This window comes from Solanum verrucosum, unplaced genomic scaffold (assembly GCF_900185275.1).
Source record: "Solanum verrucosum unplaced genomic scaffold, falcon-dt-bn FXZP01000180.1, whole genome shotgun sequence".
NCBI lineage: Eukaryota > Viridiplantae > Streptophyta > Magnoliopsida > Solanales > Solanaceae > Solanum > Solanum verrucosum.
The window spans coordinates 5,449-66,884 of record NW_026020402.1 but is presented as its reverse complement, the minus strand read 5'-3'; the positions used below and the strand labels follow the sequence as shown (position 1 = coordinate 66,884).

The 61,436-nt window shown below is 33.8% G+C and overlaps 3 protein-coding genes across 5 annotated transcripts; 1 reads left to right on the top strand and 2 right to left on the bottom strand.

Moving 5' to 3' along the window:
- The first annotated feature begins 24,953 nt into the window (after positions 1 to 24,953).
- LOC125840156 (G-box-binding factor 1-like) lies at positions 24,954 to 36,792 on the top strand. Of its 3 annotated transcripts, none has more exons than XM_049519120.1 (12): positions 24,954 to 25,109; positions 27,117 to 27,255; positions 27,372 to 27,416; positions 27,529 to 27,615; positions 27,742 to 27,831; positions 27,959 to 28,119; positions 28,247 to 28,301; positions 28,415 to 28,463; positions 28,539 to 28,714; positions 30,355 to 30,432; positions 36,076 to 36,201; positions 36,454 to 36,792. In XM_049519120.1, the coding sequence occupies exons 2-12, from the start codon at positions 27,199 to 27,201 to the stop codon at positions 36,553 to 36,555; spliced, it is 1,026 nt and encodes a 341-aa protein (XP_049375077.1). In that variant the 5' UTR covers positions 24,954 to 25,109; positions 27,117 to 27,198; the 3' UTR covers positions 36,556 to 36,792. The 3 variants fall into 3 exon arrangements, with proteins under 3 accessions (XP_049375077.1, XP_049375079.1, XP_049375076.1); XM_049519122.1 differs by having other exon boundaries at positions 25,022 to 25,109; positions 28,569 to 28,714; XM_049519119.1 differs by lacking the exon at positions 24,954 to 25,109 and having other exon boundaries at positions 27,087 to 27,255.
- Positions 36,793 to 39,182: 2,390 nt separating this feature from the next.
- On the bottom strand, positions 39,183 to 42,873 carry LOC125840150 (zinc finger protein GAI-ASSOCIATED FACTOR 1-like). The gene is made up of 4 exons (XM_049519112.1): positions 42,245 to 42,873; positions 41,687 to 42,083; positions 41,347 to 41,612; positions 39,183 to 40,669 (listed from the first exon to the last, which is right to left on the bottom strand). The coding sequence occupies exons 1-4, from the start codon at positions 42,351 to 42,353 to the stop codon at positions 39,345 to 39,347; spliced, it is 2,097 nt and encodes a 698-aa protein (XP_049375069.1). The 5' UTR covers positions 42,354 to 42,873; the 3' UTR covers positions 39,183 to 39,344.
- A 6,976-nt stretch (positions 42,874 to 49,849) lies between these two features.
- LOC125840146 (uncharacterized) lies at positions 49,850 to 54,331 on the bottom strand. The gene is made up of 3 exons (XM_049519109.1): positions 54,219 to 54,331; positions 53,992 to 54,064; positions 49,850 to 49,960 (listed from the first exon to the last, which is right to left on the bottom strand). The coding sequence occupies exons 1-3, from the start codon at positions 54,301 to 54,303 to the stop codon at positions 49,948 to 49,950; spliced, it is 171 nt and encodes a 56-aa protein (XP_049375066.1). The 5' UTR covers positions 54,304 to 54,331; the 3' UTR covers positions 49,850 to 49,947.
- Positions 54,332 to 61,436: the final 7,105 nt, after the last annotated feature.

Genomic DNA, 61,436 nt, shown 5'->3' with positions numbered 1-61,436 from the left:
TACTAGAAGCTTAGCTTGGATACTCCTCACCTTATCTTGAACATCATTCACTAAATCAACCCTGCTCCCCAAAGGTTTCACATCTCCAGCCTCGAACCATCCTATGGGTGATCTACATCCCCTCCTATAAAGTGCCTCAACCGGTGCCATATCAATGCTGGAGTGATAACTATTATTATAGGAGAACTCACACAACGGTATGAATTTATCCCAATACCCTCCATCAATCACACATACCCTCAATATGTCTTCTAACACTTGAATAGTCCTCTCTGACTGCCCGTATGTCTGTGGATGGAAGGTTGTACTAAAAGTGAGTTGTGTGTCCAATTCATTATGCAATTTCCTCCAAAACTTGGATGTGAATTGGGTACCGCGGCCTGAGATGATAGAAAAGGGCACTCCATGCAACCTCACTATCTCTTTCACATAAACTTTAGCCAATTCTTCAGCATTATAATCAATTCTTACCGAAATAAAATGGACTGACTTAGTCAATCTATCAACCACTACCCAAATAGAATCAAACTTCCCCAAAGTCTTGGGAAGACCAACCACAAAATCCATGGCTATTCTTTCCCACTTCCACTCCGAAATCAGCATTCTTTGAACCAAACCCGCTGGCCTTTGATGTTCATACTTTACTTGTTGGCAATTTTGACACTTAGCCACAAACTCCACTATGTCTTTCTTCATACCCGGCCACCAATAAATTTGCTTCAAATCTCGATGCATCTTCGTCACACCCGGATGAATGGAATATTGCGAACCATGAGATTCTGTCAACAATTTCTGAATCAAGCCATCAACTCTAGGAACACAAATCCTCCCCTTAAAACTGAGCACACCTTCCGCATCTAGAGTGGTCTCTTGTGACTTACCAATCGCAATATTCTTCTTGAGTTCATTCAAATTTTCATCCTCAATTTGTTTGGCCTTGATCTCCTCAATGAACGTGACCCTTACCTCAATGCTAGTTAACACCCCACCTCTTTCTGAGATGCCCAACTGCATGAACTTAGACTCTAAGGTCTGAATTTTCTTAGCCAAAAGTTACTTGGTTATACTCAAGCAAACTACACTATCCATACTCACCGTTTTTCGACTCAAAACGTCTGCCACAAAATTAGCCTTACCCGGATGGTATTGAATGGTCACATCATAATCCTTGAGTAACTCCATCCACCTTCGCTGTCTTAAATTCAGATCTTTTTGAGTGAACACATACTGCAAACTACGATGATCAGTAAACACCTCACACTTAACACCATAGAGATAATGACGCCAGATCTTAAGAGCAAACATTATCGCTGCCAACTCCAAATCATGTGTTGGATAATTCCTCTCATGCACATTTAATTGACGCGATACATAAGCTATAACATTCTTATCCTGCATCAACACATCACCCAAACCAGAATGTGAAGCATCACAATAAATAATAAAATCCTTACCTTCAACTGGTAATGCTAGAATAGGTGCGGTGGTCAAAAGAATCTTGAGCTTTTGGAAGCTATCCTCACATTTTTCAGTCCATTCAAATGGTATCTCCATTTTGGTCAAATTTGTCAAGTGAGTGGCAATAGAAGAAAAATTCTTCACAAATCGACGGTAGTAGCTAGTGAGCCTTACAAAACTCCTAATTTTCGTCACAGAGCTAGGCCGAACCCAATTTTTAACCGCCTCAATCTTTTGAGGATCTACCATTACCCCTTCTTTCGAAATTACAGGCCCCAAAAATACAACAGAAGTCAACCAAAATTCACACTTCAAAAATTTAGCATACAACCTTTGTTTCCCAAGAACACCCAAAACAATACGAAGATGGTCGGCATGTTCTTCCTCACTTTTTGAATAGACCAAAATATCGTCAATAAAGACTATAACAAACGAATCAAGAAATGGTTTGAACACCCCATTCATCAAACTCATAAAAGCCGCAAGCGCATTAGTTAAACCAAAAGACATAACTAGGAACTCATAGTTCCCATAGCGAGTCCTAAATGTCGTCTTGGGCACATCCACGGGCCTAATTTTTAATTGATGGTAATCAGACCTTAAATCAATTTTAGAGAAAACTTATGCACCTTGCAATTGGTAAAAAAGATCATATATTCGAGGCAAATGGTACTTGTTTCGAATAGTGACCCTATTCAATTGCCGATAATCTATACAAATTCTCATACTACCATCATTTTTCTTAACAAACAAAACTGGGGCACCCCATGGGGAAGGACTAGGTCAAATAAACCTCTTATTAAGAAGCTTTTAGATTTGAGCCTTAAGCTCTCTTATTTCTGACGGAGCCATACGATATGGAGGAATAGAAATGGGGCACGTACCAGGCTCCAAATCAATGCAGAAATCTATATCTCTATCCTGAGGCATACCAGGCAAAACAATAGGAAACACTTCTCTAAACTCTGACACCACAGGAATAGACTCAATAGATGGAGTCCCAACCTCAACATCCCGAATATGAGCCAAATAAGCTAAACAACCCTGCTTTACCAGTTTCCTAGGCCAAGTTGAGGATATGATCTTAGCTTGTACACCCCTTTCCACTCTAATTTTTCCCTTTTCGAAATTTCTGGAGTTACAGACTTAGTATTACAATTTAACACAACATAACATGGGGACAACCAAGTCATGCCTAAAATATTAACAAAGTCAGTCATATCTAAAATCACCAAATCAGCCCAAGTCTGGAAATCCATAAACAAAATATGAGAAGCACGATAGACATGGGTGACTATGACTGACTCTTCAACTGAGGTAGAAACATGGATAGGGACATCAAGTACATCACAAATCATATCAAACTCTGAGGCAAATTGCACAGATACATAAAAATAAGTAGAACCCAGATCAAACAACACATTAGCCATCCGATCACATACAAGAATAATACATGTGATCACCGCGTCAGACCCTTCTGCCTCATTCTTTCCCGGAAAGGCATAACACTGGGCTCTATCATTTTGACGAACCACTTCCTTACCTGGTTGCACGTTACCTCTGCCTGCATTACCATTTCCTCTACCTCAACGGCCTTGCTGATTACCTCCTCATCCACCTTGTGGACGCCCTCGACCATTATTACCATTTCCCGCCGGTACCACTGCTCAAGTCTGCTGCTGCGCGGACTCAAACACACATGGGTGGGGACAATTTCTCCTCATTTGCCCAGGTTCTCCACAGTTGTAACAAATACGATCAAAAGATAGTCTGTTGCCCGCTGAAGGTGCGACTCCCTAGCTATCCTAAATAAAATTATGAGATAGAGTTCCCAAGTAATTAATTGTAGAGGCGGGCATGGCGGACTGAATTGGCTTGGCTACAAGCGTAAAAACCTTGAAAGTTACCCGAGTTCTTGGCCCTTTTATCCAATGCCTTAGCTTGACCGTCTCGCCTCACCCCCTCCACTTTCTTAACATAGTCTGTTACTTCATTAAAGCTCTTCTCTGCATAAGTCATATGAACAGCTAATACTTGCAACTCAGAATTTAGTCCACTAATAAATAACTGAATTCTCTCTTCCTCAGTAGTCGCCAATTGAGTAGCATATCTAGACAAAGCATGGAACTTGGCCTCATAAGCAGCCACGGTCATACCACCCTGCTCCAAAGACATGAACTCATCCTTCTTGAGATCCCTCAAAGTCCTAGGCACATATTTCTCCAAAAACAGAGCATGAAATTAGGTCTAAGTAAGTGGAGGTAAAGTAGAAGATCTGCATTCCATATAAGCTCACCACCACTGATTAGCCTCACCTTGAAGCTGAAAAGTAATGAACTCAACCCCATGTTGACAGACAATTCCCAACTTATGAAGCCTCTCATAGCAGTCTAAGATAAACTCATAAGCATCCCCATTCTCAGAACCAAGAAACACAGGAGGCTTTAGCTTCAAAAACTTAGTCAACATCTCATGCTCATTACCAGTCATAACAGAATCCAACAAAGTACGGAAGAAAGCATCATTACCTCCCGTTCCACCCGTCTTGGTGGCAGTGTTAGCAATAGGAGGACGGGAGGGAGCCTTAGCTGCTTGAACAGAGGGAAGCACTCCATGACCAACTACTCCTTTCAAGAATGACATGATCTGCTGAGCTAACACTGGGTCCAAAGGAGGAATACTTGTAGTTCCAGCATGCACCTCTTCCTCTTGTCCAACTTCTTCAATATTCTCAACATCCTCAACATCAACATTATTTTCCATCCCTTTATGTTGCGTAAGAGGGTTCTCATTCATAGGAGCATTCTCAACAGGAACTTTATTTCCAGTAGGAGCTACTCTTCCACGACCTCTACCCGTAGCTCTTCCTCTACCCATGCCTCGACCGCGACCTCTCACTGCAGATTCCTTAGCTGGAGCATTGACGGGAGCTACGGGCCTGACGTCGTTGAATCTAGTGTTAACCTTCTACGGAAAAAAGAGTGAAGGAGGTTATATACCAATTTGAATCGTCATATACCAATTTGAATCAAATTATAGCACAAAACGAGACAAGAGAAAAATAAAGATTTCTTAAAGTCTTATAGCTTCTCGAAGAAAAGTAAAGGCGTCCCCGAACCGTTCCGTGAGACTCTACTAGACTCGTTTTGGTACATCGAGATCAAAGAGACCCTCTGTCTCCTTTTCTTTTCATTTTGGCCATGGAAGGTTTAAGTGACATGCTGAAGAGTGCTCAGGTGAATAACAGAATTAGGGGTTTCATTGTGAATGAAGAAAACTCCCTGAGAGTGTCTATTTCCCATCTACAATATGCTGATGACACCTTGGTTTTTTGTGAAGCAGAGAAGGAACAACTAAAACACCTAAGGGTTATCTTCATCCTATTTGAAGCAGTTTCTGGACTTCATATAAATTGGGAAAAGAGTTTTATCTATCCTGTGAATGAAGTTCCAGAAATCAGTACTTTGGCAAATATTTTAGGTGGTAAGATAGGAGAGCTTCCCACCACCTATCTTGGAATGCCATTGGGAGCTAAGAGTAAGTCCATGAACATATGGAACTCTGTGGTGGAAAGGTGTGAAAAGAAGCTAGTTAACTGGAGAAGTCAATATTTACAATATTTATCTTTGGGTGGCAGAGTCACACTGATCAATAGTGTTCTTGATGCCATGCCAACTTACATGATGTCCCTTTTCCCCATTCATGGGAAGATAATCAAAAAGTTGGATGCTATCAGGAGAAACTTTCTTTGGCAAGGAAATAGTGAAGGGGAGAAGAAACACCATTTGGTTAAGTGGGAGGTTGTCATAACATCCAAAAAAGAGGAAGGTTTAGGAATTAAGAATCTGAAAGCACAAAACAAGAGCCTTCTGTTAAAATGGCTATGGAGACTGGCAGCAGATGAGCAGCGCCTATAGAAGAAAATCATCATTGCAAGACATGGTAGGGAAGGACCATGGACTACTCAGGCAGTTAAAACTCCTTATGAAAGAGGACTATGGAGGACTATCAGAAATTAGTGGCCAAAAATGTGGGGTAATTCTGTGATCAAAGTGGGTAATGGCAGAAAGACCATGTTCTGGAATGATATATGGGTGAGGCAAACACCTCTGAGGTAATAGTTTCCAGACATTTACAATCTCAATCAAGAGAAGCTAGCTACTATTTCAGATCTCACAAATGCACAAGGTTGGAATCTATCATTCAGAAGACTCCTCAATGACTGGGAAGTGGAGAGAATGATTCAGTTCTACAATACCTTGGAACAAGCTAAGAGTCTCAATTTTGAGGAACACAAACTATTATGGAGTTTGGACAAAGGTGGCAAGTTCAGAGTGAAAGCAGCCTACAAGATGTTGAATATCTCAACAAAAACCAAGGAATGGTGGCCATGGAAGATGATCTGGAAAGGGAAGATACCTCATAAAGTGGCCTGTTTTACTTGGCTAGTTGCAAGTCAAGCAGTTCTGACCTAGGACAACCTTATGAAAAGGGGCAGGCAGTTATGCTCTAGATGTGTTTTTTGTGAAGCTGAAACATAGACAGTAAATCATTTTTTTCTGCAGTGTAAAGTGACTGGAAAATTATGGCAATGGTTCATCAATCTGAGAGGTATTGGATGGGCCATGCCAAGGCATACTTCAGAAGTACTAGCATGCTGGAATAGAGATGGAAATCAGTCAGAACACAAGAAGAGATGGAAGATTGTCCCTTCTTGCATCTGGTGGACAATCTGGAAGGAGAGAAACCAGAGATGTTTTGAAAACAAGAACATTCCCTTCCAAAGTATAAAGATGAACTGTTTAGCAACTTTTTACTTTTGGTGTATACATTATGTACCTAAGGATATAGGGGAAATTAACCTATTTCTAGACAGTTTAAAGGAATATAGGAGATAGATTTTGTTTTGGGCTGTCCTTTCATACTTTTGATGTAACTATGTAGGAGCACACTATTGGTGTACTCCTTTTGTTTATAATACCAGTTAACTTTCTCAAAAAAAAGAACTCATGGTAGCCCGAAAGAATTGGCTCACCCTTGAATTCAAACAAGATCACTGATCTTCTAGACGAGGTCTGTCAATAGTCGCCTAAAGATGCCCTGTACTCAACAAAAATAAGAGCAAGTGCAGTATCAGTACACAACCACAGTGTACTGGTAGGATCACACGGCTATCCCACTAAGTGTAACATACATAAATCAATGCAGCAATATAATCACATGCATATATCAAACATATACAATATTATCACATGATCAACAACATACAGTTACAACAAGTCATTGGTTCTCTCATGGAACCCAAACCCAAACAGTTAGCATATCGGAACGTAGTACCCGATCCAATGTTTATGCCAAAATGTGGCAACCAATCCTATAATTATGTCAGAACGTGGCAACCGATCCCAATTAGTTATGCCGGAATGTGGCAACCTGTAACAACCTGTATTATGCATATGTTTATTCTATTCTTGTGATACTTGACATAGCCTTATAATATAGGTGAGGGACCATGTTTCTTATATGATTAACGTTGGTTTAAACTAGCTCGGAAGGTGATGTGATGCCTTGCACGTTGCAGCATGTGTACTGCAAGTTATAACTCCAACGAGAGTATTTAAACTCGAGACAGGAAGGTGGTAATTGAGCTTAAAGTTGAAAGTTAAGTGCTAAGTTAAAGAAAGAGAGATTAATAATTGTTTTATTTAAAAATATATTTTAGACTGATTTAGAGTCGCCACTTAATTTTTAAGAAAAATCAAGAAAACTATTGTTTTCAAAAGACTAAAACAGTAAATCTATTAAAAACTACTAAGGGGGGTTTGAGGTTCCTATTAATATTCTAGGAAGGTTTTTAAAGAACCTAGAATATCCGCTAATGCGGTTATCCGACAACTAATTTATTTGGCTAAAATAATTTTAACTTAGCTTGACTTGCAAAATTGAACTATTTTATAGTTGAGACCATTAAAGAAAATGTTGAATATTATCTAAGCAAAATATTTTGTAAACTTATTTATTTCTTTATTTTTAAGTCAAGTAAGAGACGAATAATTTAGTTAATTTATTAATTCAAAATGAGTGCCTTTCGGGGATTTGATTTTTTTGACCTTAAATTAATAACAAATATTAACAAGTAAATAAACATAATCAAAATTAAGAGGGAAAGAGATTTGGGACCAAATTTGGTTTTTTCTGTTCGCCAGGGCCAGTATTTGGGCCCATTTTCTTTTTGAGCCTTTGGCCCATTTGAGTCATCTGTACCTGTCCTAAACTAACAAGATGATAATTAAAATAAAAGGGCTTAGGCCCAGCAACAAAATACAAAACTGAATATGGGGCCTTAAGGCCATTTCCCACTTCCATATACACTAGATATATACTAGCGTATACAGTCTCATAAATCTGCTCCAAACATCTGTACGGCGAAATTCAAGGACTTATTCTTCGGCTCCACTCGCCGACTGACTCGAAAGAAAAGGATTTGAGCCTTTATGGCTCGACTCGAAATGCAAGGAAGAGAAGTCCGTCGTGGACTCACAGGGGTTCATACAACAAAACGAAAAAGGCAAGAATTAGCATTTTTTAATAATAAAACAAATGAGACACAACTTAAACAGGACGCAACTCAATTGAAATGAAAAAACCAACTAAGAAATCAAGACCCGAGAAGTGTAACTAACCCAACTATTGAACCCAACATAACAAGTGGCTTTCAAAACGACAAACTAAACTAACTTAACAAAACGAGAATAAACAAACATGTTTGAATACTTGACAATAGCATGAACTATAAAATCTAAAGGATTATATAAAGGGGAAGAACAAGAACATATTAATGCATAGCCAATAAATTAAAATGTTGAAAGGGACGCGCTGCATAATTAGCAAATAAACGCCTCTCTTGCCAAAGTCCAACCAACTCTATTTAAAGAATCTAATGATGTTGGATTGTCATGCTAACACAAAATAACAAAAGTTGCCGGAATAAAGGGGAAGACACAATCACTTTAGCAAAATAAGAAAGATGATGTACCTCAAATGACTAAACAAAATCACATTGCCACTCAACCATACATATTAACAAGAAAAACACAAATGGGCATGATCATATATAACCTTTGTATAGAGTAGCACTATTAGGCAATGACATCAATTAAAGTAAGCACCAGGTTAAAATTAAGATAGATATTTTCAGATTCTTAACAAAATAGGGGAGCTATTCTCTGGAAAGATTGCGAGTGACCTCAGTTGGATCGACACATCGCAATAAAGAAATTACTAGTAACAACATGAACTAAGACCGAAATGATATAAGCAACATCTCGACTAAATGAAAAGAGGGGCCAAACCTAACTGCTAAACAAGTCCCAAACAACATTTAACAAGTTGTCACAATAAGCAAAGGACCAAATTTGACTGCCAAGACAATCACGCCGAGACAAGAAATTTCATGCTTAGACTATCAATTTTTACGACCTAGTTTCTAAATAAACACAAAATAGATCACCCATCTATACCTATCTAGAACATATGAATAAGACAATTAGAAAATATTTAACCCTAACTTGTGACTGAACTCGAAATCTGTGACCTTTTAAAAAGACAAAGAATCCTTCTGTGTTAGCAAAAGAAAAAAGAAACATTCGTTCTTTATCTTATGACATAAGAGAGACAAGAATAAATCCAATATGCAAAATAAATATGACAAATTTCACATTAAACTATCAGAAATCTAAACACGAGAAGATTCCCAGACATATGCATGCATAAAGACAGTGAAATTCAGAGGAGAGTAATTATAGTCACAACAAAATCAACTTATATAATGAACAAATGACTAACAATTAATCCGATTTCAAAAATATGAACATATAAAGAGAGCACGATGCATATTAGACAAATAACATACTTCATGAGTTGAACCCAAAGTGACATAGACACTATTCAAATGACTCAAAAAAGACGGGAATAAAATACGAAATTCGGCTAACCATATTGGAAATCCACGACAATAGATAGAAATAACAGAAGATGATAAATAAAAGCACAATGAAGCGGTAAGGAGGACAAAACAACATAATCAACATAATCCAAGTCCAAACCACATGAACATCCAATCTATTTAGAACAAACAAGACAGAATTCAACCAACTTTAGAAATTTGAAATGTATCAATGATCTTAAATACCAACACCATAACATTGGACTCCTATTTACTGTCACGATTCGAAGAAAAGCAAAACTAAAGACAATTACACTAACGGGAAGGGCTAAATGCACTCAAAATAAAATTTACGGCAAACATTAAGCATACGACACAAGAATCTCGTCTCGAAGACTAAGAAGAGCCAAACATCATAAAAGAACCTTTTCGAGGGTAGCGAGCTGAGGCTACGAACAGAGGAGCAACGACCTTTACCGCAAGAACTCAGATACAAGCGGCCAGATGGAAATTCGAGCAGAAACTTAAACACAAAACCGAAAACTGGTATCTCTTTGGCTTATGAAGTATATCTAGCGTGTATTAAAATATTTTTCTAAAAAAAAAAACTCTCCTCTATGTTTGCTTTGAAATTTTTCTCAACCCTCCCCAAAAAAAATCCTCTGTAATGAAGGAGAAGAAGGGTTTTAAATAGAGGAAATTAGGGTTCGGTTTTTGGGGGAGGAAAAGAGTGAAAAACTCGAATGAACAAGGCCCAACCATTTCAAATTGAATTCCTTCTGAAATCCAGCCCATTTCCGCACGAAAATCCCATTTTATCAACAAGAAATCGAGCGAGGTGGAGGGCTAGGATCGACCTATTGTACTCGCAGCTCGACGTGGCTTCAATCCTGCGTGGCAAGGACGAAACACGGCTGTTACAGTAGCTGTTGCGACTGTACTGGCGAGAGACGTTGGAGGAAAGGCCAAGGAAACAGAGTACTGCCCTCTGCTGCTATCTTTTCATGAACTTGACCGTGTATCTCCGTGGAAATTGAAGATGGGAGGGGCGTCGTTTGTCGCTGTTGCTTCTGCGTTTTGGCGTTGTTAACATTCTGTTTTGTCGCTTGCTGGAACAACGTTGGAGTTTTTGTTAGCGTGCTGGGTTATTTCTTTGTTGATGAGAAGAAGAGTTGGGCCGGTTTGAGGTATAAAGGGTGTGGGCTGGGGAGTTTAATTTGGGTGGAGAGAAGAATTGAAATGGGTTGGCTGGAGGAATTAGAATGGGAAAGGGGGTTGAGCATTTGGATCATTTGAAGGAAATGGAAAAAAGCCCAACGTTTTGGTCTTTAAAATGACTTTAAATTGGCCATACCAATCTAAATTAAAACCAACTGAAGATTAAAGATGTAACCAATAAGATCGGCCAGAATTCGAAAAGTACGAATTAATATAATTAATTCATGAGCTCTTTAATTTTAACGAAATAAAATAATTAACTTAATTATAAACTAATTAACTTAACAATATAGACGACTAAATAACCAAATGTTTAAATAAAGCTAAAATTCTTTTTGAGACAATTTTCGAACATTCATAAAATATACTAATTAGACACATAATTATATAATAATTAACTTAGTTATAAACTAACTCATTAACTCAAAATTGTAAACTATTAAATAACTAAACAAACTAACCAAATATTTAATTAAACAAAATATTGTGAGACGATTTTTGAGTATTTATAAAGTTCAAAAGTATACACATATTGTTTAAAAATTATAAAAAGTGACAAACCATTTAAAACTAACTTGAAAAATATTTTGAATTTTATAAAGCCAATTATTTTAAATCATTTGAAAATTAAGAAACTCAGAAATTAATTGTTATTGGGGAGGGTCAAAATTGGGTGTCAACAATAATTAGAGAATGGAATAAAATAGGTGAGCTGCTTGCTTGACTTAACTAAGCTAGTAGGTGACAAGTAGGTGCATCACCTACTTTGACTTATTGACCAGTCCAAAGAACCAAGTAGGTGCATCACCTACTTGAGCTATATGGATCTAGTTAAAAAGGCCAAGGTTTATGGATCAGATTTGGGCCTATGCTAATGGACTCACTTGAGGCCCAAACTATGTTAAATAAAACAAAATGAAATTAAAGCCCAGCAGCCAAATCTGCTAAGGCCCAATATATTTAAGCCCAAGTGAAATCTAGTAGGTGCATCACCTAGTTTGACCTTTTGAGCTGCTTGATATACATAAGCAGGTGCATCACCTACTTGACCAATTAGTTGCTGAAAATGAAGCTTTCTAATGGATATTCTTAAAGGTGAAGAAAGCTCAATATAAAGATATATTGGTTGCTATTCTCACTCATTTTAATACACATTATTGAGGATTAGCTCCAGCTCTTTCTCACTCTTTTCTTTTAACGATTAAGCAGCACCCTTAAAGTTCTTCTAGGGTTCTTGAAGAAACCCTCATCTCTGCAAGACAAGGTAAGTGAAAACACTTACGGATTTAGCTTAATTCTCCTATGAATGATTAGGAAAGCATGTTATTCATGCTCAAGTATAGGTATAAAGGAATAATATTTCCAGAAGCTACTGCTCACTTCCTTGGTTATTAAGATACATTTCTCGTCTTCTTTAGTTTAAGTGTGAAGGGCAATTAAAGTTCTAGAGGAATTCAAGCTATAAGAAGAAGTTGCAGAAATTGAGGTAAGGTGACTGCTCCATTTTCTTCCGTCTTATGTATGAGTTTGAGTGAGGAATTATGGGTGTGCTGTAACACCCGGTATCTGAAAATAGAGATTTCAGATTCCTGGTGTTACAGGTGGCACTCACGGACACCATCCACGGATCGTAGATGGACTCACGGTCAGTCCTGCAGGTCTGTGGTTCGTGACAGAAAACTTCCCCAGAACTCAGTCAGAAAATTTGGCAAAGTGTTGACCCACGGACGGACTTATGGTCCGTAGGTCAGGTCACGGACCGTAGTTCGTGTCCGTGGATCGATGCCCCAAAAGCCCAGCTTTAGTCCCGATTGACGATTGACCAGAACAGACTGTCAATCGATCCACGGTCCGTAGGTCTGACCGTAGGTGAGGATTAACAGCCAGTTAGATAAAAATATTGATGGGTCAATTTCAATTGGTCATAACTCTTAGCACAAAAGTAATTATGTGTCCCATGACCTATGGTAAGATAGATAATTGAATTATCTTTCCAACGCCACCGAGTTTGCTAAATTTTGACCTCCGAGTAAAGAGTTCTGCTCGTTTTAGTGAAGCCCTGTCGGGCAGACTCGACCTACGGACCCAATCGACGGACCGTAGGTCCAACCCGTCAGTCACTCCGACAGCAATTAAGTCAGGGGTCTTTTGGTCTTTTCCTATTTCGTTTAACCCCTAAGATACGTCGTTTAGACCCTAAATCATGAGGTTTTAGTCAGTTTAAACCTAAAAACATAACTAGAACTTACCATAGTCAAAATCATTAATCAAAGCTTAGAAAATAAGAATCAAGAGAGGAGAAAAAGGTCAAGAACCCTAGTTCAAGAACGCAACGAGTTTCCTTCAGTTCCATCCCCGAAATCGAAAGATTTCTCCGTGGAATTCGTCACCAGGTATGTGGGATTTCACTAGTGGGTTCCTTTCGCCCATTAAGTCTCTAGAATTCAGTCAGATTCTTGATTCTATGATTATGAACAGACCTAGAGTTTCTAGAATTTCAACAGATCATCATGAATTAGTTATTTAAATGTTCCAAATTAGATTATCATGTAATTTCTTGGTTTATTGCATGAATTTCAGAACCCTAGCTATGTATTTCTTTAGTTCTTGAATTACACATGCTTGGTCAGATATTTCAGTATTGAGTTATACATGCCTCAGTTTATGAATGCATCATTATCAAATTAATTGTTGCATTCTCAGTTTGCATGTTCAGTTCGAGCTATACAGTATTTACAGAAATTCAGTCATAACCAGTTAACTACTTAATTCATTGGGAGTAACATAATACCGAGTTGGACTAGGGTTCACCGTACCCATATAGTCCCAGAAGTACGAGCCACGTAGGTGTAAGTCCCATTTATGGGCAACATCAGTTTAGTGATCACGCCAGCATGCCTCTATACCTCTGGCAGGGTATATTAGGTCCTCTCGATGGGGCGTATACATAGAACTCCACATTTAGCTTATGTGGTTTTATGTCGGTTATTAGTAGCTCCCACAGTTCAGTCAGATTCTATTGCATTGACCATTTATCAGTATATTCAGTCTAAGCATGTTATAAATTGGTCATTGCATTCAGTTAGCTCAGCATTCAGTATCTATATCATGTTCAGATTATTTCATTGCTTTATTGCTTAGTTCAGTTATATATTATTTCAGTTTTACTCTATCCTGCATGCTCAATACCTTTCAAGTACTGACGCATACGTGCGCTACATCTTCTCGTGATGTAGGTTCAGGTTCTCAGCATCCAGATCACGCTTAGATCGGTTCCCGATCTCCAGTTCAGCAACATCAGTGATGAGTCCTCATTCTTCGAGGACTAGTGACAAGTTTATCTTTATCGCTTTTAGTCTTTAGTTTCAGTTTTGCTAGATCTAGTTGGGGCATGTCCCAACATTTCTAGTCAGTTTAGAGGTTTATTTCAGACATAGTTAGATTCAGCTTAGTATTCTGAGTTTGATATTTCTTTTGTATTAAACTCTCAAACTTGATATATTCAGTTATAGTATATGGGTATTCCCCATCTTTTCAGATTTATTTATGATTTAGCTTCCGCATCAGTTTATTATCTCCAGTATGTTCATGATCATGCCAGCAGGGTTAGCTTGGGATCACTTGTGGTCCTAGGTCCCGTGTTCGCGTCTCGGGGGTAGCTCGGGGCATGACATGTGCTGTCATAAAGAACTCAAGGGGGTGGTGAGTTCAATAATTGGTTGTATGATAAAGAATACTTGAGGTTGTTTTATGTGTATTGTTGTTGATGCAGTTTGGATAATCTTGGAAAAGGATATATAATGTATGTATTGGGCAGAGAAGGAGGATGTGGTGATACACATTGTTTTAAGGGCTGTATGGGCTCATTATCCGTCAAAGTTAGCTACTATTTTACGAGGCTCGCGGTGTGATAACTGCTAATTAAAATTTATCATGACTTATATTGTAGATTAAAACCTGAAAGGGGATGCTGAATCGTGATAGTTGTATTGGTCAGAAGATAAAGTATGTAAGGCTATTCGATTCAATATTCTTCGGCATGAAATCTAATACTTGAGATTAATATCAATAAGTGAATTTTCTAAGTTTTATTCCTAGTAAAGGAAACATAGTGACAGCGTATGATCTCCAAATAGCTAACAGTATTTCCCCCCTCTCCTTAGTGTATAGAATTACTTCATTATATGTTTAGTACTCTATACTTGTGTAATTATCCTCCTATGTGCTGGTATAGAAATGGTATTTGCAAAAGCAAGTTTGGTGAACCCTCCTCTTAGTCAGTTGAAGTCAATTATCATTTAAGCTCACAAGTAATGCATTGATGTTACATAGCTCCTTATGTCATTGTTACTGCCTTGAAGTATTATTTTCATGTCTTCTACTACTGGTCTGTAGTTCCAAATATCAAAAATGATTATGAACACCAAAACAGCAATCTCAAAGATTAAAGAATATAAGTAAAGAAATTTGTATAATTAAGGGTGGCAGCTCAGGGGCGGAAGCCTAGCATGGGCCGATCCCTATTGGTATAGAAGGGTGGCAGCTCAGGGGCGTAAGCCTAGCATGGGCCGATCCCAATTTGTGTAATTATGAGGACCGCATCCCAGGGGTTAAAATGCCTAGCATGGGTCATCCTCTTCTACCACTGATCAGCTGGTCATTCGTATCACATGACTTATAAAGATCATAACACACAGAAAGGTAAAGACAAGAATGTAACACACATGATCCCACAAGAGTTAACAAAGGTGGTCTTCTGTTATGATTTATGCACACATATCAGATACTTGGTTTCTTTCGAACTCTTATTTTATTTATGTTATTGCCTTACATATTCAGTACATTTTCTCGTACTAACGTCCCTCGCGGGGAACGCTGCATTTCATGTTGCAGGCACATGTACTTCAGCTAGTAGACCTCCTCGGTAGGAGCACACGACACTCAACTATTTTTGGTGAGATCCAGATTGATTCGGAGCTTTACTGAGTCTTTGGTAGATTCATTTTGGGTATTGTATCGTAGTTAAGAGTAAGGCAAGGTCTGTCCCGACCTACTCTAAGGTTTTCTATCTTTTAAAGGCTTTGTAGACTTATGTTTATGGTTCAGTTGCGTCTTAACAAGTTGTGGCCTCAACGACCAAGTCTTGTATATAAGTTTTAGGTCTACTTATGTTGGTTCGTATCGTTGCATCCTATGTGAACTTGTCACAAGATTGTCATAGTTATATGCATAGTAAGCACAGGTTACATGTTGGTTCTCTCAGGCATGGAGGGCATCGGGTACCTGTCTGTCTTAATGGGATTTGGGACGTGACACAACTGATCCATTCAACACACCACAATCACAAGCACAAGTACACTCTCATAATCATACAATCGAGTCAAGATTCAATGACATTCGACAATCATATAGCCTCATTTACAATAAGTGTGATCAATAATACAACATTCACATACATACATGTATCATAATAAAGCAAGAACAAACATACATAACACAATTCGTTCCGCTTGTTCTTGGTCTACAAACAATCATAATAACACGGGAATCAATAACCAATCACTAATTACTCGGATTACTAACAATTCTATGAACCCTAGAAGAAATCCATGATCCCAATTATCCAAATTTGGGTTGTTTCTACCATAGATTCTAGATCAAAACCCTCCCCCATCGATATTTACCCACTAGATTACGTTCTATGGATCGAAAAAAGGATTCGGGGAGTTAAAATCTTACCTTTAGCCTCAAGAATGATGAAAAATGGTCAAGAAGTCATATGGGGTCGTTCCTTAGCTCTCAATGTTGAGAAGTGCAAAATAAAGTCATTTTGGGGTTTATTTACGACTTTAAGTCGCGTCGGGCCCGCCACAACGACTTTCACCCTGCTACAACGACCCCGCCAGAGCGACCAAAATCATCGCCAAAGCGAGTTGCATGAAATAGTGAGCCATTTAATAATTCTCAAAACCCCTATTTCACAACACACCTTCAACCAACGATACTCAGAAAATACCGTTCACGCCAAAGTCAGTTTCGGGAGTTCTACTCACCCGAATTCAATTCCGTAAAGTCGTATGAATTCCTTAACGTGTTGGCTATCTACTCATGTAATCAAATCACATTTAAATCACATGCTTGTTACCATATTTCCCTACACTTTAATGACTCCGATTTCGTCCAAATCTGGACTAGGTTGGAAATTTCCAAGTTTCTACGAAAAAAATTTCCGACCCAAAATTTTTCCGCATTGTATTTTGTATAACGACAGAACCCGATCGTTACAACAACAAATTAAATTTAGAAAAAAGGAGAAACTATTTAATTATACAAACATTTTTATCATATTTACTAATAATTTTATATCAAATTTCAAGTTAGATACAACAAGATACATTTTTTTTTTTATCAGATACACTGAAAATCAACCTGATAAGGATCCTGAATGGGTGAAATTCATACGAGATAGGGCCTACAAACCCAGGGACTTTCACCAAGAGAGTACGAGGTCATGGTGCATAATTTCAGGAAGGGAGACGAGCATGAACATGAGAGAGGCAAGTGAGATTAGTCTATGTATCTTGCATACATGCGAATCATACCAAATACATGTATTTGATGCGATTCACATGTATCTGGGATACCAAATACACGAGTGAGATAGGAGAGTGACAAGTGAGAAAGGAGGGAGGCGAGTGAAATTTGTTTATGTATTCCAGATATGTTTTAATCCACTTGGACACAGTGTATCTAAAATAAATTACACCTAATTTTGACCCCATGTATCCTGAGATACATGTATCTGGACGCATGAAAATTTAATAATGTTTGTAATATTGCAAACTAGTGTGTATCCAAATAATTAACTCATAAACTAGTGAGATTTCTCCAAGTTACCCTAGAAAAAACTACCTTGGAATGTCATAGTAAAGTTGTGGTTAAAATATTGTAATATATCAAAGAGATTATGTTGCTCAAAATTTAGTATAACCAACATAACTCGCATTAGTGATCTGTTAGATTGTGTTATATTTGATGGATGCCAAGAAGAGATTTTTTAAGGGAAAATTAGCTAACTAGTCAAAATACCTAACATGATTATTAAAAACATCTACACTTTAAAATAATTATTGAAAATGTCAATATGTCAAAAAATATAGTGTATCCTAATTTAGTTCCTAATTTATCTCACATTAATCACATGTTCTCTCTCATATATTGTTTTTATAGCAAATTATATATTTATAATTATCTTCCTAAAATACATCAAATTGTCACTCCTCATCAACTCCACTTTCTCTCTCTATTCATTATTTTTATTCCCCTTCTCTCTGCTTTCAAATTCTTTCTCTTTTTTTCTTTTTTTTAAAATGGAAAAAATCAAACAAAATATTTGCATCATATTCTCATTTAATCGGATAACTTCCTTTGGATTTGTATTTATTGGGTTAATATCAGAATTTTTTAGTTTTGATTTGTATTTTTTTTGGCCGTTTATGTATTTTTGTGTTTCAATTTATTCAACTTCAAAATCGTTTATTTAGTAAATTTTCTTTTGAGTCTGATTTTTTAGTAAACCTCGTTACTATTTAGGGTAGGTTTTGTATTTTGATGTTTACATTTCTCCAATTTCAGTTAATATTTAATTTATTTAATTTCATACTTATTTGTGTTCATATTAGTATTGTCAGTTGTATTTTTCATATATCAATTGTATTTTCAGAATATTGTATTTATTTAAATGAAATTATAGACAACTAAAATGATATATATTCTTACTTAAATTGTATTCATATTAGTATGTATGTTGTATTTTTTATATTTTAATTTTATTTTTCAGCAATATTATATTTATTTAAGCATATTGTATCCATGTGCATTCAAATCAATCATTTTGTATGTTATGATCAAATTCAGTTATCAACTATATTTGTATTCAAAATAAATGTATTTTGTATGTTGTATATCAATAATTTGTACTCATGTAATTTTATTTTTAGCTTTTGATTAAACAAAAAAAATGTATTCTAAATTGATTTTTGTATTTTAAAAGTTGTATTTCAAAAATTGTATTCTAAAAGTTGTTTCCTAACTGTTGATCAAATTCACTATTCACTTTTATTTGTAACTTTTGATTCAAGAAAAAGTTGCATTCTAACCTGATTTGTATTTCAAAAATTGTATTCTAAAAGTTGTTGTCTATAATTGTTGAACAAATTTGTATTCCAATCAAATTTATACTCCAATCATTCAATCTATAAAATCATAATAATTCAATAGAGAATAGGGATCACATCATCAAAATTGTATTTAAAATAAATTTGTATTCTAATAATCCAATACATAATATCATCAAATTTGTATCCAAACTAATTTGTATTTCGATTATTCAATATACAATATCACAACAATAAATTTGTATTTGAATAAAATTTTGAAAATCTACTCTCATGTTGCATCACCACTAATTTTGATGAATTCTTTGAGATAATACCAGATCGATTATATCTTGAAGAACAAATGTGATTTTTCGATTGTATATTTCAATTAGCTTCTTTGATCGATCCTCGATTTTGTGTTTCGTAGGAACACCGATGATGAATTGCTTCAATTTTGTATTTCAAAATTATTTCCCAAATCTATCAACAATTTTGAATTTTCCAAGAAAAACGATGATGAACAGATGCAATTTTGAATTTTAACGATGATGAACATAATTTTGATCGTTATGCAATTTTGTATTTTTTAGGAAAGAAGGATGATGAACTTTTTTTTACAACAGATCCATGACTCTTGATAAATAAAAATAAAAATTCTTACAGGAGATTTGTCCATAAACGATGATCAATCGACTTGACTTCTACGAAGAATGAGGATTATCAATGGAGAATCAAAAAATTGATAACGGAGTTTGAATAACAATCGATTAATTCAAAATTTTGTTATCCAACGAAAAGTGGGGCAAATCAACGAAAACTTAAATTCAATTTCAATGGAGTATTCGAAAATGGATATTGGAAATATGCAGAACAATGGTGAAAGGCATTTGAAAGAACAAGAGAGAGATGGCACTTCGTATTTTTTCAATTGTAACTGATTAGAGATTTAAGCGATTTTTATCTTTTTTGAAATATTTTCTCCCATGATTTTCTCCATTCTGTTGTTAAAGATTTGTATTCTTTCAAATTAAATAAATACAAAAATCAGCCTTATAGCAAATCAAAATATTGACATTTTAAATAAATATTGAAAATGTTGACAAGAGGTCCTATTAAATGCTAAAATATTGTTGTTTTGAAAATTTCCCATTTTTTAATGCATAACTAATTAAAGGGATTCAGTTACCTTATTTAATTCACTATAATTCTAATTGTATCACTGTATAATTAAAAAAATATATAAATACAGCTAGATATTCATATAAAATGTAGTTATTTTTAGTAAATGACATACTTATAGCTATTGAATTTTAATAACCCTATAAATGTAGTCATTTATGTAAGTTGCTCTTTTATTAATTTAAGAAGTTATTTTCACCGGCATTCAAATATACAATTAAATTATGTTAAAATTCACTTTGATACAAATGATGTAATACATGAATACATTTCGTTCTCTTGATACACGCATATAATTGTATTTGAATGTTGAACACAATGGAATACATATACATTTGAATACTTGTAATTTTTATGAATTGTCCAATTAAAAATACAAGTGCATTTGGATACATAAATACATTACATAAATTTGAATGTATACATATACAACACATCTATTTTTTTTATAGAGTGAAATACATATACATTTGGATAATTATATTGTAGCATAGTTCTTTGACATTTTTTTCTAGATTGTCCAATTATATTGATATATTAACACAATTGTATTGAGCAATCTTACGGATACAATTATACTTGTCATGAAGTTCATGTATTTGAAATCGAAACAAACAAGATTCATTCACTATTACAATAAATCAATTTAACTAAAGAAATTTATGTGAAATATCTTTATGCTTGAACAAGAACAACATCGAGAATGAAAATTTGTGTACGATGTATCCAAAAAAAATTAAAACTAATTGGAATCCAAGAGTATATGCATTGACTAGGTAATCAAATACATGAATACATTATATTCTCTTGATTACACACATATAATTGTATTTGAATGTTGAACATAGTGAAATACATATACATTTGAATACTTGTTATTTTTTCATGGATTGTCCAATTAGAAATACAAGTGCATTAGGATACATAAATACATTACATAGATTTGAATGTATACGTATACAACACATTTTATTTTATTTTTGCATAGAGTGAAATACATATACATTTGGATAATCATATTTGTAGTATAGTTCATTGTCATTTTTTTCTAGATTGTCCAATTGTATTGATATATCAACACAATTGTATTGAGCAATCTTAGGGATACAATTATGCCTATCGCGTATTTGAAATCGAAACAAACAAGATTCATTCACAATTACAAAATATCAATTTAACTAAAGAAATGTAATGAAATACCTTTACACTTGAACAAAAACAATAGCGACAATGAAAATTTGTATACGATGTATCCAATTTTTTTTAAAAAGTAATTGAAATCCGAGAGTATACACATTGACTATGTAATCATTAGTTGTTAATGTAATGATGGGAAGTTGAGAATTTCAGCATATAATTAAAGGGATTCAGTTACCTTATTTAATTCACTATAATTCTAAATGTATCACTGTATAATTAAAAAAAATATATATAAATACAGCTAGATATTCATATAAAATGTAGTTATTTTTAGTAAATGACATACTTATAGCTATTAATTTTAATAACCCTATAAATGTAGTCATTTATGTAAGTTGCTCTTAAATGTTCGTGTAATATGGTCACTGGGCCAAGTGGAAGAATGATAAACTTTTTATATTTTTATGTGTGGCCCAATCAATATAAAATCCATAACTAATATTCAATGAAGAACAAATCTCATCTATTGGACTAGTTTCTTGATGGGCGCAACATATTAGATCACAACCTCTATAAATTGGTCTTTTCTCTACCTATTAGGGTTACATCATAATTCTCGGCACTTTTTCTTCACTGACGGCGTGGTAAGGCAAGATTGCGATAAAAAAGTAAAAATCAGTTCACTCCTCTCTGTGATAATTTCTTTCGCTTCAGGTATGTTCTCTATAACATTTTCTCCGTAAGATTATCATCTTCAAAGTTCTAGATATACACTAAGTTTAAATTTGCAGGAATAAAATAAACATTCAGTAAGAAAGAATTTAATTAATTTTGTTGAAATTATGATAAGTAAATAACTATAATCTGTTTTACAATCTATTGAAATAGGTTCAAGTTATGAAAATTTTTAATGTAGAAAAAAACATGAATAATAATAATAATACATCCATTAATATATCTGTTCCCGATGATTCTCAAATTAAGAAATTTCTTAAAGATGAATAAGTATTTAGTAAGTCGAAAATTTTATAGCACCAAATTATTAATGAAAAAAAATGAAATCACTCAGTTAATTTTTTTCTTCATATTTCACTTATTATAGAAATTATTAATAGAGTAATTACTTTTTCTTTTATAACTCTTTTCTTAAATATTGTACCGTTTACTTTTAGAATGAATCTTTATTTTGTCAAGACTTTCATAAATAGACAATTTTAAACATAATAACTAATCAACTTGTTCAAATTCTTATTTCATTTTTCCATTAAATTTATTGATGTCATGATTCAAATCATAAGTCTACACTAGTTGTTCAATGGAAAAATCAAATCTTAAAAGTTAAAGCATGCTAAGACTATGCTCGAATCATCAAGCATTAAGACAAAATACATAATAAATAAATAAAATGTAAAAATCTGAATCATTACATCATTTAGATACTAAGATTTGATTATGAGTTATTAAATGGTAAGATGAATAAAAATTCTCGTTTGGAAGCATTCAAAAGTCAACGTACTAGGACTCTAGCTATCAAATGTCTAAGAATAAAAATCAATAGATAATTTAATGTCTAAAAAGAAAAGACATTTGTCCCTTCAGAGGATTTGTGCCAGCTTATATATATATATATATATACACACCTCAATCAATTATTCAGAGTCACTTATTTGTATATACATATTAAAGGGTCTTTAATTTTATCTATCTAGTCATGACCCCCATGAGACCGTGGGTGTCTATGTACTATATTGATGTGTTACTCGATTCAACACAAATAACCGCTCGTTTGTAAGCTTACATCATACTCGAGTCACTCATCATCATATTATTATACGTATTCTTATCATCTTAGATTATCTCAGTATGCTCTCTGCTCAATTATCTACTAGGACAACACAACAAACACAATATAAATCATAAATGCACAACATAAACCATAAGTCATTAAGGACAATTTCAACAATTCACACCTTATTCATTCAAGTATAATCATTTTCACAAATAGCAATTACAAGATATGTCTAAAGACTAGTCACATGTTTTTTAGGCTCACATCATATACAAGAGACTAATCAAAGTCTAACTCCAAGTAAATTTTAATTTGCTTCAATTGAAGAACTTGAATCACACAAGCTAATAAGCAAAAACTTTTCTTTTTACTCACAACTCAAAATGTTCAAAGTTTAAAACAACAAATATATGAGTATTTAATCACCTACTCTTCAAATAATAGTCTAGACATTCAATCCGACTTAATTCTACCATTTATCAAGATCTATTGATTATACAAAGTTATTTCATCATGCAATAGATTTTTCATGATCACAATGGTTTAACTAATGAATTTTCTACTCCATTAACTTTCTTAGAACAATTTATATGCCGAAGAAACTATTTTATGAGATTTCTTATCATAAATAAACATTTAAACATCAATTTCATCGTAAGAAGTATAAATAATCAATTTAGAACAAAAATACATGTTAATCACACCAATCCACATGCTTTCCACACATATTCAGAAGTTTTAAAATTCCAACTCATTATTCACCATTAAGATCACCTCCTTCGATTCTAGAATGAAATCAAATTACTAGATCGAAGGATCAATGGAGAAAACTTACCTCAAGGAAGAAAATAGCCCTAGTCCTTGAAAATTTGCCTATGAGGGTTTCTAGTTCAAATATTTTTTTAGTTACTATTAGGAAGGATTTGAGAAAATTGACTTACATTTTACTTTCGTTATCCGCTATTAACTAACTACCTCATTATTTAGTCTACCCGCTCGCTATGACGAGTCCCATCTCCCTAGTAGCTCGAAACATAAATAAAGCACGTAGATATGGAAATTAAAAACTTAAGGATGTAATTGATTAAAATAAAAGCTTAAGGACTAAAATCTTACCCAACTCAAAACATGAAGGACCAAAAGGGTAATTGTGGGAGTATAAAGTTGGATGGGCGGTGGGGTAATTAAATTAAGTTATCCACCTTGTTGTTTAAATTGTTGCCTTGTCATTTCTATCCACTTCCTTTTTGCCAGCTGGATTCCTCTTTCAACCTCACGTGTCAACTTCTGTGAACCCAACTATGGGTCCACCCAGCCCGGCCCGACCAAAAAATATATTTTTAAAATTGATGAAATTGGCATATGGATTCCTATTTTTTTTTTGGGACAATTTATTAATATGATTGAAGATAAGACTATTCAGAATCGAACCGTAATAGATAAGTCAATGCTAAAATTGACTTATATTGATATTGAGTTATCAGATTAATAAATCAAAATTTTCTAATTAACGATTTTATTGGTGTGAGGATGATTTACTTATTGGGTAAATCATTAATATTCTTATTTGGTAATCTGTTAACCCATCAAGAATTATCGTAATTACATTTTTACTGTAAGTATATTTATTGAATAAATGCTCATATGCATACATACACACTCAAAATTTAGATTTTCATATATTTTTCACTATGATTTACAATTAGGATCGTTTGGTTGGAAACAAGTTATTTCGAGATAGGTTATTGTGGGATAAGTTATTCCATCATGTATGTGTATGAACTAACTAATTCCATCACTAAGGTATAATAATTTCAAGCCTACTTAATACCTCCAACCAAACGGAGAATAAAATAATCTTGCATTTTATTCATGAAATTATCATATTTTATACCTCGCTAAACGACTCTTTATGTAATTACCAGCTAAAGTAGAACAAAAAAAAATATTTTATATAATTGGAGATTAATATATTAATGAAAATATGAGATGATTGAGTCGATACACAGTCCGATAACCATTGGGGAGAAGTAAATGGTGAAAATGTCCTAACCGTTGGATCTTTGGTGATAAAAGATAGGGAAAGTTGCCTTTTTTTGGTGTTTTTTAGCTACTTAGATTTAAGGAGAGGCAAAGAAAGAAGAAGAAACCAAAAGAAAAATAAAAGAATTGTTTGTGTGGCTATCCGAGTTGGACTCTCGTTGTTCCACCTCACACACAGGTTTCCTCTTTTCTTTTGCTTCCTTATTTCTTCTATAATCAGTTTTCCCACAAAAACTACTGAATTTATAGTTTATACTAATTTTCAGATTTACACAATTTGCTTCTCTTTAATTTTAGTCCACGTCTTCTCTCTCTGTTTTTCTGTTCTAATTTAACCTTCAAGATTGAAATTCATGTGTAATTGAACTATTTGGGGTTGGGGTTTGGGGTGGAGGGCTTAAGGGAACTTTTCATAGTCAGTTTAGATTCAAACAAGTTTATATTTGACCGTAATTTTTTCACGTATCTTTTAAATATTTTAAATTGATAATCATAGTGACTTATACTAGTTTTCAAATATATAAAAAGGATTTCATGTCCAAATTTATGGTTAAATTTAGATTGTTTAGCGGGAAGCGAAAAGTGCCACATAAATAGGGACAGAGAGGGAGTAATTATTTAAGAGTGAACATTCAATTATAATAGTGCTTTTAAGGAAGAACACATAATTAGTTTAGAGTAAACATTCAATTATCATAACATGTCTTGAATTTCAAGTTACTTATGATGTTTACCAATTGTAAGCATTTAGGTAACCTAGTATAGTTATTTGACAGTGTCAGTATTTATATAAGTTAAACTCCTTTGTTTGTGCTTTGACTTTGAGGTATTATTTATTTGTTAGCAAAAGAAACTCAATTGATGAGAATTGAGAATTAGTAATATTTTCTATGAGTAGAATTATTCAATTTCAAACTGTTGTAACTCGAGTTTAACGTGTGAGGTATGTCCTCTCTTGGTTATGGAGTAGTCAAGAAAAGACTAGATTGGAATTAGTTTTATAGGTGAAGAGTGTCTTTAGTTGGAAATAGCAGTTAGGAAGGATCTTTAAGCATTTAATACATCATATGATGGATCATAACCAAGTCATGCTTCCCATTGAGAAGCAATATTGTTTACTGGGAAAATGACACAGTTGAATTTGTAATGAGGTCAAGGACACGCATCTTGAATTAACTCGTTAAGTTTGGCTATTACCAGTTAAATATGTTTGCTAAGAATTAAGTGGAAGTTGTAAGGAAAGTAAATAGAGTTGTATGAAGCAATAGATCCCCGATGAGATGAGTTTGCACTGGATCCTGGTGAGGTTAGAGTGTTCCTGATATTGAATCCGGAGACGTTTATGTAGAGTAATGCTTGAGAACTTGGACTTAGGAGAATTAAAAAGCTTGGAGCATAAGAAAATCAATGTATTGCTTTTGTCCTGTTCAGTGTCCAACCCCTTACAATTATGTTTAAAACTACTATTTATAGGTAACAAAAGGTAATACATCAACCAATACAAAAGCTCCACTTGAGCCCTAAAGTACAATGCCCAATGGCTGTGGCATCTTCCCAGTACTACTTTTTTCACCTTTGTTCACTGAGTTCCTTGCACAAACAAACCATTCATCATTTCTAAGTGGAGCAGTTAGCAGAAATGTTCTTTCTACTTTTGTTTGTTGATGTAGAGGATACTTGGAAATGCTGCATATATGTCTTTTTTTTTTTGAGATAAACAAGGAAGACTATTCAATTGATAAATAAAGTATTCACATCAAGAAAATAAATTTAGAAAATGTATTTGCCGGTCTATGTTATGTGCAGGATCGATCAGCTTTTTGTTTTTGCTGCAGTTAGTAAGTCTGTGTTGCTAGACTACAATTGTCTCCTCGCTATATATACATCTGTTCTTTCCTATTGCAGTCTCCTTGAAGGTGCTATTTTACCTTTTTGTGGTTTGTCTTCTTTGGTATAGACAACTGAGAGCAATATATGATCAGCTTCTTTCCTAGGTGGCAAGAAAAAGTCGTCGCCGCAACTTCATATTGAATATAATTTGTAAAAGATTAATTTCCATCCATGTCATAACGATGGTTGTGCAGTTTTATCATGTATAGTTATTCCATTTGACAATGACTGGAGTAATATATACAAATGAAACAAAATATTTCTACTTCTATTCCCATAATTTCTCCTATTTCAGGTACATCTAGCTTTTAAATAAATACTTGATCTTCTGAAGTAATCAAACAAACGCTGACACTTGACTATTGATTCGACACCTAATGGGAGCTGGGGAAGAGAGCACCCCTGCAAAACCTTCGAAAGTTACTGCAACTCAGGTCATTTTCCATTTTTTTTTCCATACATCTGTACACAATAAATGCTAATATAAGTTTTAGTGTTACTCTGTTTTGTGGCTCGCTATTCACAAGTTCTCCATTTGTTTGATTTTCAGGAAACACAAGCTACACCTTCATATCCTGATTGGTCCTCTATGCAGGTTGGTAATGAATTTTATTGTGAATAATCATTGTCAGGTTCTACGTATCAATATTCTTCATAATATAAGATGATGAATGTTTTAATTCTTAAGCACTAACTTTCCTGTTTAGGCATATTATGGTGCTGGACCTACACCTCCCTTCTTTCCCTCAACTGTTGCTTCTCCCACTCCCCACCCATACATGTGGGGAGGCCAGGTGATTAGTTTTGCATTCACTAATTTACATAGTCCTTTTTTGCGGCACATTGCATCTTTTTTACTATATGAAGTATAAAGCTCAGAACATTTTAATGTACTTACTCTTTATTGCGTGATATTTCAGCATCCGCTTATGCCTCCTTATGGAGCCCCAGTCCCATATCCTGCTTTATATCCTCCTGCTGGAGTTTATGCTCATCCTAATATGCCTATGGTAATTAATCCTTTTGGTTACTATCAATTTGAAAGCTGATGAAAGAGAGTCACCCACTTATAGCTTTTTTGTAAATTTATTTCTTTAAAAGCCTCTATTTACTAATTTATTTATGCTCTTTTGGCAGACTCCAAACACACTGCAGGCAAATCCAGAATCAGCTAGTAAGGCACCAGATGGTAAGGACCAGAATACAAGCAAAAAATTGAAGGGATGTTCAGGTGGCAAGGCAGGAGAAATTGGGAAAGCGGCTTCAGGTTCTGGAAATGATGGTGGTGCCACAAGAAGGTATTTTGATGTGGATTTGGTGTTAAAATTTGTCTGCAGACTCTTATTTTAATCTCATTTTCAATCAAATTGATCTTTTTTGGATGTGGTCATTTATGCATCTGACTTACTATATTCTCTTGAATAGTGCTGAAAGCGGAAGTGAAGGTTCATCAGACGAAAATGATGAAAATGATAACCATGTATGCCTTCTGATTAACTCAAGAATGTCATAGCTTACTCAAATGCATTGCTGTTGTGTCGGTTCCGTATCATTTGGTAGCTAAGACTGACTTTTCTTGTTTTATTATTATAGGAATTTTCTGCAGACAAGAATAGAAGCTTTGATCTAATGCTTGCTAATGGTAACTTGTTTCACTTGTCTGCTTCTTGATTATGCCTTATTCGTTTTATTTAATTGGTCTGTAATTTTCAACTAGGAGCCAATGCTCAGACCAATCCTGCAACAGGGAATCCAGTCGCTATGCCCGCAACTAATCTGAATATTGGGATGGATTTGTGGAACGCACCGCCTGGTGGTCCCGGAATGATCAAAATGCGATCAAATCAATCTGGTGTCTCGCCAGCTCCTGGGATGGGACGTGAATGGATTCAGGTAGTTTTGTTTTCAGTCATTTATTCAATTTTATGAAACAAATGAATGCAGAGTTGATCATGCTACTTTCTGTGCTCTGGTGATACTGCCAATTTCTTATCAAAATTATTCCTCTAACCACCTGTGGAGTAAAAATCACAAAATGTACTTACTCTTCTTCGTGCCAGATGGTCATTAGGGATATTTGAAGATTGTGTTCAATAAGACTCGCTGTTTCTGGTGTATCTTGACATTCAGAATTCATTCTCAATGAACAAAATGTTAAATTGTGAGAAAATGTGACATGTGTTGATAATAAGGAAATACATGACAAACCTATTTATAGGCATCTTACATGTAACCACTGAGACTATTTAACAAAAATGATGGTTCAGGAAACTAAGATATCACAACTGAGATAGAGAAAGAACCAAACCGTGAACGAGATATGAAGAGGAGCTGAGGTCTGGGTTTTTATTCTTCTGGTGTTTTGGTTGGTCCTGAAATAGTTGATGGCATGGCTAGTTAACTGATCAAAAGTGCTTTCAGCAGTTATACTAGTGAAACATCCACTAGTATTCTTCCGGAGAACTTTCAATGAAACAATCAGTTCATTCTTTATGTGGAAAATTTCCTGTTTGTAGGACCAAATTTGCCCAAATATATGCTCTTAAATTAAAAAGGGCAGCCCGGTGCACTAAAGCTCATGCTATGCGCTGGTCCAGAAAAGGGCCAAACCACAAGGGTTTATTGTACGCTGCCTTACCCCACATTTCAACAAGAGGTTGTTTCCACGGCTTAAACCCGTAACATCCTGGTCGACAACAACTTTACCATTTACTCCAAGGCTCCCCTTCATGCTCTTAAGTTAAATTTAAAAAAATTAAAACCTGAATAAGGCTTGAAATTTGGTCGCAAGAAACTGAACTTGGTTTCAAATTCCTTACATCAATATTCTTTAGTATGGTTCCATATTTTGGAAGCTATAAATCTTCATGTCTTTACCCTTCGATGTGACTAGTGGCGGAGCCAGGATTTTCAATAAGGGGTTTCAAAATCTGTAGAAATAGACACACAAAGTAGCTGAAGGGGGCTCGACATCTACTATATATACATAAAAATATATTTTAACCTTATATAATTAATATAATTTTCCGCCAAAGGGGGTTAGTACAAGGTGGCTCCGCCCCTGGATGTGACCCAGTGGTTTGGACTTGGGACCCCCATGTTGGAGGTCTCAAGTTGGAAATCCCTTGCCAGCGAAAGCAAGGGGTTTGCCTTTTGGGTTGAGCTCGTCGCACCGGGCTTGCTTAGTGCGAATTACTTCTCCTGTGTGGTTTGTGAGCTATTGCATAGGAGTGGAGGTTTTACCCTATGCGCATCTAAATGATAGTGGCTGCGGATTTCCCAATAAAAATATCTTCGTGTCTTTACGTTATGCTAGATTGAGATTCAAAGCTATTTGATGTATGTAAAGTAAACTTTTTGGGAATCTAAAGGCATTTCTACACATTTTCAAAAAGTGATCATTATTGTTGTTCTTATTGTTCTTTGTTTCTCAATATGTATATTGTATAAAGTCAATAATGAGATAGTACCCTTACAAAAATCATCACTGTGTTTCTTTTTGTCGATAAGTACTTTACAACCCTTCTTAATAGGATGAACGTGAACTTAAAAGGCAAAAGAGAAAGCAGTCTAATAGAGAATCAGCTAGGAGGTCAAGATTGCGCAAGCAGGTATGAGTTACTTCTTACAGATACTGTTTCACTTTCATCTCTTCAACAGTCAGAGTACATTATAGAAACTGATGGGTCTAACTTACAGAGAAAATAATTGATGGTTGTGCATCTAAGTTAAACCTTAGAAGATCACCCTGTTATACACAATCATAGAGCACTACATCGTGCTCTATAAAATTGTAGCATCGTTGTGTTTTTTACTTACCATAACCTCGCGCATGAAGATCTCCCCGGCTAATGCCAATGTAGCTGGAGGGAGTTGATGTATTACATATATATGTAGCCTTCTCTTTGCATGTCTGCAATTTCTTCTTTGAACTCGGGACTTACGGCTCACCAAAGGAGCAACTGTACAACTTCTGAAAGATTATCCAAAATAATGTTACCAATGAAATTACACATATAGAATAATTTTCAACTAATTTGATAATTACATTAAGAGTCTTTGTAATACCAAAAGTTTGAAATTACAAAGCCAAATTGGTGATGACTACCTATTTTCAGAAAATAAAAACAGACAGTGTCATGGCTTTATAACTAGCCAAGAGACTGTTTACACTTTCTATAGCAGCTATCAGAACTTAATCAATACACAAAAAACCCAGTAATGGAAACTGTCTAAAGTGTAACTTCAGGTGGTTGACAAAATCTAGCCATAATTCCAGCAGTTTTGCATAAACTGGCCCCTCAAGGCATGGCATTAAGTGTGAACAATGGAATGTGCCACCGCTTGAACTCTCCTCTCTCCCTGAATATGAATGTGGACTGCAATTTCTCTGAATACCCTCTCTGATTGGAACATGCTCTTCTGGAATTGAATGCCATTTCAGCCGCGGGCTTCCTTTTTTTTTTTATTAATATTTAATTCATATCATTGTGCTCATCATCCTTGTTAGAGCAAGAAACTCTCTTTATGGGAGGGGAAGGTCATATTTAGTTAAACTTAACCAGAATTCCTCCACCACGGATGGACTGATCTAAAGAGTCGAGACTTGATTCAATATTTATAGGTGCTTTGAATCATCATGTCATATCATGTATCATATTCATATTCATATATATATATATATATATATGGGAAGCTCTCAATTGAAAGTTGGATTACGAAAATAACCTTATAAAGCTGAGTTACTATAATATCCTTCAACTTGATATTACTTCAAATATATTTTGTACAAAAATGTAAATGCACATTCTAATTAAAAAAAGGCAAACGTAACAGTACCCTTTCATTCACCATTAAAAATTGGCATCCTAATAAATGTAAATAATAACTCCCATGAATGTGATTAATTGTAAAGATTTTTTTATAACAAGTTCAATGTACACCTTTTCTTCTATTATCTCTAACTTTTGCTCATTTATCTTCTACCCCTCTAGCCTTTTGATATTCTTTCTATCACTTTATAACCTGCACAAATTTAGATCATTTCATTATCCCTTACCTATATTATTTTTTCTCTTGAAAAAACAACGACTTGATATAGCTGCTTATCAACATCTGATTCTGCTAAAATATGTATTATTCTGTGTGAGGAAGAAGTTCAGTGGTTATCAAGATTTTACTCAGTTTGGCATTAGAAACAGCATTAGATATTGGTCAGATCAAATATTTTAAATGGTAGCATTACTATTGCAAGTTTCCATCAGATTTTTCCTTGATATATGAATCGAAATACCTGCATATGAGAAAGCCTTTGATCATGTGATGTTGCATTTTCCTTTTTATGCTCTGCAATAATTACTATACAATCATCGCCCTTTTTTATTTTTACTTTTTTAATGTTCATGTATTTGAGTTGAAACAAGTTTCATATGATTGTTGTGCATTTGGGTTGGTCATGCTGTTATTCATTATATGCATCAAAATTAGTTTTTATTTTTTTCCATATAGTTAATTTTCCGGAGTTAATATTTTATTGTATGCATGTATTTATATATGTTCGAATATGTATTTATCTTTAAATTAAAGTATTGTATATGTCTCTACAATATCATCAAGTTTGCATGATTTATTTGCCTCAACTTACGAGTTGTTACTTCTTTGTATGTTTTGATTTTTTACTTTATAGTGCAGAGGAAGTCAAATAATATATGTATATATATACCATTTAAAATTTATCATTTACAATACAAAATTTATATTAAATATTTTGGATAAACATGCGTTCCCAAAAACTAGTAGCAAATACACAGTTAATAATTGATCCTCTCCCAGACTCTTTACTTGCCCATCCAGTAGTCCATAGAAACTCATCTTGCCACTCCCCAATATCCGTTTGTATACCAAACCAAGGCAGTAACCTTTGCCATAAGTTCTTAGTTATAGAGCATCTAAAGTACTATGATAAAGGTTTCCATGGGTGATTTAAGTAGCAGAACTTGGGATGCTACATGTAGCAACTGGATCATGTTTTAAGTAGTAAGTGTGGACTCACTTAATCCAGAGACTATCTTTCTTTTCAGATGTAGCCCAGAGTTCCTTTTGTTACTTCTAGTACTCCCTCAAAAAAAAAAAAGGTGGTGGGTCGGAAAGCGACGTTCAATTCATTTAATTTTCGGTGTGAAATTTAGTGTTGATGTTTTAATTATTTAAACTAAAGTTTGTTATTTGGAAACAGAATTCAATTTTGGGTGTTCAAAATATTTAGAGATTTAACTTATACATACCCACACTGTAGTGCCTCTGGAGTCTTGTGTGATAAGAAAATTCCACCTAGACTTAAAGGTAAGTTTTACAGAGTGGTAGTTAGACCGGCCTTGTTGTATGGAGCGGAGTGTTGGCCAGTCAAGAACTCACATGTCCAGAAAATGCATGTTGCGGAGATGAGGATGTTGAGATGGATGTGTGGGCACACTAGGAGTGATAAGATTAGGAATGAAGTTATCCGGGAGAAGGTGGGAGTGGCCTCTGTGGTGGACAAGCTGAGAGAAGCGAGACTGAGATGGTTTGGGCATGTGAGGAGACGGTGCGCAGAAGCACCAGTGAGGAGGTGTGAGGGGCTGGTTGTAGAGGGTACGCAGAGGGGTAGAGGTAGGCCTAAGAAGTATTGGGGAGAGGTGATTAGACAGGACTTGGCTCAGCTTCGCATTACCGAAGACATGACTCTAGATAGGAAAGCGTGGAGGTCACGTATTAAGGTTGTAGGTTAGTAGGGCTAGAGTGTTGTCCTCCCTTGCGAGAGTATGGGTTGTTAGCGTTGGTAGTAGTCCTTGCCTTACACTTGCAGTTCTTGTTTGTGTTACATATAGCCTTCTGGTTTTTATTGCGTTTCACTTCTCTCATTGTTTTATTGATGTTGCTGTCCCCTTGTTGATTATAACTATCTTTCTTATTGGATGTGATGTTTTACACAATGTTTTCCTCGCGTTTTACTTGGTTTTGATGTACTTGAGCTGAGGGTCTCTCGAAAACAGCCTCTCTACCTCTACGAGGTAGTGGCAGGGTCTGCGTACACTCCACCCTCCCCAGACCCCACCTAGTGGGATTTCACTGGGTATGTTGTTGTTGTTGTTATACCTACACTGTAGATAACTTTTTACATTGTTGGGTGACTTGAAAGATATTTACAGGTCTTCATACAAAGTGAGATTTGTAATTTTGAAAATAAGGCAGTTTTTAACAAGTAAAAGTGGCTTGATAATGTAAAATGATTTTGCACCATGTGTTAAACTCATTTGTACTTATCAAGCGCACATACACACATAGGTTGAGTACATAGACAACCCCTTAAACTCGCCAAACTTAGTTCTGAATTGAAGAAAAGATAACACAAATGCATATAACTAAACGTAGCAATTTGAGGGAGAAACTCACCTATTGCTGCTGACCTTTACACTGTGGTTGAGCATGACCATCATGGAGTGTGTGAGTGACTCGTGAGAAAAACCAGCAGTAGTTCCAATATTAGTGGCATCAGAAATCCATTACTTGAATGTTGAACAATGATGGGATAAGACGCCAAATGCCATGGATAACGTGAAATTCCCAAACCTTGCAGTAGTCATGGGTGAAAACACCTGAAACCCACCCGTAAATGCAAAACCATTATGTGGGAAAGCATTTCTATTTGGAGTAGAGCTGCTTTGGGTCTCTATACCATTTAACAAGACGAATCTCTATTCTAGGAATATACTTAGACCTTAGGATCAGTAAATTTCTTCCCCCTTCCATATGAAGGAACCATCTTGTCCTCCACGATGAAGGCTTTAACTGGAATGGAAAGATGGACATTGAGTGGTGCAGGCCAGTGAAGTTTTCTGGTGATGTAAATGAAGAGGAAGTGGGGAAGGAAAGTGCTTTGGTGAGTGTAGATTTAGGTTTGAATCTAGTATAGGTTTGCGAGGAGAAGCAAAAGAAAACACATGGAATTGAGTTTGATATGGGGTAAAAGATGAAAACTTGAAGGAATGGCTGGAAAAAAAAGTAGTTATCAAAAGTGTCTGGAAGTAAACTCCATATTTTCTGGAAAAACATGCTCAAATTCGGGTGGGAGAAACGCAACCTACCATCTCAGCTAGTCGTGTCTGATAGACCCATTTTACATAGACTTCCGGTGGTCAATAGGTCAATTCATTGTCTCAGTTAAGACTTCTTAACTGAAAACATTTTTTACAAATTAAAGGGGTCATTTATGTATGTATATGTGTCTCTTTCTATTGTTTTCCAAATTATCGACCTTGAGAAAAATAGCATATTTTGTTTCTCTTATGATAATTGAGTTCAAGTACAAGAGTACAGAAATTAGAAGTTCCCAAAAGGAAAACGAAACAAAGGAGACGAAGTTGGTAACACCAATGAATGATAGTAATAGCATATATATATAATATATATGAGTTTCACTGTGCTGCATCGATTTTTGGTATCAGATCTCGAGTTTCTGCTTCATAGCTCTTGTAAGTGCTCTTGGCCTCAAGTTCCATATAAATCACCCAGCCTAACTAAGTAGGAATTTGGACAAATATTTGGTGGTTGCTGAAGCTGAAGTTGAAAAAGAGAATTTAGAAGTAGAATTTTAAGTATTCTTACCCAACTTCCGAATAAAAAATAAATAAATATTGTGTCAAATACCATTAACACCCCGAATCATTAGTTTTGGTGGGCTTAATTGCAGCAAATATGTGATTGGTATTGAAACACTGGGAGTAACTAGCCTTCCAGCTAAAAGGAGAAAAACGGTTCTCCCAAGTGTGATAGTTTTATACTATTTTCTTCATGCCAATCTCATCCGGATTCAATCATATAGGGATGGAAGGTGTACTCAAAATAAAGGACTTGTTTTGTTTTTGTGAACATTTTTTGGAAAGAATAGCCGATCATTGTCATTGTGGACTGTAGTTTGTCCAGCAGATTGTGTACTAAACTGAGAAGCAAGGTTTTTCATAGAATCAACCGATGGGGGATGACTCGCCTTATTGGTTGACTATATTTTAAGCCATTGGAAGTCTGTTCTTTCTCTCTGATGCGCAATCGAATGCCTTACCCGGAGAGAGAGAGAGAGTGGGATCTGAACTGTAAATCTGATTAAAAATTGGTCTGATAAAATACTGTGAACAGACAATATTGATAGGTCCATCTCGAGATTACCTGGAATTTGAAGTTTTTTGATAGTCGTGTTGTTTTATGATTATCTTCTGCAGGCTGAGTGTGAAGAGCTACAACTTAAGGTAGAGACATTGAGCAATGAGAATCATGGACTCAAAGAGGAGTTGCGAAAGGTCTCTGAGGAATGTGAGAAGCTTACCTCGGAGAATAATTCAATAAAGGTAAAAACTACTTGAGCATCTTTTCCCTTCTCCCGTCTGTATTCGTGTATGCTTATCTCATTTGCCCTCACTTCTAAGTAAATTCTAAAGTTTCCATCCTTTCCCCTTTTTTATCTTGTGTTCGCACGGAATTGTTGATCAATATTAAAAAAATTGGTACTCGCAGTTCTGAGAAAATTTGCTGTTGTTTCTTTTTCTCTTTATGTTTGTCCTTTTAATCCATCTAAGCAATAGGACCTGATTCTGAAACAGGATGAGTTGACGAGGTTGTATGGGCCAGAGGATGTGTCCAAGCTAGAGAGTAATGCCAACGCCATGCGTCTTCAGTCCAATGTTGAGGAAGCTAAGAGTTGAGGACAAGCCATGACAGAGTAGCTTATTTTGGTTTAAATGCTCACAAATCTCTTACTGCCCGTGAGAAATCTATAGCTTTTACCGTGCGTTAGAAGTAGAAATCTCTGTTTTTCTACTAATTTATGCCCTTTTTAACCCTTTTGAGTGAAATTTATAACATTAATTCTTGGATTTTTAACCCAGGGTTGAATCTGAATCTATGACAACATTGTAAAAGTAACTGAATAACTTGATCTTTAGACCATTAAGTATTCTGGTGACTTGGATTGTATTCTATCTTGCTTTGTTTGTTTGTTATGTTTTCAAAAGTTGGGAAATTTTTTGCTTCCGATAAGTCCAAAATATCTCCTTATTAGCCAGTGCTGCCAATCCTACTGAGGACTTTATGGATTTCTTTTTTGGGAAGACAAGGAATAAGTGGAAACTATGTTGATATTGTCGTCATAGTCTAAGTTCCTACTTTCAACAAGACATTCTTAGCTTATTAAATTCTCTCTCCTTCACCAGGAAAGTATCTTATAGGCAAGATCTTTGAGTATGTTCTATTTTTCCGAACCCTTCAAGATGAAGATTGACTATCATCCCTTACAGCACCACCATTGAAGCTCCCTCGGAGTGAGTCTTTTTTTTTTGCAGGATTTAGAGATTCCTGTCTTTTACTTTTCTCAATTAAACACCATTGTGGTGGAGTTTGATAGAAATATGTACCACATTTTGAGGAGAAGATCACCTCTTTTTAAAAAAATTAAGTAGCCAATTTTGAATCACCAATCCTTGCAACACTCTCCAACATAGCTTGGTTGACTGTGGATGTTATATATCATTAAAGAATGAAAAAGAAGCAAGTCGGCTCACACGTGATGAACGTGTTAAAGACATAATTAAGTAATTAAAAGTGTGTTATGTCTCTAACAACTTGAAGTTTTTCGATGAAATAATCATACACTCCATCGTAAAATACAATTTAAATCTCATTACAATACAATTATTTATTTGTGAACCCAACTAACTGAAGTTAATGTTGGGAATTTTTCTCCTAAAATGTAACGTATATTGACGAAGGATAAGCTTGATCCTCATCAAAATATTGAATTCTGTTTTTTTGGTCTTAGTCAGCCAGTAAGCAAATATAAATAAAATGGGACATGGAATGGACCACATCCCAAGAAATGTATACGACTTGTAGATCAAACGAGAAGACAACTTTACTGTTGCTTCAAGACTCCACACAAAAGCGAATAAATAGTTCTAACAAAAATGTCCAATGGAAAAGAACATGAGGTGAAGGGGGATGATTTTAACACTTGTGCAAAAAAGAATCCCAACTTTATTAAGCCATGTGATTGCTACCAAAACAAGAATATAAACGACAAGAATACAGCATAAACTTAGAAGAAAATTAGAATATTAATTCAAATGAAATTTGAGAAAATAGTATAGAAACATTGCATCAGTTCCTTTCCTTTTTAATGTCAAAGCTAAAAATTGGCCCAGGAAACCACTTTCTCTTCATCCTTTCTATCTTATGTCCTATAATTAATAAACGCCTCGGTCCAGCTACTTTCTTTAGTCATTCATATTCGAAATTCACCCAACCGACTATTAGATTCTTTTAACATTTTTAGTCTCGTGTTAAATAGGTCCACTAAAAAAAAGAATAACTCGCATCCTATCAAGAAGTTCTCAATTCCTTGCATTTTCACCTCCAAGTCATGTAGGTTCACTAAAAAAATAAAGCACTTCCTACCAAAAGGTTCTCAAGGCATTTTCAGGTCCGGATTTAAATCATTGTCACTTTTACCAATTGTGAAAGATTTTTTCCCTACCCCACACCCAAATACCCTTCTTTTATCTATAATTGCCCTCAACTTCTCAACAAAAAAAAATAAACACTTATGTCACTTCAAGGCTCAAGCCTGTTGGCTAAATTTATTGGTGTTAATGATCCAGCACACCAACAATAACTTTATAGAGTATTTTTAACCTAGGGCTAGATAGGTGGCATTCACTCTCTCTATTCCTACCTTGCATTCTTAATGCCATGAAGCACTCTTCTAGTTCTAGGTACCTAATTTAATATTCCTTCTGTTTCAATTCATGAAATTCAAGAAAGTAGTGAAGATTTAATCTTCTGATTTTAAATTAAAGATGTATAGAATGTATCAAAGATATATTTTAATTTTTTGATTTTAAACATGCTACGTAAAAAATTATTAAGCATAAACACATCTTTTAACTTGACCTCATATGACATCTATATCCTCCAACTGTGGGCGTACATAATAGGCACTTAAACTTAAACTTGTATAGAGTTCAACAATTTGACACACACGTCCTACTCAGTATCGATTCACATTCTAGTAACGTTCTACATGTCTATTTTTATTTAACTTTATACAAATTTAAACGTCTACTTGTGCACATCCAAAGTTGAAAAACATAGATGTCAACTAAGACAAAGTTAAAAGACATGTATGTGTTATATCAAGTTAGAACTTAAAAAAATACTATTAAAAAAAGGTAAAAGACATTTTTAAACAACGAATTTAAAAAATAAACAAATATTTCAGATAGAGGGAGTAAAATATATTTTAACCGTGCGCAAACTATCAGTTTTTACACTTCAATTAAATAAATATAATTGCTTCCTTTAGAATAAATTAAAGAGTAGAAAAGTTTATACAGAGTAGGAGTTTCTTCTATATTACAACAACAAAGACGTTTTCTCCCTACACTAATGGGCTTTGCCAAATTGTCAACTAAAGCTTCATGGTCCTTCACATTTGGTATCATGAACTTCTTCCAAACTCCTTCCCACAAAATTCTCCACTGTCAAACGGTCCTGCTGCCGCAGCCACATCTAGATTACCGCCCATTGATGTTATTAGAGCGGATAATCCAGGTGTTGAGCCTCCACCAGCTGCCATCCCCAATCCAAGAAGGTCAAGAGTAGGATGTTTGGGACCGAAAACAGAGGGAGTTCCCAACATCAGTTCCTTTAGACCAGAGCCATCGTCACATGGCAATCCAAGGCCAAGGCCTGCAGCCAACGTTGCACCATCAGTGTCAATTTGTCTCCCATTCCATTCGTGTTGCCCACTAGACGATGAAGAAGAAGATAATATCCCAAGACCCCTCAACAATGATGAGTTTGTCGCTGTTGCACCCATCTGAGCAGCCTTCTGCAGTAATGCTGTTGCAGACATGGATGGTTGTGGTGCTGCAGCATACTGAATTCTCTCTTGCCCAGCTGGTCCAAAGACTGATGAACCATGATTCATTGCAAGGCAGAGAGATATTGGTTCCATAGATGATGGTGGTTCTATATCAGGTGGTGGTGCAGGAGCCACGGACTGAAACCAATCCGTAAATTGAGGTGCTTGAGACGGCAAACTTCCTGAAGCTGTTGATGAAGCAAATAAGCTTGCAAAAGTGCTGTTGCTGGCACTTCTGTTGCTGCTCGAGTTACTACTGCTGCTACAGATTCCAGTCAAGCTTGTAAAAATGCTGCTGCCGCTGGTACTTCTGTTACAGCTCGAGCTACTGCTGTTGCTATAGATTCCAGTTGAACTTGCAAAAATGCTGCTGCCGCTACAGATTCCAGTTGAACTTGTAAATATGCTGCTGCTACAGATTCCAGTTGAACTTGAAACTATGCAGCTGCCGCTACAGATTCCAGTTGAACTTGGAAATATGCTGCTGCTACAGATTCCAGTTGAACTTGGAAATATGCTGCTGCTACAGATTCCAGTTGAACTTGAAAATATGCTGCTGCTGTGGGTACTTCCATTACTGCTTGAGCTCCTACTATTGCTACATATTCCAGACAAGCTTGGGAAAACGCTGATGATGCCAGTACTTCCATTACTGCTCGAGCTCCTAGTGCTGCTACAGATTCCAGTCAAGCTTGGAAAAATGCTGCTGCTGCTGGTACTTCCATTACTGCTTGAACTCCAACTGCTGCTGCAGATTCCAGTCAAGCTTGTAAAACAGTTGCTGTTGGTACATCCGGTGCATGAGCTACTACTGCAGATTCCAGACAAGCTTGATTTTGCTGTTGTTTCTTCTATATCCTGTTTAGTAATAGTTCCATTGGAATTTGTGTGTGGACTCTCTGCCAAATTGTAACAATTATAGTAAGACAGAAAGAAACAACTCATATAAACAAGCAGTGAAAGTTAAGCTTTTGATATAAAAGGTTAGTAGAAGTGATGACACATGTTAGAATTCTTTAAGTTGTGCTATGTTTCCTTTACCTTACCCAAAGTTTTTTCAGATTGGAAATGTTACTTTTCTATTTTTTTGTTTAATCTCTTTATGCCTATATTTACATACTTCTGTTTCTACAATTTGAACTTTGTTCAGATAAAGGATCACTTGGGCGTTTGGACATGAGTAGGTCGAGATATGAAAAAAAGTAGTATTTGAAGTTGAAGTTGAAAAGAGTATTTGGAAATTGAATCAAGTGTTTGGACAAGAAAACAAGTTGAATTTTAGTGAGTGAAAACTTGAAAAAGACTCCAAAAACTGTTTTTCAAGTTAGAAGTTGAAATAATGGCCCAGATTGATAAGCAAACACTTATTTAACATAGTCTAATGAGGAATACAGATAACAACAAGAATCAATAGATGACAAAAGTTCTTGATAAAATATCATTAACTGACAAAATAAGCAAGACTCCAAAACAAAGAAAGAACAAAGTCTCCTGTCTGTTCTCAACAAACACACATATCAGATACACTACAAATCCAGATTTTCAAACTAGTTAAAAATTGAACTTCAAAATGTACCTGGATTCTGGATGGGAGAATCAGAAGACACTACAGCAGTTGACGGAGAAACAGGAGGTGGTAGAGGCTCCGGGGCAGCTGGTGAAGGAATGGCTGGCGGCTCCGAGGATGGTGGGGGCGTAGGAGGTGTTTGTGGTGTTGATGAAACAACAACTTGAACTTTATGGTCCTCATCAGCAATAGGAGTTGTAACTGCATTCTGTGCTTTCTCAGTATCTTTTGCTAAAACATCACAAAATGCCCTGTGTGTGATAAAGCTATCCCTCCTATATATTATTAACAAAGATATCAGCTTTACAATAAAGAGAGATTAGCAATCAAAAGGGCATCAAGAATGGACCTTGAAAACATAGTCCCACAATCACATTTATACTCTTTAGTTCCACAAATCTTCAAATGAGCCTTCAAATCAGACTGAACTGCATACTTTTTTGAGCACTTATCACATTTCCACTTCTTCTCACCGTGTTTCCTACAAAAATGCTTCTTGATCCCAGTCAAATCCCCTAATGCCCGTGAAGGATCATGGTGAACACACGTAGGTTCGGGGCAAACATACACTCTCTTCCTCACCTCATTGCTTGCTCTCTGCCTTAGCTTCCAAGGCAGATTGTGACCTCTTCTATGAAGCTGCAAATTCTGGTCTCTCTGAAACCCTTTGTTGCAAATTTCACACACAAATCGGTTCGTTGCCAATAGAGTTTTCGGTGACAAAGCTACCACTTCCGCATTAGGATCTAATCAAAGGATAATAGAAAAGCCCCAAAAATCAATTTTCTGCTGAAATAGAAATCTGGGTTCTTAAACAAAATGGGTTTAAATAACTAAACCCTAACTAATTTGAAAGCTAACCATAGTAGTCGTATTAATTAGAAATTGCAAATTTAAATTAATTTACCTGGCATTCCAGGGAGATTCCGTTTTTTCTTTGCTGCTTCTTTACAAGGAGCTGTCTGATCACCAGAAGACAATACACTCACTTCACCAGAGCCCGCGCAATCATTCATGGCGGATGAAATAGAATTCTTCTAGGGTTTATCTAGTGCCTAAAATGTAAAAATCTAGAGCATTTCTACTTAAGAAACTTTCTACTCGCTTCTTTTTGCGAATCTACCATTCAATATTGCTTTCTGTACCCAACTAGTATCTCTGAACAAAGTTCTGATTCTTCTGAACACAAGCTCAGACTAGCTAATTAGCAAAACCCACATCACAAAACCAGCTCAAAGCAAAGTAGATAAGCAAAACCCAGATACCAAAATTGGCAAGAAATCACTCACTGGCGAGAAAATGAAAAAAATAAATTCAAATTAATGCAAATGGGATTTGCTAAAATGGAAGGACTCCACTCAAATTAGTGAGTTCCCGAGTAAGATTCACCTACAATACTCAAATCTTCACTTGTATTACAACAATAAGAGAAGTAAGTCGAAACTCCGGATCGGAAAAGGGTGAAAATGGGGGATTTTGGGTGGTCGGCGGCAGGGAAACTAGAGAGAGAAAGGGGAAATTTGAGTATGCAAAGTCTTGTATGTTACTAGTGTTTTCACTCTTTTAACTTTTCAGAACATGTGGACATTTTAAGAAATAATAATATTTTTTTGCAAAGTGTTTTCGTGTCCTATTTCATGCCATGATATTTGGCACTTTAGTATTATCTTATTCATAAAATTCTATATATATATATGTAAGTTTAATAAATAATTATTTATTAAATTGTGTTAATTATTTATTTTGAAACGTTATAGAAATAATGAAAGCGTTATATATAGATTGTGGTTTACTTTACAATATCAATCATATCTTATACTTTATTAGTTAAGATAATAAGATGATTTACCCCTTATAAAAGGGTAGAATATGTTGAAAAATTTATGAAAAGTACTTTATTGCAAACATTTTTAGAAAATAGAAAATTTTCATAATTTTAGGTGTGTTAGTGACATTATCGAATTCTCATGATTCAATTAGTTTTTCTAGTAAACTTGAAGAATAAAAACTAACAAAGACTAAACTAATAAGAAAATCTAATACAATATATGTGTATATGAAAGGAAAGTTATCTTTGATACACGCATTAAGAAAATAATAATTGATATAATTATTTAATAATAATATATTTATTAATTGATGTCTAAAACAATAGAAAATTAAAATGAACAGAGTATTACTTCCTCTGTACCAGTTTATATGACTTACTTTTTTTTCTAATCAATCCAAAAAAGAATGACACATTTGTTAAGTAACAATTTAACTTTAAAATATTTATTTTACCTTAGTTAAATTATTTACCGCTACACAAATATTTATCATTTATTTTTCACCACAAATTTTAAAGTCTTTATTTCTTTCTTAAATTTCATGTTAAATCAAACTAACTTATGGAACGGAGGGAGTATTAAAAATTAGAAACACTTTTAACTTAAGATTAGCTACTTAACCACTTTCAGTAAAGTGATGAAAGTGGGGCTAGAAATAGGAGTGGTCAATTTGCTAAATTAAGAGAAAGTCACTGAGAGTGAAAAATACAATAAAGGGTGGAGGGTAATTAATAAAAGTGAAAAGTATGCTAAAGAAAAGTCAAGTTACTTTTGACTATTTATAAGGCTTTTGGGGTAGTTGTATAATTGCCACGTGTTGTGCATTATTTGAATTTTCTTATACTAAACTTATATTAATGATACTAACATCTTTAGACCACTATTAGCTAACTATGGTGTAAGCAAGTTGGAATTTGAGGATAAATTTGTATTGTTAATGATTAAATGTAATATTAAATTTTAAAATAAATTTATATTATTAATTAAATGTAATATGAATATTTCAGACTTAATCGTGAGATATTCATTTGATTAGAGAGTATAATATATGAATGCCAATTTATTAATTTGTGAGAAAACTTCGGTTCTTCTATAAAATAGGACGGCAAATTAATTTATTTTGACATCAATTTTAAGTGGAATAATATATTGATCACTCTATATTTTTTCTATACTTTACTTAGTTTGTAATATTTTTTTATGACACATTATTGACATGAGATGATGTCATTCTCGAGCAAATATTTTAAAAGAATAGAAGGTAAGAATTTTCTTTTCCTCAAATAATAACAAATATTTTTAAATATAAATTTATCAGGCAAAAGCTATATGTGTCGAATACTTGAGGTGGAAATTCATCTTAATGTAATGGATCTGATAGGTACTATGAAAAATAAAAATCAGACATTAAATTAAGATTATGTCAAAATAATGCTATTTCTGCACATCATTTTATCCCTAATATTATAAAAGTGATTCAAATTTTATTCTTTCTTTATTAACTTCATCCATTTATTTTTTAATAAAATTAAACTCATCATATTAAAAGTGGACAGAGAAAGTAATGCTTATTATTGAAATGGAAAGAACTCTATTGCTAAAAGAAAAGAAAAAAAGGAGAAAAAGGATTAAACAAGCAAAGAGTATTTTAGAGATAATAATTTCTATTTTTAATAAAATGGAAGATGGTAGATGATTTATATTAGGTAGTTCAAGAAGATTATAAAACAATATTGAGCTACATGGGTTGCAACTTGCATGGCCTCTTCCTTTGAAAGAGTAATTGTTTCTATTCCTATCAATCGAACTTTGTATTTTATAGACTTGAAAAATCATGACTTGATCGACATGATCTTTCTCACTATTTTCTTTTCTCATATCATACTCTCTTTGTGCGTTAACAAACTGAAGTGAAGGATGGATGTGAAAAGCATTGGCCAACATAACAAACCTTAAGATCTTGTATTTGTTTTAAAAAATCTTTGACAAACTGTATAACATTGTTATCTTCGTCTAACGATTTGTGTATAGCAATGAGACTGTCACAAATTTTCTTAAATTCTTTTATATATTCATCTATAGATTTTAATCCCAACTTAATACTCTAAATTTATTGCTTCAATTCATGAAATAATTTCTTATGCTCGCTAACTTTTCAGGACATTTTAAGAAATAGTAATAATTTTTGCAAAGTGTTTTCGTGTCCCATTTCATACCAAGATCTTTGGCTAAGGACCAAGTGCATGTTGATTTTATAACTATTATGTGACTGATAATTTAATGGGAAAATTATGCGGTTAAGCAAACTTATACTACTTAATTACTCATCATAGCTATAGTTTGCTATAATTACCACTCATGACTAACATTATACATTAATTACGCGGGCTGACTTCGAGTTTGTATAATTAGTTATGTTTGTATATGTATAATTCGTCAGAATATACAAATACATATGTATAATATACAATTATCTAACCTATATGCATTTACAATTCACCTTTCTCCCACTCTCTGCCCTCTCTCGCTTGCCTCTCCCCTCTCTCTCCCAATCTCGCTCGCCTCTTCCTCCCTCTCCCAATCTCGCTTGCTATATATACAATTGCATATGTATAATATACAATTATCTAACATATATACATATACAATTCACCTCTCTCCCCCTCTCTGCCCTCTCTCTCTCGCCTCTCTCCTCCCTCTCCCAATCTCGCTCGCCTCTCTCCTCCCTCTCCCAATCTCTCTTGCCATATATACAAATATATATGTATAATATACAATTATCTAACATATATACATATACAATTCACATTTCTCCACTCTTTGCCCCCTCTCTCTCGCCTCTCTCCTCTCTCTCCCAGTCTCGCTCGCCTCTCTCCTCCATATAACATGTAGCTACGAATTGTAATTATCAAACTATAGCTATGGAGAGTAATTAGACTATTTTTGAGTGGCTATATGTGAAAGTTCCCCTAATTTAATTATATTAAATCAACTTTTAGAAGATGATTTCATTAATTAATAAAATTGTGTTTAATGTTTTGAAACGTTATAGTACAAGTAATAAAAGCGCAACATCTAAATTGTGATTTATCTTAACTTATATTTGGACATGCGATATAAAGTATGATTTTAAATTAGCGGTCTTAATTTTTCAAAAAAGCCTGATTTCGAATTTCAAATCACAATTTATTTTTAAAAAAAAAATTTGACCCTTGCGTTTATATTTTGTAAAGAAAAAACTCATCATCTTAAATAGGGTTGTTCATGGTTATGGTTAAAAAATCAAACTGAACCGCAATTCAAACCAAACCGATTTAAAAAAATTGGTATCTGGTTTGGTTTAGTTACCTTTGGTTTTAAATTTTGAAAATCGATACTATTCGGTTTGGTTTTGATTTTACTAAAAAACAACCGCAAAAATAATCAAACCGAACCGATAAATTAGATATATAAATTTTATAATTATTTATATATTATTCATAAATAAAATAAATTTTAATGAGAAAATTGTGTGAAATAGTAAACTATTAATTCAAATTAAATGTTATAGCTATAATTTATTTTATTTGTAATTCGCAGCAAACATCCTATTTTTTTGCCATTTAGTTTGGTATACAATTACCCATTCGGTATACAAATGTATAAAATGCGTCTGTGTTTGTATAAAGCGAGAGAAAAGTTTATATACAAATACAAACACAGATATTTTCGTCCAATACACTTATAACTATACAAATACAGATATTCCCCTGCCCAGTTCTCTTTTGTCTTTCTCTCTTTCTCATTTTATACAAACACAAATTATACAAATTACAATGTATAATTTGTGTTGTATAAAGCGAGAGAGAGATTTGCACATAGATTTCACATATACACTTATACAAAGAACACATACATATACAAATTACAACTATATGTACATATACAATGGACAAGCCTAACTGAAACGTTTTATATACAAATTATCCAATTGTATAAATGAATTTATACAAAACTGAACAATTTGTATATAAATTGGATGTATCTAGCGAAATATACAAATCAAAAGCTCCATAGCAAACATAAAATTTGTTATGGAACGCAATTATGCAAATTATAGCTATAACATACAAATATGATTTTTATGTTTGTTATATGTGAAAATTGCTCAATTTTAATTAACTTAAGTCTTTAACTTTACCATTTTCTCAAGCCCAATACTTAAGTCCAACTATAACAATCCTAAGTCCAAGTCCATCAAAATCAATTTTAGTCTTTACCTACCCTACTTCACATAAAATAGTCACACTTTCTCTTAATTGAATCACGTTCGTGTAATGATAACTCTAGTATTGCTTAATTGAACAGACAATAGCTTTTCTGTGGATTATTCATGTACTAGGTGTTTGTATCTATCGAGATGCGTACGTCCTCAAAAAAAGTCTTACTTTCAAACCGAATAAACCAGAAAAACTTAACCAAACCGACAATAACCAAATCGACGGTAATTTTTTTTCGTTTCATTTGGTTGGATTTTAGAAATTTAAAAAAACTGACCGGATTGGTTTGGTTTTGATTTTAATCAATAATTGATCCAAACCGAACCACGAACACCCCTAATTTTAAATTTTGTAAAAAAAAAAAAAGTTTTGCTCAGTGTGAAGAGATTATTCAGTTCATTTGAAAGGATTATATTAAAAAATAACTAGTTATTGTTGTTGTTGATTAGTGTATCTTCATAAAATTATGTGTATTTGAAATTTTGTTAATTACAAATATTTATTTATAAAAGAAACATAAAGATAAGTGATTTATCTATGCGACGTCTTATGAATTTATAAACTATAATTTGCTTATTTGATAAGATTGCATAAGAATTCAGAAAATTTCAATAGTTTTCATAAATTGTGAAACTTCAGCTTCATATCAATCTAATTTCATATTCATGTCCAAATGATCCCTCATATAATCAACTATTTTGTACTTTATTAGTCAGATAATAAGATGATTTATCCTATAAGTAGAGAGTAAAAGAAAAGGAACACATTGAAATGAGTGGTATAGACTATAGAGTAGGGATGTGTTTGATACCAAGAAAAATATATGTTTTGATCCGTTAAAATTTTATTTAAAGTCGATCCAACTAACTTTAGAGCAGGGGATTTCAACCCTGTAAGTTCATTCACCATAAAAAAAAAATTGAAAAGTTATATGTTAAGTAGATATTTAAAAATAATATAATTGAAACATGTTTATTTTGTGGGTTTATTATTTAATAGGTAAATTTAATAAAATATTATAATACAAAATTGAATTAGTCTCATCATGAAAACTTGTTGGGAGATCTAAATTAACAATTTAGTGACAGTAATTTAAAGATCTAACTAAAATATAGAATGACAGAAATAAGAATTACTTATTTAAGTTTACTAAATAAGAATGTCAAGTAAGAAGATTGTGATAGGGTGGATGATATTAATGGTGGAAAGTGGGGCTAATGAAGTCCAGTATCTAAATGGTCAGATGAAGGGTCTTGGAATTTCTCAAACCTTAATATTGCTGTTAATTTTTTAAATATAAAGCAAAAATTTTAGTAATTTTATTGTCATGTCTTGCCTATGATAATTTTTTGAGCATTATCTTGCTTGGAGCCATGGACAGTATAGCTACTTTACTTTGTTAGGGCCTCAAATTGACAAAATTATTCGAAACTTTCAATCAATGTCAGGCAAGTCCTGTGTTTTGCAATTTGAAAGTTCAAACCATATTACAAAAGATAGGACTTGCATGACATTGATTGAAAGTTTAAGATAATTGTCAATTTTTTTCCTTAAATTAATGGGATTGAACGTGGGGCGGGTATCGGGTTATTAAATGGATCCGGGTTTGGATTAAATTTAATTTGTTTAGGTTAATTACAAATAACCCAATGAAATTGTGCCTCATAAGAAATGAGAAATTTAATTCTATTGTTAAATGTAGCTGTAAAAAATAAGGATATTTCAAGGCCAATAGGTTGACATCAAGGGCATTTTAAAGCCGAAAGGTAAACGAAGATACTTTTATAGCAAATCTGATAGTTTAAAGGTATTTTAGGCCTTTTTTGGTAAATATAAAGAAGCTAAAGTTTATCAAAGAATGTGTGTTGTCTACTAAATACATAATTCAAAAAGAAGATACACTAAAGTTTAATTGCTAGCGTGATGGCTACAACACGAGTGTACAAGCTTGAGAGATATGGAACTACACTGCAGATATATATAAAAACTAATAATCATTTTCCCCTCTACTCCTCACAAGGTCCAAAACTGCAAGGCATATTACAAATGGTGACAAAAGAACAAAAACAAGCACAATAAGGGGAGCCGCTGAAATTTAATCCACAACTCATTTTAAAATATAATAACAACTAGAGTGAGCCAAATTTATAAGGAATGAAACAACAATGCTTTCTTCAATATTATGTTCGTCATTGACAGAGCTATCAACTCAACACACACATCAAAAAAAAAAAAAAAACTTCACAAATTGGTAAGCTAATTGCAAAGCATTCCTCACAACAATCAAGAATTTCAACTTGAATTTCTGATTGATTGTTCGAACTATTACATTAAGTGTCATCTATCGGTAAAGAATAAGAAACGAACAACGTATTTTTCTAGTAAGATGAATTCATACAAAGCCAACTATATCCATGGCACAGCAAACAATTTCACAACCTTAAAAGTTAAATGCCAAAAAAGGCATACATATCTGTCTTAGTTATGGTGAAGAATAACGCTCGACACAGCTGGATTAACTTTCACCACATTTGCCTGAGACAAGAAAATTATCAATGATATAAGTAGGAACTCGCTTATAATAACTGATGCAAAATATTGGATATATTTTTCCAGATCTAATAAGGTACACAAAACCATAAAATGGAGTTTCAACAAAGTCACACATTGGTATTCCCAATAAATTACAGAAGTACAAGGCATAGACAGGAAAGTGAAAGAGGGTCTGCGTTTTGCGCATAAGATCATTTGATCATAAGAAAAATATACTTCAATATTAAAAAAGACGTTTCTCAACTCATTTGATCAGACAGCAAGAGAAATAGCCTACAACAGACTAATAGTAATGAACACAAAGTGCAGTAATTCAGGTTAACCTATAACAGAGTACTATGACTATCACAACCAAACCATATGTATTATGTAGTAGTTTCAGTATTATTTCCAAATTCCTTTTTATGGGCTAACAATTTGAAGCAAATTAAGATTCATCTCAATAACATGGGTTACGGGTTCAGGCAAACAAGACTAAAAAACCTATGTTATTTTTCAAACTAGTGATCACTGACAGTCAAACTTTATTTCGCTCACCAGACTAACAATGAGGTTGCTTCAGCTTTCAGGTATATTTCTTCAACCATATTTCCAGGCTCACCTATGGTACACCTTCTTAGCTTTTTATTTCCATTTCTTTCTTCAACCACTTACTTAAAACAATCAAAAGGTTCTCACTTTGCCACTGGAATTCCAAAAACAATCAAAGCGTTCTCATCCCCAGGGATATTCTTAAAGAAAGTTAGGCTCCTTACTGATGCTTTCATTTAAGGCAGGTAAATTGCTGATGCAGCTTTGATTGCTAATGAAGCTCTTGATTGGAAACTAAAAAGTGGGAAGCATGTATTTTTCAAAAGCTGGATTATAGAGAAAGCTTTTGATCAACTAAATTAGTCATATCTTATCTCTATGCTAAGAAAAATCAGGTTTGGTGATAGCCTGATAGGTGTGTCAGATGGATCAAGTTCAGCATCTCTATAGTCAAGTTCTCAGTGTAGGTTAACAGTTCTCCAGTAGGATTTTTAAGGGTCTTAGACAGGGGAACCCTTCCTCTTCATCTTGGCTATGGAGGGACATAAAAAAATGTAGGATAAATTTGTTCAAATGAGTTAGTTAAAAGGTTTGAGGCTGGGGCTCTGGGAACTCAATCACTGCCTCTCACTTACTCTAGGCTGATGTACTTTGATATTTTGTCAAGCAGACTTAACCCAAGTTCTAAAACTTGATCTCACGCTCTTAATATTTGAAGCTTCATCAGATCTTCACCTTACATTGTTGAAGAGTGTGATGTATCCGCTTAGTTCAGTGCCAAATTTGAGTGAACTGGTAGATCTTCTGTACTTCAGTACTTGTATTTTCCCAACTACCTAGTTGGGGCTTCCATTGCTAAATTCAGAGCTATTGGACTATGGATAGAGTATGAAACTTGGAGAAAAGGCTTGCACCGTGGCAAATGCAGTATCTCTGTGGAAGGTAGACTTACACTAGTCAACAGTGTTCCGTGGAAAACATCCCCTTACACTAGTCAATAGTGTTCTGTGGAAAGCATCCCCACTAACTACATGTCTCTATTCCTATGCCAGGTAAGGTTCTCAAGCAACTGGACAAGATTAGGAGGAATATTCTCGGGGTAGGTAATAATAGTTCTCATAAAGTCCACTTTGGTGAAATGGACCAAAGTCACTCAACCAATATCTCAAGAGGTCTGGGAATAAGAGACCTTGCCATTCATGACAAATGCATGACAATGACATGGCTATGAATTTTCTCGGGGTAGGTAATAATAGTTCTCATAAAGTCCACTTTGGTGAAATGGACCAAAGTCACTCAACCAATATCTCAAGAGGTCTGGGAATAAGAGACCTTGCCATTCATGACAAATGCATGACAATGACATGGCTATGGAGGTATAGCCAGGATGTCTCTGGAAGAAAGTGGTTAAAGCAAAGCATGGAACCTACAATCATTGGTGCACCAAAGTTTCAAGAACACCTCCAGGGGTATGTCTATGGAAAACTATTAGCAAGCTATGGGAGGAAATTTCACAGAATAATTTTTCTCAGTTGGAAATCCTAATATTAGTTTCTGTAAAGATAAGTGGCTAAGCAACTCTGTTCTAATGAAAGCATCCGACTATTCCATCTTTGCAGTGATACTAACTCATCCATTTCTCATTAGCAATGGGAAAGCTGGAACATTATATATAGAAGGAATGTCAATGACGGAGAAGATCTCCTAGGTCTCCTAACAAAGTTGGACAACTCAGTGATTAGTGATGCATCAGAATCCAGATAGTCAGAAATGGGGTCATAGAAAAGAAGGAATAGTCACAGCTAAAAAAGGTTACAATCATTATTGTTCCCACAATAGTATTTGGAAACTGATTTGGAGGACAAAGTTACCAATGAAGATAATGTGCTACAACTGGCTAGGACTAACATGGAGCATGCTAGACCCAGGACAACCTCGTCATAAGAAAATTTCAAATTACAACTAGATGCTACATGCCCAGAAATCAGTAGAGTCAATCACTTGCTGCTCCATTGTACAGTTGCAAATGACATTTGAAATATGTTTTCTTCTATTTGTGGATTTAAATGGGGCATGCCACAAAATCTGAAGTAAGCAGGTGAATGTTGGAGCTCATGGAAAGTTGATAAAGCCATCAGGAAAGTCTGGACTATGAAACCAGCCAGCATTTTTTGGATAGCATAGATAGAAAGGAATCGCAGATGTTATAAATGGTGTATCAACTCCAAATCACTCTCTCAAGGCTAAATGTGTCCTAGTTCTCTTTAGTTAAAGTAAACTTTCCCCTGTAAATTTCCCTGAATAGTTTCTGGACTTCGTTAGCTCCCTGCACATAGGTTAGTTTTTTTTAGTATTTGGAGCTAACAGCTTCATTAAATTTTAGCATAGTCTCACTTTTTTTGTCCAGACACTGTCCCTTCTTGTTTGTTTTTTGTTAGTTCCATGTCCTAGCATAGACAAATGTACTGGAGCTAACAGTACTTCTTTTGCAACCATTGCATCTTCTTGATGCCAGCAATGCAACAACTTACTTCATCAAAGAAGAAAGTTAGGCCCCTTGTGACAGGTTACTACCAAAATAATCTGCATCTATTAACAAGGTACTACTAATAAAAATTACTACAAAATAACTTGAATCTATCTTAAATCAGATCAACTAAATCAGGAAACAAGAGAAATATCAGAACTTGGTGTAGCTTTATAGACAATGGTGGTCAATGGAGAATTGGCATAAATTTGAAGAACAACAGGTTGCCAAATGGAGTGTTCATGAAATTTGGTCATTCAGATGTCATGATTTTGCTACTCTGGCTTGACTATTTTTTCCAGCTAAATTCATTTTGACTAATCCATGTATATGAAGTTGCATTTCACTTAGGATTTGAACCTAAGACCGTATAATTCTCCTCTCACTTTCTTGACCACAACGCCACACCCTTGGGTGCATTCAATGCTTCTTTAAAGGTTTTTACTTTTTCATTTCTGCTGTCGGGGATGGTAAGATGCTGGGAGTCACAACTTTCGTGAGAACAATTATCCCATCTGCTTTGAACCAAAGTCACTACTAGAACATGGTGTTACCTCGTAAGATTCATAGTTAGGTGATCAGAACAGAAAAAATGCATCTTTTTACAATCCAATGAATTCTCTAAGGTATCAAATAAGAATGCATCTTTTTACAATCCTTCCTCTACATTCATTGAGATTCGACCATATAGACTACAAAATGGCATACATGTATATCACTATGCAAGTTCACTATAATCTATTTTTCAAAATGAAGAATTAAACTTCAAAGCGATAATCAGTTTGCTTTATTGATTTACTAATCCCAGTTGCCACTCCTTTCCTACATCCAATCTCCACCATCACACTTATGAACAAAACATACATGAATTTGTGATAGTTGCTGAAAAATTAAACTAATTGCAAGTAATACGGACAAAACTTAACTTTTCTTCAAGAGAAAACGAAATACATACCTATTGAAGAGCTCAGAAGCAAATCGAAACCCGTTGTAACACATAAACCATAGCAACACAAGCACCAAAATATCTAAAAAATGTTAAGAACTCCAGATCCAACCAAAATCTGATAACTAAATCACAGATCAGCAAAATGAATTGAAAATCGATAAACTAAAAAGAAATTTAACAGATCTAACAAAATTGATGAACATGAGAAGCAAAAAAACAAAAAAAAAGGATACTGAAGAGACAACGTTCCCACCAGTCGAGCATATACAAACCAAAAGTAACATTGTAGAGATAAATTTTCCGTTGAACCCAATTCATTTTTCTCCGTTTAAGCAGAAAAAATTTGAATTATGAAGAAGAAATGTGATAGCCTGTAATGATGAATTTGCTTGATCCTGCCGCCTTTTAAACACGCTTAGCAGCCTCCCTATTAGAATTTTCCTCTTCCAGTCTCGTTGTCAATTTTTCTTTGTCGTTTTCCGGTGATCAAATTACAAATTACCCCCTTCGAGCAAGAATATTACACAGCACCCCTTTAGGAGTCGTTTGGTAACTCAACTTATTCATATACTCACTAATTTATACGACATTGATAATTAGATTAAAAATAAATTATAATAATATTTGGTTGATAATTTAAAAATACGCATAGCTAATTTATGTATTGTTTTGCATAACTACTTGTATTAGTTATATTGATTATTTCTTATGCAGTGTTTGGTTGATATATTAAAAATAACATGCATTGAATTTTTTTTAAAATAAATATTTATTTATAAAAAATCCTCTATAAATTTGACAGAAAGAATACGAAAACAATTTTTAGGGGGCAATTGTGTCTTTAGCACGCTATAATGCATGTATTAACAACCTTTGTATTACTAATACAGAAATCATGGATTTTCATATATTAGTTATAAATAACTTAATAGGCAAAATGGTATGGTGGACTCTTGTACTTGTACCCGTTTGTATTGTGAACACTTTTACTTACCCCTTTGTCATCTGAACCCTTACACTTAATGACACACAATATATCAAAACCCTCGACCATTGACCTTACTTATGTGGCACTAATATGGTTGAGTTGACAAGAGAATGAGACCACACGCCTATTAAGGCAAGTGAACATCATATTTAAATTTAAAAAATATTTAAATTAGAAGAGTAAAATAATAAACTTAATAAAGAAAAAAGAAACCCTTCTTCTTCACCCAACGACCTACTTTTTTCAGTCATCTCCATTTTTATCCAACCCTCTTTTTTTCTTTCTTTCATCTTCTTTAGGTGGTTTGGTACACCAGAGGCGGCGAGGAGCATGCTGGAACACTGGAGGCAGTGAGGAATTTTCTGGCCTTCTGGTACGCCGGAGAGGATGGAGAGTATAGGGGGTCCCTGGTGGTTCGCAGAAGTCGTCGATGGTACGAAAAAAGGAAGACAATGAAGAGGGAAACGAGGCTGGTGAGGGGCAAGGAGCTGGTGCGACGGCTTATGGTTTTTGGATTTGTGGAGGTTGGAGAAGGAGGAGGTAAGAAAAATGGTGAAAGTGTGCGAAGAAGATGGAGACAAATGAGAGAGAGAGTATTTGTGGTCTCGCCGGCAAGAGGAGTGGTGGCAGCGGCAACTTTCTTCGGCGATTGGGCAATTTCACGGTGAAAACGGTAGATGATGTAGGGAGACCAAAAATTTTAATTTAAAAGAATAAATTAAAATTTTTATTTTGTAAAATTTGCATAAAAACCTTATGACTTTTTGTCCAAAAAGAAATTATTATAAAAATAAAAAATGATGTGGCAAAATTTACCTGACATGGAATGTGATATCAGCGCGATTGAGAGTCACGATGAGTTGAAAGGGTTCAACAGGTTGAGTTTAAATGAGTTCGAGGGTTCAAATGACAAAGGGGTAAGTAGAAGGATTTACAATACAAATGGGTACAAGTACAAGGGTCTACCAGACCATTTTGCCTAATTTAATACCAAATAAAATGTAATAAACAATATATTAGTAATACACAAAGCTAGTACATGCATTATTTTTTCTAATACACTCTGTCAAACGACTACTTAATCTTATGTTCTTAAATTAAAGATGTATTAAATATATCAAAATATCTTTAATCTTTATTTTAAATATATCATGTGAAAAATTATAAAAGTATATAATAAACAACTACATTTTTTACTTGGTTTCAACTCCCGAACTGAGCCACCCAGGCCGCAAGCGACAAATTTCAATTCGGCGATAAAGATAAATGTGGCGCATTTTCGCGAACAAAGACAGCATAGTCTCCCGGAGGGTCTCACCCGACGGACCAGTAAACACTTTACCTATGCGACAGTCAAACGAGCAAATATATATTTTGTGTAGGTGAGATGCAAGACACAAGACGTTGGTGTCCAAAAAAAAAAAAAAGATTGAATTAAAATGTGTCGATGTTAGTCTTTTATGTAAGAAACAAATGTAGAAGTGAGTTGACAGTTTATCTACAAAGATGTTTGAATAAGTTTACAAGTGGGTTAAATTGATTTATAAATGTTTTAAATTTATTTATGTGTTTGGTAAGCACTTATAAGTTAATATATCAGCTAAAAGTTATAAATAGATCATTTTTCAGTTATAATTTTTTAACTTATAAATATTTTTTGATTTTGATTATATATTTTATTAATTTTTGTTTAATATTTATCCTAAGTCTAAAATATATATTTTTAAAAATGAAACTCTCAACTTTCTCTTTATTCTGTAAATGTCGTTCCTTTTTTATTTTTAATATATGAATACTTTTTGGCAAAATATTCAAAAATATGTAAATCAATTTAATAAAAGAACAATTTATCAGATTTTTTTTTATCGAATATATCAAATGCTTATTAATAATTTCAATACAAAAACTCATATGATTCGAATACATTCCTACTTTACACCTTGCAAAGTGTTTTACATTACATCTATCTATCTATTCACGTTTATTTTGTCTGCCATCTTGTATCTTATCTTCTTTTTATCTTGTCCATATCTTATCTTGTATGTCTGCTTCTTATCTTCATCGTCTTCTTTTACTCTAAATCGACATCTGGAATTATGTTATCTTCTCCGTTGCATTTTGAACATATGTGGTCAGCATATTTGTGACCAATTAGCTTGCAATATCTGGTTAATAACTCTGCCAAAATAAATCCTGTTTTTAGTGCTCTCATCATAGGTCGTTCTTCTGGCTTAAGTAATGACAAAATCCATCTCTGGACTTCATCCATATCTGCTTTCCTTAGATCCCTTGAAATGGAATAAATCATTAGTTGATCTCTTGCATAGTAGCTCCATATAGCGTTTCCGTTTAAATAATTATTGGCTAGCTCTTGTATGATAGTTGATATACCAATTATTCTTTTGTTGGCATAAAAACTTGGTATCTCTATTTTGCATATCTCTTCTTGTTGTCCGATGTCCTCGGGTATAATCATATCTTTAGTTAGTCCTATCTTGATAACCTGTATTGGAGGTTTTATTTCCTCATATAATATCTCCGCTGGTGCTGTATAGAATTTTATATAAAATAAATTTCCTTTTGTAACTCTTTTGTATGTGACGAATGCCTTGTGTAGTTCTGATATTCCACTAACTTCTTCTCTGTCGTATGTGTATACGGTATTTAACAGTCCGTAGTTGTAACATGTTCTTACTAAATTAGCATTAATTTTTGGCTGTGCAATTAACTTGTTATATCCTTGTAACTTTTGTGTCAAATAATCCTGATTTGGTTCTTTTGTAGTTGATCTGGGGTTAAGGTTTAAATAAGTTTGGATTTTGTGTATATTTTCGATATAGGTTCGTGTGATGTAGTTATATGTCTTTTCTCATTTTGGTTTTGCAAACTATCTGCATATGTAGATGTTTGTGGTTCTATGGACATATGTCTAGGTGTCCTTTGGGTAAATGGTTTTTCGAATAACTGGTTTAAGTTCGCATTTTTATGTTGTTTATTGCTAACTTGTTTGCTTGTACCTGCAGCTGTATTTAAACAAACATTATAGGTTTTAAGGAGTTTCCCATCGTCTCCTTTTAGCTCTGGGTTTTTTCCGTCTTCCGATCGACGTAGCTCTGCAGTTTTATAGTCATGCTGCTGACTAGATTTAAACTTCAGATTATTTTCATTAGTCTTTAGTTTTTGTATCTCGTTGTCCATACTATCCATTTTTATACAAAGTGTAGTAATAGCTTTGAGTATCTTTTCAATTGTATCTTCTTCCTCAGTCTCAGTCTGAGTAGCTTTGTCGTGATAAGTAATCTGCAATAATATTCTTATCAGTTTTTATTACTTCAATTGTAAATGTAAAATTTAATATATTTAATACCAATCTCCTTATTTCTTTTGTTGTTACCGAATCTTGTATTTTTCTTTTTAGCCACCATTTTACTTGTGTATTATCTGTTCTTATAATGAATTTGTTATATACAATATATGGTTCAAATGATAATAAACACTTATCTACTGAATATAATTCTTTTCTATTTATTTCCCATTTTATTTATGTATTATTAAATGTTCCTGAATAATACCTGCAATGATGTTCTATCGTATTGCCATCATACCTGTATTTTAATATTCCTCCATAACTTTTTTCACTCACATCTGATTCTATTATTTAAGTAAATTTTTTGTTTTTATCTGGAAATTATAGTTTAGGTAAGTTTTTACATAATAATTTTACCTTTTGTATTTGTATTTGGTCTTTTTTATCAAACTGATATTCTATATCTTTCTTTAATTTTTGTTGTAATGGTTTTAAATTATCTGCTAATTTTGGTATGTATTCTCTTACTTGATTTACTAGTCTTAAGAATGATTGTAATTTCTTTTTTGTGTCTAGTTGTTCATTTGAGTTAATTATTTTTTGTACTATATGTGTTTGCATTTTTATTCCGTTTTTATCAATTTGTATTCCTAAGAATTCTATTTGATTTTTCATTATATCTGTTTTCTTTTTACTTAGACTTATACCTGAATATTCTATGATGTGTATAAATTTTTCTAATAATCTTATATGTTCATCTTGTGTTTTGGAATATAATAATATATCATCAATGTACACTATACAATTTTCTATTTGTTTAAAGTAGTTGTCCATAAAGTGTTGATATCTACCTGGTGCGTTTTTATATCCAAATGGTAATACATTCCATTCATAAAATCTTTGTGGTACAGTGAATGTTGTTAGTTTTTAGATTCTTCTTCTAGTTTTAAGTGATAAAATCCTGATTTACAATCAAATTTGCTAAAATAATTATATCCTTATATTTGTCTTATCTTTAGTATTTTATTTGGTATCGGATAATTATATGTTTTAGTTTTTGCATTTAAATTTCTATAATCACCATTCTGCTTTTTCCTCTTTTTTGTTCACTATATTTATTTACGATAAATGTCGGGCTTGTGTGCTTACTATTGCTTTCTTGTATATATCCTTTTTCTAGTAATTCATTTATATGTATCTTAAATTCGGTTAAATCATTAAAATTATACTTTAATGGTTTTTGGGTTATTATACTATTATTATCAATTAGCTCAATTTTTACTTTTGTTTATGTTTCTCCCATCCTTGTAAAGGATCCTCACTATATAATAATTCTAACTTATCTTGGATTATTTTTACTTTATCTATAGAGAATATAATTAATTCTATTGTAGGGTCTTCTTCTTTTATATTTTCTAATTTTGTGTAATTTTTTCACTTCCTTTTATCCATTCTGTTGTTTTTCGTTTTTATTATTTACTCTTTTGCTCCTATTTTTTGTTTACACGGTGTTGTGAACCACCACTGTGTTTTTGTTATTATATGTGAGTATAATTTTTCTAAAAATGGCATTCCTAATAGCATATCTTTTGTAGTTAATTCAAAGTTATATATTTCTTCTATAGTTAATATCTTATCCCATATTTGTATTTTTATATTTTTTGTCTTATATGTGATCATGTTTTATCATTATTAAATCTTGTTACTATTATCGGTGTTTTTAATTTTTCCCATTTATCTTCTGGTAAACAATTGTATTTACATATATTAGTTTATGCTCCTGTATCTATCATTGGTGTATAATATCTGTTGTAATATCCCTCTATTATTATCTTTGCAAGTATGTATATTTTCATACTAAGGTTCTTTTATTATTACTCTTTTATTTTCATAATTTATTGTTAACTCTTTGTCTTCTAGATTATATGGTTTTACTTGTTCTAGCCATTTTATTCCTAAAATGATATTTTCATCTCCTTGATATATTTTAAATTTTATCACTATTGGTACTCCTCCAATGATTATTTCCTTTTCTGTAGTTTATTCGGTATACATTAATGATTTTGGTAGTTCGGGGCATGATTGTTCAATAGTTATTATTTCATCTTCCGTCACTAATTCTCTTGTAATACAGTTTTCTTCTCGTCCTGTATTTATTAATATTAAATATTTTTGTTGTTCCATTATTCCCGTTATGTAGTAATGATGTGGTTTTATTTCTTCTTCCATTGATTTTTGTAGAGTTTTATCTATTCTTCTTGAAGTACTCATTTTTTATGAGATTTGTAGTATTTCACAGTTCATGTTTATTCTTTTTTATGTGCTTAAACTTTCTTTTACTATTTCTAAATATTCTTCTATGTCAATTTTATTATAACTATAGTCATTCTTGTCTATGACTGTGACTATTCTTTCAAAAGGATTTCTATTTTTATTTATTTTATTTTATTTTTTGCTGTTATTTTATGTTTTGTCGTTAAAACATGTAAGTTTTTACATCTAGCTGTAAATATTTTACTTCCCGAGGCTAGTTCTATTCCTGACATTTTTCAATATAATACTAATGATTTATCTATATTTTTGTCATTTATTGCTACTGAGTAATTAACACTTATTATAAATTTAAATTTTTGGTATATGAGGTTACCTTTTACCGCACTTATTAGACTTTTTTCTATGGGTTGTATAATTCTATCATCTGTTAAGTATATTTCTATGGGTGTATCTATTCCTTCTCTAAAACATGCTTTTATTAGTATTTCTGTTCCTCCTAAATGTACATATTTAATTGGATATTTTGCCTTAATATCTTGTATTTCTTTATTTATTATTCGTTTATTTATTATTGGTATTTTGGCCTTTCCTTTAGTGTATTTGCAATCTATGATATGTTCTCTTTGACTTATTACATAATATTCTTCTTTTTGTCGTTTAAACCAATTTCTTATTGTTGGTATTTCGAATATTTTTTCTACGCTTAGGTGTAATTCTTTTCCTTTTATTTGTTCAAATATATTATTATCAAATATTATTTTTTGTTCTGCCGATTCTTCATCTTGATATTTTTCTTTAGTTATTATTTGTATATCTTTTTCAGTCATTGATATGTATTCATTATCTGATTCTATTACTGGATTATTTTACATTTCATTTTCC

What these genes read in the sequence shown, in the direction of transcription:
- LOC125840150 (XM_049519112.1), bottom strand. Translation starts at nt 42,353, where the DNA reads ATGAATGATTGCGCGGGCTCTGGTGAAGTGAGTGTATTGTCTTCTGGT. An exon ending in TGTGGGACTATGTTTTCAAG is followed by an intron (nt 41,613 to 41,686) that starts GTCCATTCTTGA and finishes AATAATATATAG; the next exon opens with GAGGGATAGCTTTATCACAC. An exon ending in TTCTCCCATCCAGAATCCAG is followed by an intron (nt 40,670 to 41,346) that starts GTACATTTTGAA and finishes ACAATTTGGCAG; the next exon opens with AGAGTCCACACACAAATTCC.
- LOC125840146 (XM_049519109.1), bottom strand. Translation starts at nt 54,303, where the DNA reads ATGAATTGGGTTCAACGGAAAATTTATCTCTACAATGTTACTTTTGGT. An exon ending in GTGGGAACGTTGTCTCTTCA is followed by an intron (nt 54,065 to 54,218) that starts GTATCCTTTTTT and finishes AACATTTTTTAG; the next exon opens with ATATTTTGGTGCTTGTGTTG.
- LOC125840156 (XM_049519120.1), top strand. Translation starts at nt 27,199, where the DNA reads ATGGGAGCTGGGGAAGAGAGCACCCCTGCAAAACCTTCGAAAGTTACT. An exon ending in CTGATTGGTCCTCTATGCAG is followed by an intron (nt 27,417 to 27,528) that starts GTTGGTAATGAA and finishes TTTCCTGTTTAG; the next exon opens with GCATATTATGGTGCTGGACC. An exon ending in TGGGACGTGAATGGATTCAG is followed by an intron (nt 28,715 to 30,354) that starts GTAGTTTTGTTT and finishes CCTTCTTAATAG; the next exon opens with GATGAACGTGAACTTAAAAG.